Source organism: Phalacrocorax carbo, chromosome 2 (assembly GCF_963921805.1).
Source record: "Phalacrocorax carbo chromosome 2, bPhaCar2.1, whole genome shotgun sequence".
Lineage (NCBI taxonomy): Eukaryota > Metazoa > Chordata > Aves > Suliformes > Phalacrocoracidae > Phalacrocorax > Phalacrocorax carbo.
Window position 1 is genome coordinate 9,516,986 of NC_087514.1, and position 72,089 is coordinate 9,589,074.

At 39.4% G+C, this 72,089-nt stretch overlaps 2 protein-coding genes across 8 annotated transcripts in view; both read left to right on the forward strand.

Moving 5' to 3' along the window:
* TMEM71 (transmembrane protein 71) overlaps positions 1-12,079 on the forward strand; it is an 18,653-nt gene extending 6,574 nt beyond the window's left edge. Inside the window, exons 1-10 of one of the 4 annotated variants that reach the window (XM_064442075.1) lie at positions 330-496; positions 3,599-3,656; positions 4,725-4,937; positions 5,511-5,650; positions 6,161-6,340; positions 6,876-6,951; positions 7,461-7,510; positions 7,694-7,766; positions 9,219-9,245; positions 9,706-12,079. In XM_064442075.1, coding sequence (XP_064298145.1) covers positions 484-496; positions 3,599-3,656; positions 4,725-4,937; positions 5,511-5,650; positions 6,161-6,340; positions 6,876-6,951; positions 7,461-7,510; positions 7,694-7,766; positions 9,219-9,225 — 810 coding nt within the window. In that variant the 5' untranslated portion in view covers positions 330-483 and the 3' untranslated portion in view covers positions 9,226-9,245; positions 9,706-12,079. Of the gene's footprint in view, positions 1-329; positions 497-3,598; positions 3,657-4,724; positions 4,938-5,510; positions 5,651-6,160; positions 6,341-6,875; positions 6,952-7,460; positions 7,511-7,693; positions 8,361-9,218; positions 9,246-9,705 lie in introns of those variants that run through there. The other 3 variants (XM_064442072.1, XM_064442073.1, XM_064442074.1) reach the window with 3 other exon arrangements.
* Positions 12,080-18,094: 6,015 nt separating this feature from the next.
* DNAAF11 (dynein axonemal assembly factor 11) lies at positions 18,095-55,195 on the forward strand. Of its 4 annotated transcripts, XM_064442068.1 has the most exons (13): positions 18,097-18,205; positions 20,213-20,403; positions 21,418-21,585; positions 24,483-24,560; positions 26,544-26,716; positions 27,710-27,909; positions 29,155-29,343; positions 31,573-31,650; positions 35,937-36,002; positions 37,533-37,602; positions 38,458-38,553; positions 43,731-43,816; positions 53,401-55,195. In XM_064442068.1, exons 2-13 carry the CDS (start codon positions 20,397-20,399, stop codon positions 53,585-53,587), a joined length of 1,398 nt encoding a protein of 465 aa, XP_064298138.1. In that variant the 5' UTR covers positions 18,097-18,205; positions 20,213-20,396; the 3' UTR covers positions 53,588-55,195. The 4 variants fall into 4 exon arrangements, with proteins under 4 accessions (XP_064298140.1, XP_064298139.1, XP_064298138.1 ...); XM_064442070.1 differs by lacking the exons at positions 20,213-20,403; positions 53,401-55,195 and adding an exon at positions 51,237-51,727 and having other exon boundaries at positions 18,095-18,205; XM_064442067.1 differs by lacking the exon at positions 20,213-20,403.
* Positions 55,196-72,089: the final 16,894 nt, after the last annotated feature.

Genomic DNA, 72,089 nt, shown 5'->3' on the forward strand with positions numbered 1-72,089 from the left:
CGTCAGGCTCACAAGTATTTCAACAAATGGAGTGATTTGGATATATCACTTCAAAGTTTTCTGAGTGAGGTAGAAAAGAAAAGCTGAAACAAAAATCTGTGTCACTTTTCTTTATGAGCAAAGGTTCTGTCTGTGTTCTCCGTATCATAATTGGAGTAAAGTGTTACTCCTGGTGCATCTTCTCTTTCGCAACAGCCTGCAAGAGCATTCACTGGGCTAATCTTAATCTTCAGTTTGCTCTTCAAAACGAATGCTTCTGATGTGAGGCTACTTTACAGGAAGCATGACCTCATTCTGCCTCTGTGCCGCTGATTGCACGGGCTGTTTTCAAAAGGAAGCAGGGGACTTCGTAGACCTGCCTTTCCAAAGCCCCAGGGCTGATCTCTACCAGGAAGCTGCAGAAAGAGCACCCTCCACTTCACGTCTCAGAGGCTCTCACGTCGATGATGAGAAACTTTTTTGCATACATGCGTTCATAGTGAAATGGATTTTTCAGGTTTGGGAGATTTTACACATATTTATCTCTTAATGTATCTGTCAGCTGAGGAATAACTAAGCTTTGGATTAATTTCCGTACTGCGCTTCAGGAAGTTTTGTATTTTTGCGAGTGTTGTTGTCATTACCTGCAGGGAGAAAAGACTAGGCTGCTCTTCAAAAATGACTGCTATGTGTGAACAAATAAAACTATCCTTGTAGACACTTGTGTTTGGTAGGTACAATAGAATAAAACTGTTGCCTGGGCTTCAGCTCTTTTAATAGTTAGCGTTATATTTTGGTGCATAGCAATGTAAATATTTAGAATGTAAACATGGACAGGGGATTGCTGGCTACCAACTGAGGGCATCATTGGCTTAAAGATGAATTTGATTTTTGGAGGGACAGGTAATTATAACTAACTGTTTTGGACAGTGACTTTTTGTTTATACTATGACATGGGCTTTTGGGGGTTTTGAAATTCAAGGGGGACTGTTGTCTTAAACTTGTATTTGAATTCTTGACAAAAAATATTGCCATGTTCACCTCAGATTCACTTTTAGTGAGATTTCTTAAAGCTGTTGGCCTTTTGTTATGTCATAGTTTAAAGGTTCTCTGTTGATGTTCCTTTCGTGGATTACAGATGTACTACTGCTGCTTCATCGTACAGTGGTTGAGATGCTTTGCTTTGGCTTGCTTATATTGTTACTATACCTTCTTACGCTATTAATAGCCCAGAAATTGAACTGAATATTAAATGAGAGCAGAACTTCACTACAACATGACGTCTCCACGCTCTCTCCAGCATGGATTGAAATGTCATTTTCAGGAACCCTCTTCATTAATGCATGAGATAAAAATATTCATCATCAAGGGTAGCAAAAAAATCCATTGGACTGCCTTTTCTATGACTGTTTACAGAAGCTTGATATTTTGATATTATCATTACTTGAAATAGTCTGAAAGCAAATTACAACTCTTGTTAACTGTTCTTCAGAAGAAAGTCATCGCCTCCCCAGTAATATATTTCCATATGTATATTTCTCACTTTCTGTTATAAATATATCTATATACTCTTAGTTTACCTTAAATTTTACTTCTGCAGAGGGTGGCAGATAAACAGGACTCCTGCAGAGACATACCTTGCAAATTTATGAGGCAATTCAGATTAGTAACGGAAGGGCTGTGGTTTGCTCTGCCGCTTTGATCAGTATGTGTCAACACTTTCTAATGAAAGCACTACCCATATGTAAACTACCGTTCTTAAAAGTTATTATGTTTTAGTGGTTGCTGCTTTATATTATCATAACTGAGAAAATCACTTGCAATACAGCTGTGTTATGGGTTTCAGTTGCTGGAAAGTTTTACTCTCAGATTATTGAAGAGTTGTAGTAGGTATAATTGATGCCGAGGAATACTTCTGCATCCCTTTTCAAACAAATTTGCTCTAGAATCAATCACTTTTGTCTAAGCAAGAATATACTATAACTAATAATATGACATATAGATGATACTATCTTACATATCATAATTTTCAAACTAGACAAAATAAAACATCTGTTTCTTTATCCCAGGGTGTATGAAACAGTCCTTTTCAAGTTGTATGGAATATCACATGTTACATCGACACCAGGAGCAAGTAAATTTGTTCACATTCATCAGAGCTTTTGATAAAAAAATACTGCTGTGGAGGGGATTTTGTTTGACTGATAAGATTTGGGATTTTGCAGGTCTTAGTTTATATCCAGATCTACAAACCACATGTTGAGTTCTTTTTGTATTTTCTTTTAGAGTGTGGATTAATTTCTTCATTTTGACTATAATATTTTTGTACAATTAAAAATAATGATTTTGCCTAAAATAAGATAAATTATTTCAGAAGCTAATTGTGTATGAAAAAAGTAGGCGTACAACATGTCGGTCTCTGAAATACACCACCCCTCTCACTTCTTATACAACTTGCTGAGTAGCAACCTGACCAATGCTACTTGATCTCTTTGTACCTCCACCAAGTTTCTTCCAGTTTTCTCCTCCTCAGGTTGTTTTTGCCAGGATTAGAGGATAATTTTCTCATGGTAAAGTAAAATGTTGGTTTGGTTTTGTTTTGTTTTCAAAATGTAGGAGAAACAGTATCTATGGGATTAGGGTAATAGGACTGATTTGTAAAAAGTACCCTGGAAGGTTTTACTTCCACTCTTTGGTGACCCTGCCCATTCCCAAGACTCAGGCAGCCTTCACATCCAGGCTGCGACTGACAACTGAGCTCCAAATGAGGATAAATGAGATTACTAAAGTGGAAACACTGACTTTCATGTCTTTTCTTTGCTTCAGCTCATGACTGAACATTAAAAAATTCTCTTAGACCTATCTCCTCCCATAGGTGAATGACAGGCATTTACTAACAGTGTTATAAGCACAGTGCTTTAAAGATACAGGAGAGGTAAGGTGATAGGAAATAGGAAAGGTGATATCTTTTGTTGTTCCATGTAACAACAGATATAAATTCTCCCTACAGATAGTAATTGTTCATATTTTGTAAGATTGACTCTGTCAGATGCTGAACCTCTGGCAGCACTTTGTGGACTTGAGCCATGGTAATCCAGACAAATCCTATTTCCTTAGTCTCCTGGCACAATATTATTATCAAATCTTTGTCACTGTCGCTGTTGCCATGCCTGTTGTGCCATGTCTGCAATTTTTGTCTGAAAAATAGATTGTAATGGTTATGGTGGCCCTTCCATTCTACTCTTGTACATGTACTATTTTTGGCATGAAGCAGATTTCTGGGAAAACACCATTAAAATCACTGCATCTATTGCATTTGTGTCCATAATTATTTCTCTCAAGGCTGTGAGATGTGCAGAGTACCAGTATCTGATTATGGCTGGCTCTGATTCTATGTTGTCCTGGTTGAGATGAGTTTCCTATAAACATTATGTCTTTCCTCCATTCTTTCACCTGTTTTATCTCCTTTAATCTCTCCTTTAATATCTGTTTCTTTTTTTAGCCCCTTTTATGATCATTTTGTTATGCACAAGGTACCTGTCAGTGAAGACCTGTCAACTGTTTGAGCTGTCAGTGCATATGATAATGACTCCTCCTTATTTGGCCTTTGCCTCTGCAGGTTCAACAACATTTGATGGAAAACATAGGCGCAGCCTTTCACAATGTATTTTTCCAAGGTACTGAGGAAAATTATGCTTATTTTATTTTAATTTTGTTGGAGATTTTGTAAAATCCCTTTTGGGCCGCTTAGAATTGTAGTGCTGATATTTATTTGATTACTGCTTTAGATGGTAGTCCAGAAGTGCTGCTATGGAGATTGGAAGCACTGGCTTTGCAATCACAAGGTTTTGGAGTATCTTTGTTCCACCTACTTTCCCCTCCACTGAAATTATGGTAGCCCTCTGTGACATGCCATATGGAATTGTTAAACCTGCTACAGAAACTCGTGTCAGCCACTGAACCAGTCCAGTGCCTTCCTTTCTTTCCATGGACGTCACTGCATGGCCACTTGGAACTCAAAGGTGTTGAGGACAAAGGACTCACTATAAATCCAATTTTACTTGAGCTAAGTAAAATGTCCACAACATTTAGATTCTTTCACCTTTGTCATGACTCACTTCTGTTTTAAATACCACATAGTATATTTTTCTGTTCTATATTTCATCTCAAAGTCAATTGTACTTCAGTGCTGGATGAAGTTATCACTATGTGTAGATGTTATCCCATGTTGTTCTAGCTGCATGGTACTCTGGAATTGTGAGAATTAAAAGTCATGTATCCTTAAATCTTCATTAAGTATGGCTAGGTTATACAAAGCAAGTAAATCCTGCCTGGTTCAGAGGCACTTGGGTTTGCACCATGCAGAATAACTCAGAGAAGCAAAATACTGGAATACGTCTGACGGCTCCAGGTAGGTGTAGATCTGGCAGGACTCCTTGGCCAAGAGCACTGCCACGGAAATACACCATGCACTTCTCAGTTCAAGCTGGCTCTATGCATTCATTAAATGCTCCACCTGGCATGAAACCCTTCTATAATCTGAAGCTCTGGAAAGTGTGATGCAGGCACACTCTAGCTGGCTGAAACCCTCGAGGTCCAGAAGTGATATCACTATATCCACATATTTTAAATCTATGTCATTACCAGTGGCCATCAGCTGGTAATGTAAATTCATTATTATTAATTCATGAGTTTATACTGTCTAGACATTCGCTAAAACAGAGGGTTTCATTTCTCCTTTTCAGTTATACTTGTGCCTTTTTGGATGATGACCCTGCCTATGAGTGTTGTTCCACAAATCCTCCGACAGGCTCCATTTCCACATGTCGCCGCAGCCCTCGACTGCTTTCTAATGGTTATTACATTCTGACGGAGGACAGTTTTTTGTCTGATGATGAGGGCAATGTAACACTGACACCATCCCAGACAAGTGTAACATACAAAGAGAATTTAGTTCGGTAAGTGAACTGTATGCAGATTTTACTCCACGTTGGCAATTGGCTCCAGACTTCTGGACTTACCTTGTGGTATCTGTGTGGCCGCCTACATTTGGCTTGGCATAAGGTCAGCATTGCTTCTTAATGGGAACATCTCAACTGATTTAGTTTAGAGAGTGCAGTGATTGAAATAACTTGATTTTCAGTCACGTCTAATCTTACTACCCAAAAGCTCTTCAGTACAGAGTTGTTGCTGTAATTGGAGTTGTGTGCAATAAGCAAAAAGGAGAGCGACAGCTCACTCTGCCAATGAGGTGTTACCGTGATAAGGAGCAGTATCACAGCCCAGTAGCTGTAGAATCATTTGGTATCACAATATTCAGTATCACAATCTATGATATATTGCCATGCTGCTAATCCTTCCCCTGACATTACTGCAGTAAGTCATTCCTGGTGACATATCCAGGGCCAAGAACACAGGAACAGCACCCACAACCTGATTCTTTCACGTCAGTCCTGAAAGTTTTAGAGCTCTGTCCCAGCTCAACAAGAATAATTAACTCTGTTCCTTGACAATGTGTCTTTTCTTTCCAGTGTATTCAGGCGAAGGAAAAAAATCGGTGTCTCCAGTTCATGGCTCAGCAGCACCGTCCTCAGCAATGCGGATTCCTCCCATGTAGATGATCCTTGGCCCGATGGATGCAATAAACCAGCAGCCAGCCAGAGTGATATTGGTAAGCCCTGACCAGGTACCAAGTACCCGAGCTACAACATTGCAGTCTGTATTTAGTGGGACTTGGGTGTCTCTTTGTATGGGTTTTGCAGGGGTTGTCTGCCAAGATGTGCAGGTAAAGGATAGATGAACAACAGAATTGCAAGTGGTGAATTTTGTTCCTGGTGTTAAAACAGAGTATGAGTCCACAAACACCTTTGTGCCAAAAAGGCATTTTTAGACTGATTTTGAATCCAAATCACCAGTGGTGTTTATGCTGGTGTCATTCACGTCTGGCACTGTCTGCTTTCACCTGGCTGTTTTAATAAGTTCATTGTGTTATGCTCTATGCAGTTTTGTCTTTACTCTGCATATTTTCTCCTGCATACATTGAATATGTGAATCCTCTACACCTAACAATTTGGAAACCTCCCTGTGACTCATTAATCCCCCGTCCCTCCCTGAATTCATTAACACAAAGTCTCAACACTCTTCTTTTGCGCAGTCTCAGTTACATATGCACTTTTTGTAGGTGATTCTGACTTTTCTTCTGAATATAATAGCCACGTGCCACAAAGGCAAAGTCCTGCATCTCTTGGAGCCTCTCTCACCAAAGATGACGAGTTTCTTCAGCCTGAGAAACCACTGTGTGCTTCAAAATCGTGCTCTCCATTTATGACAAATGCAAATGAAGAGACTTTGAGCAATGCAGGTATGTTGCATTCTTATTCTGATATGCCTCATTTTTAGAGTGAACTGAAAATACATTAAAAATACTGGTATGGCCCCTTGCAGAGTAGAATTTATTTCCTGAAACATACATTTTAAATGATTGATGAAAAATAACAAAATCTTAAAATTGGTATTTACTTGTTTACTCCTCCCTGCTCACATCTTTTCCTCTCCTATTTTCAGTGACAAATGGAAAAAGAAAAAAGTGCAGTGAAAAGGAAAATGGAGGAAAGGGCATGGGAACAGAAACTGAAACAGGCAGTTATTCAGAAAGGCTTGTTTTCCAAGAGCATGGAGGGCACAGTGTCTCTATGGTCGTGGGGGAAAAAGACTCCTGAGAGACACCCAGAGCATGAAAATTAGGTTTCCACTTTGAATCACTCTAGGCAAATTCTCTTAAAAAGAAACCGAAGAGACTGGCCTCGCAGGCTGAAGGTAGTCTTTGCAAACACCTCCTGTCACATATTTACTTTCCTGAAAACTCATGAAAATTATTTTCCTGATTTTTGTTCTAGAATCCAGGACAGCGCAAAATTTCCTCTCTCAGATGGTTGCACTGATCACGTGTTTAATCATTTCAATATGTACAAGGTAATTTTTATTTCTTTTATTTGTTGTTTCTAATATGAATGCTTACTCCATTTCAACTGGTAAATACAGCATAAATTAAGGGTCACATTTTCAAAGTTACATATATCTTACTGTGAAAATGTATTTTCACATGATAGTCAATACAGGCAAATATCTGAGCTATATAGATAAGCACAAAAATAAGAAGTACATACTCAGATATGAAAACTACTTTGTGAAGTGTGTTTGGACAGGGGTTTTGAAAGGCTGAGAAGAATCAGAATGAATCCATGTCTTTCTAAGTGACCAACAGGGGGTTTCTCTCAGGCTTGGAATGCTGAGGTCTTTCTTTCTAGGAGGTTATCCTCAATAGTTAAGTAATTTAAAGTTTTAAATTGCAGTTCACCTACCAGAGTTCAGAGTGTTCATCTGCAAGAACCTTCTCTCGTCCCACCCAGGCTTCACCTCTATTAACCCAATACGCACCCCTTGGTTTTTTCTAACCTTTATGGGTATTCTTATATTCTCAGATATTGTCTGGGAGGATTGTCTGCCACTCTGTTGCTGATAATTTTAGTTTGTAAGTACAGACTTTCTTTTTATTCAACACACAAAATTTTACAAGGTCACATCTGAGGACCAAAATCCATCCTTGGTTGTATATCCACAGCTCTTACTGGTGCTAATAAGAGCAATATGTGGGCATTTGGGGACAGAATGTAACCTTCAATCAATGACAGGATTTTGCATTTGAATTTCACAGTTCTTTTGTCCCAAGGTGCTGCTGTGTCATCTTTCTTTAGTCGTGACACATCTTTCAGAACAACTAAGTTTTGGTAAGTGGCTCCAGTGTCATGTGATGAATAGAGGAATTTAGAAATTTTATATTAAGAAGAGGAAGGAGAGATTCCTTCTGTTGTTTTCATGTCAAAAGATAGAAGGCATGATCTGAAGTTACTAATGGAGGATTTGACTCTTCCTGTTACTGATTTGTATTTATAGAAACTTCCTGTTTATTTTGAAAAACTGCCTTTTCATAATGTGCAATAAATGTTGTAACACCTATTTGTTAGCAGAAGAGGAAGATAAACCTAATATGCCATAACGTGAAGATGCAGAGACAGACCAAGGGTAGTAACTTATTATGAATCCAGAGGTGTGCTTTCAAGCCTTGCACTGAAGTCCACTCCCAGGCCACCAAACCAAGCCTTTTTATGCCTGGAAAAAATAAAAATAGCTACCTATGATACTAGCCCCATCAGCGCCTTCCAGGGACTCCAGAATTGATATGACTTGGCCCCACTAACCCCGTGCACCATTAGGTTCAAGAAAAGAGCTTTGCCTTTGGCTTATACTGTAGTCTAATAAATGTCTTAGAAGTATTACATCAGTCTGATCAGCTGAATAAAGGTGCTGATGTTGCTGTTTCAGACTGCTTTATTTCACAGTCTTTCACAGAGCTGTAGCTTCCAAATTCTTCTGGTGAAAAAGACTTTCATATTTAGAAGTTCTGAGTTACCTTTAGAGCAGCTCGTACACAGGCTCCATGCTGAAAGCACCTATGTGTGTGCTGGCTTTATGAATCACCGTTCTTTCACTTTTTATACAGCAGAAAATTCTTCTCAGTGTGTACAATCTAAAATGCTTTGAAGAACAAAAACGTTTGGGCTTATCTGAATTTTTATGTGGTGAAAGTGAAGCTCAGAAGGGTATTGTTTGTTTCTGAAACCGTGTCAGGGTTCAGGAGTTCAGTGTGTCCCAAGGGCAACAAGACACTCTGGCAGACCTCTCAGCCTTTGCGTTGAGTACATTGGAAGTTAGAAACAACAAGGCACAACTTGGAGAGCCATATTGCAGCGACAGTCTCCGATTTTGAGTGCCCAAGGAAGGGTCTTAGCGCACCACCTCAGGTAGTCAAGGATGGTATGTTACACTTTGCTACGATGTCACTAGTCCCAGTTAAATGAAGGCCACCAGGTTAGGACTAGCGTGTTGCAAACGCATGCTCCAAAATACTGCTTTCTGACTTCCTGAATAGTTTAGCCCTGAGTCATGAACAAAGCTGTTCTTCACAAGGGGGAAACAAATAGACTCTGAGAGCTTGTCGGTCACTAGGATTCAGAGAATGCCTCTTTTATGCTCATCGCAGGTGAGAAGTTACCTGCTCCAACACGGAGTCCTACAGCTTAACTAAATTTGCCAAACCGGGACCTACATAACTACTCATTATAACAAACTGCAGTTTAAATCAGGACATACAAAAATGTATGCTATATTTTTTCTTCCAGGAAATAACTGGAAAGAAAGAATAATCGGTGAGTAAACATTTCAGCTTAGAAAGAATTCCATACTTTTGGGGGTGAGCCTTATATGAAACAGGGTTCAAGCATGCCAGAAGGGTTCCCTGGACTTTTCATTAAAAGAAGGTTTAGCTGCAGGACTCTTGCCAGTTTCCACTGCGAATTATTCCACTTTGCTGTCTAAAAATCCTTTTTCATTTTACTTGGGTGAAATATTTTTTTATTGTTTGACAACAGTTGCTAAATAGTGTAAGCTGTTGAACAAGTGCTGTGCTTCAGTCCAGAGAAAACATGTTTTTCAGTAATGGGCAAAGTGAGTCTTCCTTTTTGCAAGTTTCACAGAACAGTGGGGCCAGGTGCTGTGCTGCTCTAACTTGGTGCCATCCCACTGAAGGAGTGAAGCAGCATCAACATGTTTCAGTCCAGAATATCTGAGAAACACTTAGAGATTCTTCTTTTCCCTGTTCTTTTTCAGTCAAGCCTCATCCTCAGTCTCCAGTTTCTGTTTATCAAGCGTTTCTAAGCCTCAGTGCAGCTCACAACCCTTAAAACAAGAGACTGATTTATTTGTGCCTGGAACTCGCCATCCCAGTCCTGGCTCTGTTATTTCCTTTATCTCTTTACTGTGAAAAGATAAAAATGAGAAGAAGGAGCTAAGTGGAGCTGTGCCGAGGTTTGTGTGGATAAAACAGCCTTGTTCATCAGTTGGTTGAGTGCAGTTCAGCTCCTGAGATATAAAGGCATCCGCACAGCTGCAGACACAACCTGGAAAACCTTTCAGCCAGCCCTCAAAAAGAGGATGTTCATCCAGAGAACAAAGCATTTTAGAACAGTGTGCAGGCATTTGATCACTTTGCAGACTTTCTAAAGCCTACGATCAAAAACACATCCTCCTCATCTGGTGTGCCAAGAAGTGGGCGTAGATATGGCACTTCTTAAAGTCAGTAGAACTGTTTATGTAAGGGCTCAATACTAGACCTTTAAAGCTGACTCTGATTTTGAAGGCCAGTTCCAATATTAACCAAAGCAGGTACTGCAGGACGGCGTGGAGAATTTGGGACTTGTTGCCTGGTAGGAGTAAAGTAAATACAGACTGACTCAGGCTCCTGCGAGACAGGACCTACGTCATTTCAAAACAAGGTTGTCTCTTGCCTTTTATAAAAACTTAGAGGCAGAGTAGTTAGTTCTGTAGATTTCAAAATGTGTTCACTAATGGTTTTCATTTTTACTCCTCCTCAAATTTGTTTTCCTCTGATCTTCAGCATCAAACTACTGGATACCTCCTTATGGCTACCATTATATGTGTCACTGTGGAAAAAAAATAACAGAATTGTTAGTATTCTTCCTTCAAAATACAATTCATTTTATCTTTATTTTTATTCTGGACAAACTGTGGGTGAGGCCGTATTTCTTGGTGACTGTCTGAAAGCAGTCATGCAAAACGATTGCTGCACCTTTAGTATCTTATGCCAATGAAGTCCTACAAGCGTGGGGCCTTACAAGCATTTTGATAGGAAATTGACGGTAAATAGTCTTTTGCAATTCCCATCCAGTTTTTAGTAAACAGCTGATGTCTTCCAATACTTTAGATATTAATTTCCTGTAACAACATGCTGTCAAATGTAATGGATTTGGACGGTGGCTGAATACATGCAGGAATATTTTTCAGACGCTTTATTGTATCATGTGTATGCACTGCCTTCTGGCCTTTACGTTGTGCATTAAGAAAAAGAGAAAAAAAAGGAAGGAAGAAATATTATTGGAAGGAAAGCAGTCTTCAGAAAACCAGGAATTGGGATGTGGGGAACCAGTGATGAGTCTGAATTACCTGGATTCACGTAATAAAATATGACACCTGCAGGTATTATCTTCACTTTGGAAACACTGAGCCCTATTTTTCAGCTTGGATCTTTTCTACAACAGAGACTAAACTACACATAAAACCTGTGGGTAATCAAAAACTGTTATCTTGTGACTCCAAGCTTTTAATAATCTGCATCTTAAAATATCTCCCTGTATGCCAGTTTAGCTAGGACAGCATGGATTTCATCTTCCCATGCAACACAGTGATGGTAATGACTAAGGATGCTATTGCCCACCAAATCATTCTATAACTAGTGCTGCTTGAAGTCTACCTGTCCCCTGCTGTGCTAAAAGCAACGCTAGCACAGCCCCAGCTGCTAAATCAGACATGAAATGCTGCCTACGGAAGGGCTAGGTCTGCCCATGGGGTGTAATCAGGCTGGCAGGCATAACGATGGGGATTTGAAAACGCTGCAGCAGAAGTGCCCAAATGAAAAGTTCTGGTGGAAGAAAGAATCGACAAAACTGAAACACCCCTGTGTCCAGCTCTGGGTCTAAGCCAAGTTCAAGCAGGTTATAGCTGTATTTCTAGCATCAAAAATCCAAACAAGTGATGCAATGAGGAAAAGGGTACTTGAAGTTAAAATGTACATTTCCCTTTCAAAGTGTAAATATATGCAGGTTATATTTTAAAGATAAGCATCAATAGCTCAGCATTAAGACCTCAAAGAGGGAAATTTCACCCAAATTACCAACTTTGCATAGTAATTTACTTTTGCCCAGTGCATTAAATTGACTCTATGTGATGTCAGAACATCTGATGTAACAAGACCAGGTTTTATACTTTCAATAAATAGTGACAGCAGAATGTTTGTCATAACGCTGATGTATTACGTAACTATAATAGTAGTTATCATGCTCATCATCATATTTACTTGTAGTTAATAAACTTGAATAATTTTGTCAGTATTAAATAATTCTGCTTCAATATTTACTTTAACTATGGAGACAACTGAGAGTTAATATCATTGTGTCATATGTATAAATATTTTGGGTTACTTGTTTTATTGCTAGTTATAACAGGTCCTTTACTAAATGCACTTTTTAAACTAAAGGATTATAAAAGTCTTTAGTGTTTAAATAATCTCCTGGAAGAATAGTCTGGAAAATGACATCCTAAAACTGCAGTTATCCTGCAGTCATCGAAGCAATTATGCTCAAAACTACACAAAAAGTGAGTCCACTGTAAACTAGTTACTTCTCTGTAAAGTGAAGAAAAAGCTGATTCAGCTTGCCAAAAGTTTTGTCTAAAATGAATTGCTATAATCTGTCTGAATAAATATAAACTGTAAGTTAGAATTGTTCTGATCTGGAGAGAAGGAAGTTCTGGGACAATCTGGCAACTGGAGTTTGAGGGCTAAAATTAAGATGCTGGGGATCTGTTAAGATCTGCCCTCTGTGATATTCATTAATGCTGAATTAACAAAGTTCTATTCAGTTACCGGAGTGGTTGGCTTTGGCGGTTGCCTTCTGTATATTCCAATGGGCATAAAAGCAAGCCTTGTATTGTTTCTCTGGAAAGAGGCACAATAATATGTTCAGTCCTGTTGGATGAAAAATTGAAGCCAGGATCTGTCTGATGAAAAACTGAAGAAAACATTTTCTAACCTAAGCGTTGAAATCCAGACTTCCAAAGGAAATCAGTACGTGCAGCTTCTGTTAACTAAAGGATCAAGCTTAGGGTAATCGTGAACTGTAATTCTAGCAAAGTAAAACCTCTTGTTGGTTAATGATTAACTGATGCACCTACAAACAGAGAGGACTACTAGAATTTTATGTTTCTGTCCCCAGTGATTACACTTTTACTCCCCTTTAATATAGCACCTTCTTTAGAAAAAGCGAATCAAAGAATTTCAAGATATGGATTTATAACCCCCTGTACATTATCTCATACCTTCCACTACTATAATTTTGTTGTCACTTCACCCGGTATTACACTCTTTCATTTCTTGCTGCGTTCTGCTGAATTTCAGGGCCATTCTTGAGTATATATCACACAGTGCTTCACGGTGTGAATGTTCGTGTTGAAGGGAACAGTAGCAAGCACGATGATAATATTTATGGCATCCCTTAGCTTATAATGTTCCTAGTCTGCGAGCAAGTCTGTTTATCCTGAAAGCATTACTCATAGAAGTGAAACCATTCAAAGATCAACATTTCCGAGTTCAGTGATACGGGATAAACCTGGTACGCGCTGGTACAGGACACAGGTACGGCCATTTAGTTCAGTTCTGCAGAATCCGCTCGTTGATGTATTTTTTTGTATTTTTTTATGAATTAGCTGCAGTGTTTTGTAAATCTCTTTGCACCTTTTAATATACATTGAACAGAACTGTTACTTCGTTTTATATTATTTCTTTTTTAAGGTTTCTCATGCTGCTTTTTTTTTTCCCGATCTCTGGCATTTACATATCAGCAAAGTTGTTCCTGTTTGTATTTCATTCTGTGTTTGAGGGGGTTGTCACTAATGAAGATTATTATTAGCAATTGCATATATTCCAAAGAATTTTTTATCTGTAAGCTTATGTCCTGGCCTGTAGATTGTGTGCTCTTTGGGGGAGGATTTATTGGTACTTTGGTGTGAAGAATGAAAGCCTCGTTTTATTACAGTTGCTAAGTAGCTGTTACCACCACAGGTTGTAATAATAATAATGATAATAATAATAATAACAGCAACGATAACAAAAATAACAGTAGAAACAACAACAACAAAACCAAAACCAATAATAATACTTTAACAGGAAGTAAATAGAAAGACATATGTTCAGATTCTGAGAGGGTATCAATCGGCTGATTTCCTCCAGCTAAGACTCTGACCTGCAGCATTTTGACAGCTAAGATTTGTCTGTGGACATCAATTTGCTAGGGCTGTAGCACCTTACGTGAGTATATACTGATGGAGTGCACACATATTCAAAATACTTATGATGCACTGCAATAATAATGGTATAAAGCTGTTTTTTGTCATGACACAGGCTTATATTGCATTGTTTTACACGTTTAACAAATAAACTTGTAATTTATTAGAGTGGTAAAGTGTATTTCTTCAGGGAAGGCATGCCAGATGGGACCCTTCTTTGTCTGCAACTCTATTCTCTTGTTTGTAATGTGGCTCATTATATTGTCATGTACATTGCTTTAAGCTAAGAATTCGGGCTCATGCTACTTAAAGCACTTAGTACATAATCTGAGTTTAAAAATTGCTGCATGAAAATAATGAACACAACAAGGTCAATGTATGTAAATATAAAATTTGTATTTCGTTTGAAAATAATAAATTAATATGAAAGTCTCTTGAGAGGTTGTACAACACCGAACTTGCAATTACATTAAATTTTGGATAGGTATATTGTGTTGATGTTGTACGAGCTTCAAACATTTTGTTGCATGAAACATATTGTAAGAGCACCTCGTACACAGGCTCCATGCTGAAAGCACCTATGTGTGTGCTGGCTTTATGAGTCACCGTTCTTCCACTTTTTACACAGCAGAAAATTCTTCTCAGTGTGTACAATCTAAAATGCTTTGAAGAACAAAAACGTTTGGGCTTATCTGAATTTTTATGTGGTGAAAGTGAAGCTCAGAAGGGTATTGTTTGTTTCTGAAACCGTGTCAGGGTTCAGGAGTTCAGTGTGTCCCAAGGGCAACAAGACACTCTGGCAGACCTCTCAGCCTTTGCGTTGAGTACATTGGAAGTTAGAAACAACAAGGCACAACTTGGAGAGCCATATTGCAGCGACAGTCTCCGATTTTGAGTGCCCAAGGAAGGGTCTTAGCGCACCACCTCAGGTAGTCAAGGATGGTATGTTACACTTTGCTACGATGTCACTAGTCCCAGTTAAATGAAGGCCACCAGGTTAGGACTAGCGTGTTGCAAACGCATGCTCCAAAATACTGCTTTCTGACTTCCTGAATAGTTTAGCCCTGAGTCATGAACAAAGCTGTTCTTCACAAGGGGGAAACAAATAGACTCTGAGAGCTTGTCGGTCACTAGGATTCAGAGAATGCCTCTTTTATGCTCATCGCAGGTGAGAAGTTACCTGCTCCAACACGGAGTCCTACAGCTTAACTAAATTTGCCAAACCGGGACCTACAAAACTACTCATTAGAACAAACTGCAGTTTAGATCAGGACATACAGGTACAGGAGTTTGGAGTGAAGTTGAGCTGGGAGGAAGGGAGGGGTCAGGGGAAGGTCTTTTTAATTTGTTATTATTTCTCATTATCCTGCTCTGTTTAATTGGCAATAAATTAAATTAATTTCCCCAAGACAAGTCTGTTTTGCCCATGATGGTAATTGCTGTGTGACCTCTCTGTCCTTATATCGATTCATGAGCTTTTTGCCGTATTTTCTCCCTCTGTCCTGTTGAGGAGGGGGAGTGAGACAGTTGCTGGGTGGGCACCTGGCAGGGAGCCAAGGTCAACACACCACACCTTAGTATATTGCAGTTTAATTTATTGCAGATTTTGTATTTCTTTATTCAGAACTACTGGATAGAATCTCTGCAAAAGGGATGAAACAACCCCATGTTTTTTGCATAACAAAATAACTTAGGTATTTCTGTGCATTACAATGTAGGCACAGTATTTAAAATACTGGTCACAGAAAGAATACGGATTTTCTTCTCTTGAAATTGTTTAGCTTGATTATGAGCTATGCTCTCAAGTAAAAAATTAATAGTCCTAGGAAAAGGTGCAGGTATTAAAGTCACTGTTGGAAGGGGCCCGCAATTTAATGTGAAATAAACGGGTAGGCAGTGGAAGGCCTTGCCAGTAGCCCTTCCTCAGTCTCTGTGGCTCTGCAGAGTGGCCATGGGCCGCACAGAGGTGCCGACCAACCAGCTGGGTAAACATCCCTGTCCTCAGCGTGGGTTTGCTACCTACCCAGTCAGGCAGGCCAGGACAAGTGTTAGGGAGTCAAACTAGCCTGCAGTAACTACTTCTGCTCCTTTGTGCCGTGTTATCTCCACAAAACCTACTAGCTTTAACTCAATGACACCTCCTTTCTCCTATCCTCTAAATAGCAATACAGTTACAAAATTGCAGAGTGGCTGTGGGGAGTTCCATGTGGGGAGCTAAATGACAATAAATTAATTTGATCATTTAGAAAAAATCCTACAGCCTAACCTAAACTTGTATGGGAAATTCCTGTTAGTAGAAGCTGACCTTTAGGTTTGATTAGGCTTTTAGGTTAATGAAGACCTATGTTAGCAAAGAGGTATGAAACACATACTGACTTTCCTGATATTTCTGCTTTGATCCAGTGATAATTGTGCCAATTCAAGTTCTGTAACTGAAATTTTGGAGCCATTGATGAGGGCTGTTACAAGGTTATGATTAAGGCATGATGTGGCAATGAACAGTATATATGAACTTACAAAGAGGAAAATATGAGCTTAAATCTAAGCATGAAATAAACTATTATCTTGTGATCAAGTGTACACTGTGTCAGAATACTTCTCTTGCTGCTGAACTGGACTGAAATCAAACTGGTGGCCACCAGATTGGGATAAGATGAAGGACTCTGTAAAGCTCATTAGTGATGTTTTGAGATGTGTAGTCCCATCTAGTTTCTTTGAGGTTTAAGGTGCCATAACTTTGGCAGTTGGGAACTTAATCAAGTATGTGAAGCAATGCTACAAAATAGAAAATGTTAGACATGAGAATTTCTGTAGCTGTCTGAGCAGCCGCCTGAGGCCTCTAGCCATAACTCTTACTCATTAGCTTTGTTAGAAGGTAACTTCACCAAGAGTGAAATTATAGAACAGTAATGGCAGGAAAGAGTCTACAGAAACCTGCAGGAGGGCATAATATCCATGTCTACAACACGACAATTCTCTGGCTGCTGTTTGACCAGATCTATGAGTTAAATATAATGGTAAGAGATATTTTGAGGCTGCAACCTGCTGAGAGAATCTCCCAGGTAAAAGGTGGAGGACAGAAGCATTCCCTGTGAGGAAATGTCCTTGAAAGGACCTGGGGGTGTTGGTTGACAGCCACCTGAACATGAGCCAGCAGTGTGCCCAGGTGGCCAAGAAGGCCAACAGCATCCTGGCTTGTTACCAGGAATAGTGTGGCCAGCAGGAGCAGGGAGGTGATTGTGCCCCTGTCCTTGGCACTGGAGAGGCTGCACCTCAAATACTGTGTTCAGTTTTGGGCCCCTCAGTACAAGAAGGACATAGAGTTGTTGGAGCGTGTCCAGAGAAGGGCAGCGAAGCTGGTGAAGGGCCTGGAGAGCAGGTCTGGTGAGGAGCGGCTGAGGGAGCTGGGGTTGTTTATCCTAGAGAAGAGGAGGCTGAGGGGACCTTATCACTCTCTACAACTACCTGAAAGGAGGCTGTAGTGAGGTGGGGGTTGGTCTCTTCTCCCATGTCACTAGCAATAGGACGAGAGGAAATGGCCTCAAGCTGCACCAGGGGAGGTTTAGATTGGATATTAGGAAAAATGTCTTCACTGTAAGGACCAGGCTGCCCAAGGAAGTGGTAGAGTCACCATCCCTGGAGGTATTTAAAAGACATGTAGATGTGGCGCTTAGGGATGTGGTTTAGTGGTGGGCTTGGCAGTGCTAGGTTAGTGGTTGGACTTGATGATCTTAAAGGTCTTTTCCAACCTAAATCCTTTTACGTGATTCTGTGAATCACGGGAACAGGCTGGTTCTGTAGACAACAGAAAACATGCGTTCAGCCCAAAATGCATTATGTCAACAAGTTGATGAATAAACAGGAGGACGACAAAAGCATCATGAAATGATAGATGAAAGATATATGCCTGAGGAAGAGGCATTTGTTATTTTCCAGCCAAAGGAAGGGGTCAGGAGCAGCCCAAATAGTAAAGACCTTACTTCTGGATTATTTAAAAGCCATTTTGCTTCTTGGGCAGGCACGCAGGCGCTTCTGGGTGCCCGCAAAAGGAGCCGCCAAAGCACGTACTGGATAGGCACCAAAGCTGACGGGCGGCCGGGGGCGAGCGCCCGGGGCGAGGGCCCGGGGCGGGCAGCCGGCCCACAGCAGCGCCCGCAGCCGCCGCCCCGCCCCGGTGCCATGGCAGCGCGGCGGCGGCCTCTCATGGCGGCGGTGGCGGCGGCGGGAAGCTGAGGGGCGGCCATGGTGCGGAGTGAGTGTCGCCGGGAGCCCCTTTCCCCCCCGCCCCGGGCCCCTCTCCTCTTCCCCAGGACGTGCCCCACTCCCTGGCCGCCATGTTCCCTCTCCCCACGCTTGTCCCCCTTCCCCACATCCCTGTACGTCCCCGGCAGCCCTTCTGCCCTCCCGCCTCCCTTGCTCTCCCCACCCTGCTTGATTGTCTGGGCTCCCTCCTCCCTGGTAATAACAACCCGGTTTATTTCACCAAGCACAGCACAGGGGTGCGCTTGCCTCCCGAAACAGCCCTGGAGAGGCCCGGCAGCGGGGTGGCCCTGGCAGGGACCCCTCGTGTGAGGGGCAGCCCCCTGAGACGCGTGACAGGACGGCCCGTGTCTGAGCCCCGGGCTGTCAGCGCTGGCCTGTCCCTGCAGTTACAAATTTTCAACACCACATGGGAATTTATTTTTTTTTTTAGGTAGAAGTAGCAGATGCAAACGCTTTATCAGAGGTGTAAAAAAACCCCAAATGAGGTTAAAATGCATCAACTATTACTTATGAATCCATAGTCTTTCAGAGGTAAAGCAGTATTGCCTAAAAGACTAATCACTCATACCTATTACTCAGGAAAAAAGCTACTGAGGAATTCCCTTCCTCTGTGATTTTCCCTGTAATCTGCTTTGATTGTGTACTATCGCTGGACTGCCGGTCCCTTGCTGGGCTAAAAGAGTGCTTTGGAAAGGAACTCCTTCTCTCTGTATGAAGCTGGCAGATGCCTGCTTTGATCAGGCGCTGCCTGAAGGGGAATGGCTTCATCTCCTGAAAAGCGTGACATGAATTTGAGTCTTAAAACACTGGTTGCATACTTCATTTTTCTGAAATGCAGGTCCCCCCACTGTTTCTTGATATACCTGCAGCTGTCCACCTACTTATTCTTTCTATTTCTTTAATGCTTTCCTTTGATTCTGCTCCTTTTTGAGTAAAACACGTAATTTTTGGAAGCTCTTCAAGATCTGTTGTTATCTCCAGTTGATTGATGCCATCCCTTACTTCCTCCCGTGTTCATGGGAACACAGGAGTAGCTGTGATCTCTCAGGTCCATTCTGTCACTGCATACACATCAGATAATCTGTTTAATGATCTTCTCAGGAAGAAGTAATGTTACAATGTGTTTTCTCAACGTCCTGGGAAAGGTTTTATTTAAAATTTGTTGTTCTCTATTGCAAGTTTGTTTCCCTTGTTCCTTTTAAATGAAATAGCATACAAAATGTCAAATATTCGCTAAGTTCCCTTCAGCAGGTCCCCAAAATAGGTCTCTAAAGCTCCACCGTAGCTTCTATTGGGAATGATTGTCTCTGCTTTGCACACCATCTGGTAATGAAAGTGGACATTTTTGCATAATCACTGCAAAAATTACTTCAGTTTTCTTTACATCAGCAAAGGCAAATCTGACTGTAATAAAACTGTCTGGAATAGTTTATATGACTTCTTTTTCTATACAAGGTATAAAGCATAATGTCTCCAATGTGTATGTATGCAGACTATGGAATATTGTTGTCTTCTTCCTCAAAAATACCTGTTTGCACTGGAAATACTGGCACTGAAAGTTCTGCCACCAAACACGTTAGTAAGCAGGCCTTTTTTTTTTTTTTTTAATTTCTGGCGGATTTGCCAAGTAACTTATTAGAAATGTCAATGTTTTTCATCTTTTCTGTGACAACTAAAATATTTAGTCATGATTATTGTAATTTTTTTTTCTATTTTCTCTATCAATTTAATCAGGTTTATTCAATGGGCTGTTGAAGGGAAGATGGTTGTTCAGATGCAGCAAGCGTGCTCAACAGGATTAAAAAAAGAAAAAGACACATTTCCCACTATGGTTTATGGGCAGACAGGATATCCTCTTACATCAATTTCAGTATCACCATTATATAATCCTGTAAATTATGTCAGATGAAACTCTGTTGAACAGAAGGGAGATTTAACCCTGATCATTTGTAAATAATATAAGATACACAAAACCAGTTTCACCTCTTTCCCAAAGGCTGTAGATGGAGGAGCTGGACCGACACATGCCAGTTTGGGCTGTATTGGTACATAGCTTACCCAGCTTGTGGCAGACCAGTCTGTGTGAATGTGTGCAGCCATTCCAGGACTACTAATAAAACCGGATGATTTCACAAAACCTCCCTGAAACAAAGAAGTGATGAAAGAATACTTTTTTATTAATGCGTGGTAGGAACAATTTGTTTTCACAGATCTCTGTATTTATATTTTTTCTTTTCACTTATTTTTCTGCAGAGTCTTTTTGAAAGGCCTGCTAGTCTTTTTTTTGGCATTAACAATCATGAAAATACTAATGCTAATTTGATAAAACCCTAGTTTTTTAATCAGTACTTCATTGTAGTTCACTGCTTGTCAAGGAGAGGAAAATGCTGGTGCTTTTTTGGTGCAGTGGGCTGGAAACAAAGTAATAACATCTAGCTCAAGAGTGAGCACTGGTTCTCATAGAATTTCTTTACCTTCATTATGCAGAACCTTTTCAGTGTTTGAAAAATTGCCTAGCATTAAATATTACTATGTGGAAACTCTGAACCCAGGTCTCTGGTGTCTTTCGGCCACTGAAACTCCTTTTCTGGCTGCTAATGAGCTGGTAGTGCTTAAGAAATACCCCGATTAAATTTCATTCTAATGTAAACATTTACAGGCATGAATTAGTTATGGCTTTGCCTCAAGCACTGAAAAAGTAAAAAAAAATTCCCACTTGCAGCAGTCATCCTGCTTATTTCTGTGCACACTGTGCTGGTGGAAGAATATGATGACACAGTGTAGCTAGTTTACTTTTTATGAACATCTGGCATCAGGAACTAAAAGAGCATAAAACACTCCATTGCTTGTCTACATGAATCAATATACAACCTGAACTATGCTGAAAATAACAGATGCTGGATTAATTTCTGCAAGGGTTGTATCACACGCTTATGGAAGACTCAGCAGTTTTCATATGGATTTTTCTAAATGTTATAGGTGATGCGAGTGTGTTTTGCAAATGATGTTTGCTGTGGCGGAGTGGGCTGAAGTTACTTGGCACTTAATGTCTTTTCTAGCAGTTTTTATTTTTGTTGGTGTTCCTTCTGGATACGTATTTGGTACGGTGGAACAAAAGATTTTTATGATTTTCTAAGTTGGTCATAAGTCAGATGGCAGAAAATGTCTAAAGGGAGATATGACATCTGATGTTTCTTTCAGTCACTGAAGATCTTGTTAGAAGACGTGCAGAACATAACAACTGTGAAATTTTTTCACTGGAAGAAATCTCTTTACATCAGCAGGAAATAGAAAAACTAGAGTATCTTGACAAATGGTGTCGAGATTTAAAAATTCTCTATCTTCAGAATAATCTAATTCCAAAACTTGGTAAGTGATTTCAGGATATGTTTCTTTCTAAATGAATTTATACACATGTTTGAAATCAGGAAAAAATATCTGTTGTGTTATACCTTAAAGGAATATAGCGGGAGTGACTACAGAAAAGTTCTTTGTGGATCTGCTCCAACAAGGTTTCCTTTCCCTGACTCCTTAGTAAATTTCTAAGAAGCTCAGAATTTGCAAGAGAGATTTTAAATGAAAAAGATAGTACTGAGATAGATGTCACTAGAATATGAGTGTGGAACACCTTTTATTGATTAAAATCTCATAAAATAAGATATAACTTAAATATCCTGTCTTTGTGGCAAACAGAGAGACAAATGGTTTAGCATATACCAGGGACTCTGATATCACAGGACTGCCTCTCCTCATACTCATTTTTAAATTCCATTTTTATACAAATGGTATTTTTGTTAACATCAAAGTAATTTTCATTCAGATTAAATACTTGCTTTTGTGCATAAAGACATTTTACAGCTAAGTCTCAGTGGTCTTCCTGTACCACAGGAGAAGATATAATTCCATATGGTTTGTGTTTTGTGGTTTAGGTTCACATTTGCTAGGCTCTCTACAGAAAGACACGACATCAGGCCTTGGGCTGGAAAAGCTTGGACTCTACAGAGAGTGTGTAGATGAAGAATGGAAAATCAGAAGTGCTCAGGAATTATATTAGCATATTTCTTTGATATTCCTTAAAAGGAAGACAAAAAATCTAGTTTTAGGGTGAAATTCTGTGCTCAGGACTTGTAGGCAAAGGCTTTAAATCCCCTGGAGGGGCTCCTAGGGAGTATCTATACTGACAACATCTGCATTTCTTAGAGTGGAGGAATCTTATCCCAGAGAGAATAAGGTTTCTGAAACTCCTTTGTGCTGCTCTGCCCCATCAAAATGGGACTAAAATAAGTTGGTTTTCTCTCTGTTACTGTGTCCTTAATAAGGCTTAACAAGACTTCATCTCATTCTTTCGTCAACACTCATACCTCCGTTGGGTTAGTACAATATACCATATGACTGTTCAGATTATTGCAGCAGAATACTCAGATTTTTTCAGCAATCTCCTTTCTGAGACATTCAATTTTTATCTTAACTTAATCTAACTGTAGGAGTTGGAAAAGTGTCCAACTTCCTTCTTCATATATTCTTGTATAATGTAACAGCTTTCCAAGATAATGCCTTAGTAAAAAATTGAAGAAAAAAAAAAGGCAATATATAAGTGGTCACCAAAAGGTTTCCAGGAGGGGTTGTATTACAAAGTACTGAACTTGAGAAGTAATTCTTCCCAGTGGATACCAGCGTGTCCCTGTGGAGCACACAGCAGTTCCAAACACACTTCAAAATATCAAAGCCGAATGGTTTATATTGACTCTGTTGGGATGTGTCTTTTCTCCTCTTAAAGAAAACCTTTATGCAGCCCTCAAGATCAGACTAGTCAGACAGCAAGCTGTAAGGCATCCACTGTATGGCTGAGCCCCAGTTCTTTTCTATACATGGAAAAAACCCCACAAGATACCCTTGGCTTCAACAATTGGCTCTCTCACATCTTCAAGTGTACAGGTGCTGCCATCACAGAAATACTGTAAGAAAAATGAGCGGCCAACCTAAGCTGCACAAGTCCTTGCTGAGAAATCAATTTAATAATCTGTTTGTGAATTATGAAGAAAATATCTCTCCAAGGTCTTAGTAAACCAAGCAGTATGATTCATGTCACCAAACTTTTAGACATCTATATCTTAGGCAGTTACTGTAGACTCCCTTATGTCCAGTGATGAAGAAAAGGCATATTTGGGGCATAACTTGGTTCACTGGTTCTAGACAGCTAATTTAAGACAAATTGCACCTTGAAGAACCTCTTTCTCTTTGTTGATTGTAGAGGAGCCTAAACAACTAACTCAGCTGCAGACACAGACATGGTCTGTGTTGGTTAGATGAAGCTCCCTCTGCTTGAATTTCTTTATTTGTCTCAGCAAGGACAGTTTGTACAGCAGTTAATCAGTGCGGCTTGTGAATTAAAGTTTGAGGTAAACTTTGTGGCTTCACTGGGTAGGTTTTCGAGTCAGATCTTTGAAACATCTGGTGACTGGGAAGAAATTTGAGAACTATGTATCTTGTCTCAGACTTATGTCTCTGACCTGTGTGTCATGTATCTCAGGTGGCATTTGCATTTCTCAGACACTTTGAGGACTGATGAAGGTCATTGCTACCCTATTCCCTCCTTACCTTCTTTGTGTATTCAAAGGAGGTGGTGCTAGCTATCCTCTCACAACCCCACACATTGTGAACCTGCTAAATTCAATAGTTCATGGTGAAAATAATACAGGTTAGATTCCAGACTGGAGGGGTGAGAGAGTTGTGTGGCTTTGCTTTGTTCATACTGAAGACATATAAATCCTTATTTGCAAAATTATTAAAAAGGGGGAAGGGAGGAGAGGAAGTTTCTTGTATTAACCCTGTAGATAAAAGATATTTAAAAATTAAGTGTATACTGAAGGAGCCAATCTTTTCTACATAAGTGAATGTAAAACTCCAATTTCATAAAGCTTTACTAAGTATGGCCTGGTTCTTTCTGATTTTCATGACAAATGGAATGTTTCACCATGTTTTTTGGCCAGTCCTCTTGCATTATATATGTTTTAAGGATTTGTAATAAAAAATTGTTTATAACCTTCCTTATTTCTTTTTACCTTTTTATTTTAAGATGTATTTTCAGACAACTGTTTTGGCATTGTCTTTTTATAAATATTAATACCAAATAATCTGATACATATTCTGATTTGTCCTTCCTATTGTTGTGCTTCATTGTTTCTTTAAAGTAAAGTGAGCAAATAAAATGGTGATGCCCTTTCCAAGGAAGGAAACTGAAATAACAGTTCTATGTTTTGTTACAGAAAATGTGGGCAAACTAAAGAAGCTGGAATATTTAAATATAGCTTTGAACAACATTGAAAGAATTGAAAATCTGGAAGGTCAGATTTTAAACAAACCGTTTTTCTTTTTCATATTGAAACACTTAAGTTGTGACTTAGCGTAAAAGAGGGTGGAACCATTATGTCCACCAATAAAGGTACTTTGCTGACGCTCAGGAAGAGCCTTTTTGTGTGCAGCATTTCAAAACCGCTTCTTTGTAGCAAGAGCTTCCTACTGCTGCAGTTCTGTCACTGAGCTTTCTTAAATGTATTTTAACTCGCTTGTTGCATACTCTCACCAGAGTTGCCAGCTACGGCAGCTCTACTCTTTAATACTTTACAAAGCAGGAATCCAAATTTTTCATGAAATTGGTATTGCCCCAATGTAAAGATAAGATAATTTGTATGCAGGTTAGCTGGAGCAACGCAATTTTTTTTTAATGCTATGCAGACTGGAAGAAGTTTCTCTTATGTAGTGTTTCAGCAGTCATCTTCGCTTTAGCAATCAGGTGCCACACACAAGAAGGTTCTACTCAGTGCACAGGTTGCATTGGCAGCCTGGGGTATTTTTAAAGAGCTTTTCAGATTATTCTTTTCTCTGCCATTGCATGAAGTCCTCTCTGTTTTATCTGTGTTTAATCCTTTATCCTGTTACTATAACTGAAACTATAACTATAGCCTGTGGAAAGATCTAGCATTTTCCAAGATCAAAATCTAAGACTTAGAGCCACCCATAAACACATTCCATATTATTTGAATAATTTCTGACTTGATTTCTTTCTCTGTTTTGATTCTGATTAGGCCAGTAGCTGAATCTTTAAACTGCCCACCTTCACAAAGGAACAATAAAAAAAGCTGGGGTTTTGTCTGGTTTGTTTTGGTTTGGGGTTTTTTGTGTGTTTTCTTTTTTAAGGCTACAATCAGATTCAAGAAATTAAAAAATAAGCAAATAGGCTAAACACCAATCTGTAAAAGTTGAAGAAATAGGTAGTACATTACATATTTGGCAATTTGTTGAGAAATTTGCATCTGTTTTCATGCCGGTAAATTTTAAGTTTCTCTATCAGGCTGCATTATTTAGTACTGTGATTTGTCATTTACTTAGGAGTCAGAACCTTTGGAAGTGAGCCTTGCAGAAATTTGGGTTATTTAAATCCCTTAATAAATCATTTTGAGTTGTTTATTTCATTTCAGTTCCACTGTGCATAAAATAGTTGCCAAATAGACCTGCAAAGGAAAAGAAGTGATTACAGTGATGAGGACCGAAGTTGAGCTTGCTCGTAGCTAAACTTTGTTACTCTTAGAGTCAAGGTTATATTCATGGACAGATAATGGTAAAAGGAGAGGCTGATGAATCTTGGATCCAGATTTCCTAGCGCAATTTGTTAGCTAATTTAGAATTTCTGTTTATAATTAATTGTTTTTGATTAACAAACAACTTTTTCTTGCTGGTATTTGCAATTTAATCAGTGATAAAGTGTTCACAAGGATAGCTGAGTCTATAGGGTGGAAAAACTCATCTTGACTTGGGGTGAATTTTAGGGAAACCTTGTCTTTACACTTGGTTAATGTTAGCTAAGATTAACAGTACATAGAAATGAAACCCATAATTGTTCCTGCTCTCCTGAAGCAATTAGACACTCCTTTAACCATATGGTGAAGGCTCACCTGAGGAGGGGTATCAAGGCAATCAGACTGTTAAACGTGAAGTCCAGCTTATCCAAAATGAAACATTTAATAGCTCATGTAGTAGACAAGCTCTGACCACAAAGTTTTGATAGTGATAAAACCAAAAATAAGTTTTGATATTTTGTATTTTATTGAGATTTTTTTCTTCCTATAAATATTATGACCTCATAAACTTAAGCTGTGAGTCACTCTTCACTTGTGGCTTGGAAAAGGTGTATCCTGATAGGATGAAATTAGTATACAGACAACAAATGCAGAAGGTTTTACATCCAAGTGTGTTCATGTGTATGTGTGTTTGTGTGTGTCGTGTACATTTATGTTATGGACAAATTGAATTAAGGTCTTTTCAAACAGGCTGTGAAGAACTGAGGAAACTTGACCTGACAGCAAATTTCATTGGTGAACTCTCCAGTATTGAATCCCTAAGATATAATATACATCTGAAGGAACTGTTTCTAGTGGGTAACCCATGTACTGAATTTGAGGGTTATAGACAATTTGTGGTGGCAACTCTTCATCAGTTAAAAGTAAGATTTTAAAAATTAAATTTATTTCCAAATCAATAACCAGCATTGTTGACTGAATTTACTAATCCCAAACAAAATAAATGCTTGTGGTAGGAAAACTAGAAGCATTTTTCTTGCTGTCCACAGGAAATTAAATTCTGTTCTGAAGAATAAGTGGCTACGGTAAATAATGTGGTAATAAATTAGTTGTTTTGACTAAACTGCATGCATTTGTTAACTTTTCTGTCATTTTCATTGGAGGTCCTTAAAGTTCTGAAAAAATAAATACACTGGACCGTTCTGGCTTTTTTTCTCATTTGGTTTTATATATACAATGCATTTTTAAATAATTTTCATGATTGCAGAAAGTTACGAGGTTGTTGGTACCATACCAACAATATGTACCAAACCAACAGTGTGAGGCAGTAGAAAGATAGAAACTGATGTAAAAATGCACTATATTGCATCAACTGTAAATACATGCTTTGAGATTGAGGTGTTGTGCTATGATGTACTGATGTAAGGATTTCCTGTCATGGAAACAGCGGTCCCAGTCCTGAAATATGCTTCCACAAATTTCCCTTGGAGAAGCACAGACGCTTACTTAACTTATTAAGAGTAGATTCAGCTCACTTGGTTGGCAATAAACTAACATATCTAAAGAAATAATTTTGTAATAGTTTTGTGAGACGTATCAAGGTCAGACAAGTATCAGAAATGGCTGCAGGGACTTTCTCCACTACATAGTCTAATAAGACTAACTTAAAGTCCTGAAAAATGCAAAACAGAGCTCTCAGACACACAAAACCATTTTCAGATCTGCATAGCAACTTACTGTTAATTCTTTTTAATATAGTATAACTTCCATAGTAATATTGAAGTTTGAAAGACGTATTTTTAATTTTATACAGAAAGTAATCTGTCAAAATTAACTTATGGTTTAATGGATTTATTGGTTTGAATATGTTTAAAATACCTCACATATCTATACTGATTTTTTTTCCCTTTGGAAAGTGTTTGGATAGTAAAGAAATAGAACGTTCAGAGAGGATTCAAGCACTCCAAAACTATCCAGAAGTGAAACAGAAAATCAGAGAACAGGAACAAGCTTACCTTCTCAAAAGGGCCAGAGAAAAAGAAGAGGCTCAAAGAAGGATGCAAGAAAGAAAGGACAAGAAGCAAAAACAAATGGAATCTAAGCTTGGATGTGACAGGTGAGAGTGAGCAACAATAGTCTGTGAGTAAACGTCATTCTTCTCTTTCTTCGTTAAGAATTTTGGTTTTCCTCATTAAATAGTTTATATAATTCCACTTAAATATCTTTGTTTGTCTTTATTGTTGATTCAAAACCCGCATGGACGCGTTCCTGTGCCCCCTGCTCTGGGTGTGCCTGCTCAAGCAGGGGGTTGGACGAGATGATTCCCAGAGGTCCCTTCCAACCCCTGCCATTCTGTGATTCTGTGATTCTGTGTTTCTGTGATTCTAGCAGAATTACTTCTCCTCTTGCACGTTACCTCTAATGAAAAATATAATTAACTACTGACCTGCAGACAGTACAATAGAATTTTTGTCCAAAAACTCCAAGCTAAATTGTCTTGGTGCCAAAATAGTGTAACTGATAGCTTCTTTCAGGAGAACAGCTGGATATTGTTTTTAAAGGTAATCCAGAGAAAGCAGCTGTTCACCTATAATTTCTTTTGCTTTAGAGTTATTAGGTATGAAGGCTTAAACAGAATATTGCAGATCTTTTCAGATTTAAAAGGCTGTGGAATGTTGATTTCTATACTTCTTCCACCTAATATCACTGAGATTACCTAGGTAGGGGAAGGATTTTTGTCTGGGGTCATCTTCCACTGCAGTTGCCATCCATCTTATTTTGAATCCAATAGAAACTAAGTTCCACAGAGCTGGGTATGGAATTTTGTCCTCATAGATCACAGCTATATCATAAATTCAGTTTTCTCTATATATTGATAAAGAATTTCTGAAGATTACAGAGGCTTAGGGCTAGGTGGAAAATGATTTAGGTCCTAAGACAGCACTTGAGGAGGTGACTAAGCAAAATGTTGCTACCCTATAAATTTCTAGTCTGCTGCTGCCTGATATTGGGAATACTTAAACATCGCACAGCCTGAAGGTTTTCTTTCACCTGAAAGTTGTGAGGGTATCTGAAAATTCTGCTCCAGAAACTAAATCTGTTGAACTATCTATCAGGGTTTTCAGGGGGTTAGGCCTACCCATAGTATCACTGCTTAGTTAAGTAAATGAAAAACATGTTGAAATATGTTTCGTTGATTGATGAAAGAAGCCAAGAACATTGTCCAAATCTATAAGATACTGTTCTTGGTAGGAAATATACAGCTATTAGTGTCGTGTTAAAAAGATACTATTGCAAGGATTCATTAGCAAGTACTCTTCCTTCACTTCATTGGGATAATATTCCATGTGATCCTGTGTAGTCCAGACTCGCTAGGGAACAAAGGAAAACATCAGGCAGAAGAAGACAGAGAACAGGAAACGTGGAGAACTGTTGAAGATGATGAAGAAGACAGAAGATTTTGGGAGGAGCCTACACCATATACTCCAGAATCTAGATTAGAAACTCACAGATATATTGAAGAAAAACGGAGAGCTAAAGACAATATAAGGTATGTTTTTGTTTTCATATATTCTATGTCTTGATGAAAGGAAAATTTCCAAAGGTACAGAGTAGAGGCAGGCGACCTCACATTAAATATTACTGAGAACTGGCAACTTAAATCCCTGCTGCCTGTGCAAATATGCTCATAAAATCTAAATAAAACATTCAGATTGTTAATTTTGTTTTGTTTCATTCTATAAAATTTATTTATGATACCCTTATCTTGTTTTTCCTCAAATAGAGTTTTTCAATATAATTTTTCTTTTCAACTCTGTTTTATGGACTTCGGAAGTTTCACTTTTCTATCAGCTAACATGTTTCACTCTTGCTAAAAGCATTTATCTGGAGTGCAGGTTGCATTATATAAATGCCCTACAGGCCAAGCTACAAAATTTTTGCACAAGTGGCATTTCAGGCACCTTTTCTATGTGACTTAGAATTTTTCTAACATATTTTACCAAAGATATTCATCCTGAGTAATAAGATTCTTCATGTTATCTATGCTATTTGTCATGGTGAATCTGAAGATGTCTGGTCCTTGAAAAACCTTTAAAACTTTCTACAGTTGCCACTTGTTTTGCTGACCATGGAAAATTAATGCAGATAGTAGCAAAAAAAGAAGATATTTTATTGCTGCTGGCTTATCAGTTCCACAAAGGTTGTAAGCAATGTCCTTTTTTTATTTTTTCCTTTTTTTTTTTTTTTGCTTATATAACAGCATTTGTGCCAGAGATTTTTCTAACTGTTCTTTTTAAGGGCATGCTTTTTAAAAGATTTATCAAGCCTAAATATCAAAAAAGTCAGACCTAGGGAACTCTCCAAGAAATATGGAACTCTGCATAACTGGTTGCTATTATTAATTCAAGGTCTAGCACTTTCCCAGAACTACCGTGAAGCCCAAATCCTAGCTAGTTAGAATTTTGCTGTGTTTGGGTATGCTTTGCTCTTGTCAAAAGCAAATGTGTTCCAAATGCTTCCCTCCAAATATTCAAGGAGAGTCCAAATAGCATTATAATAAAGATAGAACAACTCCTTCCTGGATTTTTGTAAATTTGCAGAGCATTTAAAGGAGTTAAAAATCCTTTCACACTTCACTTTGTTTTCGTGGTGAGGTTTTTGTTATGTAGCGTGAGAAACGTGAGAACAGAAAAGTGCCCCTGACAGCTTCAGATCATATCTGCTGGTGGACTAGATGTAACTTTACTCTAAGTTCCTTTATACTATATTTTATTATAAAAATGTGTTTTTTAATATGCCAGCCGAAGTAGCCATACACACTATACTGACCAGGTGAAGAGTGGCTTAATGCAAAGTGACAATTGCAGTGTTGTATTTTCAAAGAAAACATAGCCATTTTTCACCTAGGTGCATGCAGATTTTTCTTTCTCATGTTGCTAGGATTCCTTACTCTTTCTTTCCTTGCTCTGATGTAAACATTTATATAGGAAAATACCAGTACAACAAGGCTTAATGATCTCACAGTGATCTGCTTTGTTTTGACAGAAAAATGTAAGGTGTCTTGTTTATTGCACTATATAGAAGTCAGATATAGTTTAACTGCTGATAGGTCCGCACGGATAGTGAAGACTAAAGTCTCCATCAGTAATGCATATTGTATTTTTTGAAGGAAGAACACAACAAAAATGTAATAGATACATCAACAAATAATCTATATGTATGCACTATGGTCATACTGTATGCTAGTTGGTGCTGCTTTTGAGCATTACTTTTTACTAGTGCAGAACAGAAACTGCTAGACATGCTATTTAGAGATATGCCAAGCATTTGTTTGGTAGAAGTAATTAAGTTTGCATGAATGAAAAATTCTTTAGAATTGCTTGCAGGTACATCAGATTGGTGAAGAGTAATGATATCTCATGGTTAATACGAGCATTCATAACTAGAACGTCTCATTTCACATGTTTAAACAATCCACTGATTTCTTAAGATATACCGGATAAGTTTGATATATTACTGTTTGATAATGGACATTGTGACATGCAGAAGAAGTTATTATCAATGTAAGATGTGATATTACAAAGCATTTGCTCATCTTTAGATGATGCTTTTAATGGGCAGTTGGACATTTGATATAACCGGTTTTGTTCCTGAAATAAATTATATCCTTAACATCAAATACTAGATAATTCTTGCCTCCTTTTCTTTCTTTTTTGCTATTAAACATAAAATGTTAGATTGTGAAATTATAAACCATTCTTCTTTCTGTTTTGTTAAGGGAGTCAAAAAAGAGAGAGAAGCCTCTTTGGACATTGGTCACTGCAGAAGGAAAAGTTCTGAATGTGAATGTGCCTAAGTATGTAAGGTTAAGACGTTAAACAGGCAAACCTCTTTGTAGCTGATTTGGGCAACTGTTTCAAGATATGGGGCAAAACAAAAATAAGAGGGCTGACAAATTCTTGTTGCAGCATTATAGTCCTGGTGGGGAAACTGACTTCTAAAATTATATTCTGATGCTGGAAAAAGAATTAATTTTCAGTGAGTAAAGTGTTGAAGGTTGTTTAATTTAACATCTTGGTCTTTGATGATTGAAGAACTTGTTTTTCTGTAAAAGATATAAGACATTTTGCTCTTTTCCCTTCTATGATAAGGCTCTCTTTCTTTGAGCATCTTGCCAATAGCAGAAAAAGTTTAACCAGTTGGACTATTGAAGATAAACATGTATGAGTAGCCACTTCAAATGTGGAAAAATACATCCAAGTAATATTTCTGGCCAAAATCATTCTGTCCTCTGATGACAGATGTAAAACTGGCAGAATTGGGAAGGATATTATATAATCCACTTCTATGGCGTAAGGTCATGTGACAGCAAATGATATCTCTAGCAACAGAGGCTGATGATACAGGGAAGTCTCTTGTATTTTATCATTGACAAAAGCATCTGGGTATTCAAGTGTTTTGGAATGAGTTTCCAGGGATATCAGCCATGCGTTACCATTGGTTTCACTTGAACCAAGCCTTCCTTTTCTAAGGGGACACAGGAGACAGAACAAACACTGTTTCCTTATAAACAGCTCTCCAAAGAGCCTCACAGGAGACTGTCATCAAAAAGTGGCCTATGAAGGGCCACTTACCTGTCTGTTGTCCTCTGAACAAGTTTTTCCATTTTAAGACAGATTTAGCTGCAAAATCAAATCTAAGAACATCCTTATAGTTAGCATAAGAATGCTTTCTAAATCTTGAAAGTTTATAAATCCATGCAAATTCAAGGAATTTGAAAACTTACATTATAGGAGCAGTGCAGAATTTTCAGTGGTATAGGGAAAATTAAAGGTAGTGACAGAAGACCTCATGTTTTTTTGATCTGTAGCAGAAGATACCATTTTATTGATGTACTTTTTTTGTAAAAATGTGTTGACTGAAAAATTTTTAAAATAATTTTCTAGTTCAAAGAAGGCAAGTTTAAAATAGTATAAAACTTGTGTTAATAGAATGTGATTATCCCTCTAAAAAGCAAAGACATTTAGAATAAAGCTTTAGTTATCTTTTTAGAAGAAATACAGTACCTTAGAGTTCACTGTTAGAAGCAGTCCTGTTTGTGTCACCCAAGTTTTCTGGATTAGAATTCAGTCTGTGGATGTGCCCACGTAAAGCCAGATCAATGAGCAGTTTTTGTCGTGGCTTCAACAAGAATATCGCAGCTCTTCAGTGCAATCTGGCAGTGTACTGGAGAGACATAAATAAGAGATACAAGTAGGCAGATGGTGTTCTCCAAAGTTTTTGCTTCAGTGCAGAAGTCTAATGTCCATAGCAATGTCCAAACTTCTCTGATGTTCTTTTGGAAGGTTAGCAAAAGAAATGGCTGCATGTTGCTAAGAACAGACTATTTCACTTCCTCAGTTCTGACCAAGTGTTCCCCTAGAAAATGTTACAGTTCTTTTCTCTTTTTCATCCTTCATGTGTTAGTGAATTCTCAAAATTTGTGATGCAGTAAGAGAAAAAAGCATGAACAGGAAACAAAGTTGGTTTGTATTCTTTGCAGTATTCCATTAAAACATACCTATAAACTAAAAGCTCCATAAGCTTTCTTGCAAGTTGACTGTGTCAGAATAAAGGAGAGCAAAGAGTTAAGAAGTATATCTGGCAACTATTTTTATTGCTGAAAAAATATAACATCTAAACTGTTAACATTGGAGCTTCTTTCTGTTACCTGAACCCAAAGTATCTAAGTATCTTAATATCACTGAAATATTCCAGATAAGTTACATAAAGCAAAACCCTCTCATTTTACACTAACAACTAATTTATAAAAATATTCTTATTTATAGGTGGATTTTATTCTGTTTTTCCTCTACTTTAAGACATTTGAAATATTTTAGTATATAAGCAGAACTTGTAAGTCTAGACTAGATCACCTTACAGTTGTAGTAATAGATGTTGTTTTCAATTTATAACTGTTAAGATTCTTTCACATTTTTAAGAACTCAGCCAGCAGATCACAAACACTCAGCTAATACAATCTACAGTCTCATTTTCCACAAATACTATAAAGCTTGTAAAATCAAGGATATTGTGCAAATCACGTTTTACATTGGAAATGCACAGGCGGATATTGCAGAAATGCAGAGGGAAATGGTTAGTGACCTGCTACACCATTTAGACACACACAACTTTATGAGGCTGGATGGGATCCATCCAAGGAGACTAAGGGAGGTGGCAGAAGTGCTCACCAATCCACTTTCCGTCGTTTATCAGCAGTCCTGGCTAACTGGGGAGGTCCCAGCTGACTGGAAGTTAGCAAATGTGATGCCCACCTACAAGAAGGGCCGGAAGGAGGATCAAGGGAACTACAGGCCAGTCAGTCTGACAATGGTGCCAGGGAAGGTTATAGAGCAGATCTTCCTCAGTGCCATCACGCAGCACATAGAGGACAACCAGGAGATCAAGCCCAATCAGCATAGGTTCATGGAAGGCAGGTCCTGCTTGACTCACCTGATCTCCTTCTATGACCAGGTGACCCCCTTAGTGGATGAGGGAAAGGCTGTGGATGTTTCCAGCTGGACTTTAGTAAAGCACTTGACACCATTTCCTGCAGCATCCTCCTTGAGAAACTAGTGGCTCATGGCTTAGACAGGTGTACTCTTTGCTGGGTAAAAAACTGGCTGGATGGCCGAGCCCAGAGAGTTTGGTGAATAGAGCTAAATCCAGCTGGCGGCCAGTCACGAGCAGGGTTCTCCAGGGCTCAGTATTTGGGCCAGTCTTGTTTGATATATTTATCAAGTGCACCCTCAGTAAATTTGCAGACAAGACCAAGTTGGGCAGGATTGTTGATCCTATTGAGATTAGGAAGGCTCTGCAGAGGGATCTGGACAGGCTGGATTGATGGGCTGAAGCCAACTGTATGAGGTTTAACAAGGCCAAGTGTCGGGTCCTGCACTTGGGTCACAACAACCCCATGCAACGCTACAGGCTTGGGAAGGAGTGGCTGGAGAGCTGCCTGGCGGAGAAGGACCTGGGGGTGTTGGTTGACAGCCACCTGAACATGAGCCAGCAGTGTGCCCAGGTGGCCAAGAAGGCCAACAGCATCCTGGCTTGTATCAGGAATAGTGTGGCCAGCAGGAGCAGGGAAGTGACTCTGTCCCTGTGCTCAGCACTGGTGAGGCCGCACCTCAAATACTGTGTTCAGTTTTGGGCCCCTCAGTACAAGAAGGACATTGGTTTGCTGGAGCATGTCCACAGAGGGGCAACGAAGCTGGTGAAGGGCCTGGAGAGCAGGTCTGGTGAGGAGCGGCTGAGGGAGTTAGGGTTGTTTATCCTAGAGAAGAGGAGGCTGAGGGGACCTTATCACTCTCTACAACTACCTGAAAGGAGGCTGTAGTGAGGTGGGGGTTGGTCTCTTCTCCCAAGTTCTCTGATAGGACGAGAGGAAATGGCCTCAAGCTGCACCAGGGGAGGTTTAGATTGGATATTAGGAAAAATGTCTTCACTGAAAGGACCAGGCTGCCCAAGGAAGTGGTAGAGTCACCATCCCTGGAGGTATTTAAAAGACATGTAGATGTGGCGCTTAGGGATGTGGTTTAGTGGTGGGCTTGGTAGTGCTAGGTTAGTGGTTGGACTTGATGATCTTAAAGGTCTTTTCCAACCTAAATGCTTCTATAATTAATGATTCTATATTTATACTCCAGGCAAATGAATTGCTATGAACAAAGATGCAATTTCTTTTTTACATATTATAGGGTTAGAGTTATCAAGTTCCAGGCTTTTCATACCTTTCATGAACTGTTTTTCTATGCAGATGTTAACAGAGCAGACAGATTTCACCAGCAGATGTCTCTCTTTCTGCATTGACAGACTGATCTTAATTTTAACTGACCTTCAGCAGTATATTTTTTTGTCTCTTGTGGGTTGGGTGGGGAGAACAGAAAATAAATGTAAGAATGACTTTGGCTGAAATGCCAGTAGTTTTTTTCTGTTCATGAGGAAAATTGCAACTGTTTCTAAAATGATCATGTGATATATTATCTAATGGTATTTGTATTCATCTAAAATTGCTAGCAGTTGAATTTGAAGTATGCTGTAATGTTTGCTTATTCACTCCAGTTGTATTTATCCTGGAGGTGTTTTTTTTGTCATTTTTATTAGGCTTCATTTCTCTTTGAAAGATGATGAAGAAAACAACAAAATCATCTTGGATCTTGCTGTTTACAGGTCAGAATTATTTTTTACTCTTAATTTTTGCCATTCTTAAGTTCTAATACAGATTGTTTCAAATATACTTCTGTCTGTAATGGGGACTTTTCAAGAGGAAAACAAATAACATAGGTGGTAATGGATCAGCCTTGAAGCGTGTGCCAAAGAAATGAAGCTGAATAAACCAAAGACTTTTCAGACTGTTCTGTTACTCTTCAGTGAGGACTGTGTCTGATAGTCCTTTCTGGAATTGATGTTTTCTGCAGTCCACAGGCAGGTTTTCTCCACACCTGTCCTTTTATACTTACACGAAATCTTTTCCATTCTTCATTTGCAGATTAGGGTTGTAGGGAATGGGGGTTTTGCCCATTCTCTGGCCCTAGAAGTGCTCTAGTACTGTTCTTCTAGTTAAATTCTTCTCCTCCCCAGAACAGAGTAGGGTACCTTGTCCTACTTTCCTTGTTTACTGGAAAGAGTCCATGGCCCATGCTATTTCCTGAACTGTGCCAGCACATTGCCTGGAAGAATTTTGGTTGAACCAGGTCAAAATATGGCAAGGAAACCTGATAACTATTTGATAGTATATACTACTAAGCAGTACAGTGGCCCTGCCCACACTTCAGGAAGGGGTTGGACAACCACAAGCTTATTTACTCATAATGGGAACTTGTTAGAGGAAAGCTTGAATTAGTTTCATACCACAGAAATGCTATTCATGCCATGTGTTCTTCCCTTCCAGCTCATTAATCTCCCTCAAAAGAGGCCTGCTCCATATTTCTGAATTATAAAAATTAGGGGGTTTGGAGCCTCAGAAAATCTGTTCAAGTGCAATAAAATTTTGGATATGTTGTAATATTCTGTGCTCACTTGAAAGAAATGCAAACTAAAAAGTTTGAAAAATTCACCTGAGAAGTAAAGTTTTAAAAGAAGAGAAAGAGGGATTATGTACTTGTGCATTCACTAGTAGGTCACAGGTACATGAATGTGTGTGTTATATGATGAAGAGCAGATATTAAAGTGGAGCTTTTAGAGATCACAGATTTTATTTGACAGTACTGAAATTCAGAAGTGCTGTGTTTTCTGGGAATATGAAGTATTTCTGTTCATTGTTTTCCAGCAAATTCTGTGCAATAAAAAGAACTCTTATTACAAATTTACTAGTTAAGCCTTCAGAAAGAAAAGTAGCAAAATACTTTTACAATTTTAAATAGCAAATAGATTAATTTTCATATTAATATAAAGCACTAAACTAATAGAAGAAAGACCTTCTAATTTTCCACAAAGTTTTAATTCTTGCAGTTATAAAATAGCTGATGGGGAGGGCTTGACAGAATTTAGACATTATCTCAGCTGACATTCTGTGAACACACAGGAAGATCATGGTTTTTTTCCAGAAACATTAAATCCTAATAGTATTTCACGTAACTTAACAACTGAATTTGAAGTTTATAAACTATGAAGTGGTCATGAAAGAGCAATATGTTCTGCACTGCTTATTTACCGGAATATATTGTAGATTGATTCATCTATTTATATTTTATTCTGAAGACATTTGGACACTTCTCTGCTTGATGTTGATGTCCAACCAACTTACATACGAGTACTGGTGAAGGGGAAGGTTAGTGTTTTATTACTACACTCATTTCAAATCAAGAGTTAATGCTTACCATAGTTATTCAGTGAACTCTGGGTCTGACTTTTATGAGTTACCAACTGTGTACACCTATGCAGAAAAAACATTCTTTCATACTTGCATTATTTTGGACCACACACAAACTGTGGAAGTCCTAACCAGAAGACGTGCAAAGCTTGAAGTGAAATTTCACTCTCTTTCTCTCCTTCTCTCTTCTTATCCCCCCCCCCAACACAGTGTACCATCATTCACTTAAGAAGAGAGCTTGCTAGTTGCCCTAGGCTAGAATTTAGCAATTTCACAATTTAGAATTTCTAGCTGACAGAAACAAATGGATGTATATTCTTTTGAAAGGGCATTTAGAATGTCATTCCAGTTTTCTCTCTTCTCAGTGGTTTTAATTTTATCATCATTTTTTCTGAAAAATTCTAAGTACTTAAACGGTAAACCAAAATCCCTATTTTTGACTGTACTAACTGCATAAACAAAACTTCAGAGTTACTTTACATCTAAAATAGACTGGATAATCTTTCTCATTTAATTGCTAATATAAGTCAAGCATCATTTTGTAAACATCTTTAGAAGTGTCACTTCAGGAATACAGCAATTCAGGAGTATACATATGACTATACTTGTAAGTAAGAACTGTTTAGTCTGCTAATCATTTATTAGGATTAGTAATACTACATATATAATGAGAGGATTTAGACCTATACTGGCCTTAAGATCAAAGGACATAATAGTGGCGTTTCTACGTGTATTTTGTCCAGGTCAAAAAAAAAAATTTTAAAAAGGGGGATATTTTAGCATTATATATTTCAATCCCATATTTTCTCATAGCCTTTTCAGCTTGTGCTCCCTGAGGAAGTGAAGCCAGACAGCAGCTCTGCTAAAAGATCACAAACAACTGGTCATTTAGTTGTCAGCATGCCAAAGGTATGTAAAATAATCTGAGGAAGCCTCATACAAAGATGCTTAAGATGTTGTCAGTACTTTGGGAATGTTTCGGAGTTGCAGGTAACATCTGGGTAGCTAAAGTTATTCAGTCTAGCCTTTCTCATCAGGACATATTTTCCAAAGAAGGAACATTCCAGAAAGACAATTTAATCATAGAGACAAAACTTATGATTTAAGATCTCTTTAAAGGAACATTATGAAAATCAGTATTAATAGAACTATTTGTATTCAGCTTTTTTATATGAAAAGAGAGTCTGCAAAACGTGCAGTATTGTGCAAATGTGTAAGAAGATGGATTTTTTAAATAACTGAAAATAAACAACTTACCTACTTTCTTTTTCCACCTGTGAAATAATAAAAACAAATCAATTTTTCAAAATCTGTGTGGCACACATATGTGTGAAGATTACATCTCGGCTCAAGGACAGGGGTGATGTACTACTCTCACCTCTCAGGTGATCAGAACAAGAGTTGCTTAATTCATTTTCCCTTCATGAAAGAAGGGGTCCACTGACCAGCTGTACAAAGCTGCTCTGTAGTCACAGAGCAAGAGGGTTGTGGCAACATGGTGTTTCAATTGAAAAACACTGCACAGCAGTCACTAGTACTTAATGTACTTAAAGAAATATTTCCTAGAAGTAATACTCCCCTAATATTCCTAACCCTGGGCTCTTCTATCTCCCCTGTTCTCTGATGTTTGCCTGTGTGGTGTCATGCTGATCAGGATTTGAACCAATTCAGAGTTCTGCTGGCAAGTAAAAGCAAATTGACTTAAAGTGGGTTTTATTTTCTCTCTCTTCCCTGCTCAGCCCAGTTCTTGCAGTGTAAATGGAGGCAAACTGATAGCTATGTCCGCTTTATTTCCTCTCAACTGTGTCTTCCCATGGTTTCAGTAAATGTAGCTTGTACCCTGGATACATAAGTGGATTGTGATTTGTGGGATGACATTAGGAGTAGATGAGGTAGAATCAAAGGTGGAATCAGGACATCTCCTACCCATTCCCACCTATCTGCCAAAAAAATTAGAGAATAGAGAAGGATTGACCACTAATGAGGAACAGGTGAAGACATGGTCAACTTGCCTTACTGAAGTAGTCAGCGATAGGAGTAACGGGTGGCCAGCCAGTGGAAGTTTAGGGAGCATTAAGAACTTAAATACAGGGAAGATGCAGTAGTGTGAACCAGAACAGAAGACAAGGAGCAGAGAGAATCTGAGTGGCAGAGGTACCTTCCGTATTGGGGCATAACGGGTAGGATGGTGGCAGAAATAGGGAGGCATTTAAGGTGGGACTTGATGTCGCCTGGTGTAAGACTGAGTTCTTGGACCTGCCGGAAGAGCAGAGGTAGACTGAAGGGCTTGGCACAGACAGGGAGCTAGAAGTTTTAGGAAGGTAGAGTTCTGGAGATGAGAGACCCCAGCAAAGGGCTGTGAAGATGATTAAGACTATTGGGTATTTTTCATATGGGGAGAGGCTGAGAGAGCTGGGGCTGGTCACTCTGGAGAAGAGAAGACTCAGGGGAATCTTATCGATATATGTAAGTACCTGAAGAGGGGGTTGCACAGCAGGATGGAGCCAGGCTCTTTCCAGTGGTGCCCAGTGACAGGACCAGAGGCAATGGGCACAAACTGAAACACAGGGGGTTCCCTCTGAACATCAGGAAACACTTTTTTACTGTGAGGGTGGCTGAGCACTGGCCCAGGGAGGCTGCAGAGTCTCCAGTCCCTGGAAATATTCCAAAGCCGCCTGGGCATGGTCCTGGGCAACGGGCTCTAGGTGGCCCTGCTTGAGCAGGAGGGTTGGACCAGATGGCCTCCATGGGTCCTGTCCAATCCCAACCATTCTGTGAGTCTGTGAGTCTGTGAACTTCATGGATTTGCTGACCAAAGATGGATTTGTGCTACTTTGCAGGAATTGCACATAGCAGGTACATACCTATTGTTCTTTGTTCTATATTACAGTCGCAGAACCTGTTCCCTTCCCCAATGACTGAATTAGAGTGCACAAGCTATATTTTTTAGGATACATATCCTTTTCAGACCCTTTCTAACGATACAAATTTTATTGGTATTAATAGGATGTAGTCTAGGAAGCAAAGTATAATGAATAAAGGTTAGCAACAAGTGGAAAGCCAATAGATATTTTTCTTCCAGAACATTATGACTCAGGTTATCAACAACATTTGAGAATACCAATTTGATATCATCAACTTAATATGAATTCTTTTTAGTAAGATAATAGGAAGAGCAGAGTTCATCCAACTTCTTTCAGGCTGTATCAGTGATAAGACAAGCCTAATGACTAACCTTTCTGTTCCTGATAAACAGTTATTATAAAAATAAAATTATTTGCAACTAGATAAATGGCCTAGCACATTCCTTAGGTAACTGAAATGTTAAAAATGCTATTAACCTAAAAATAGTCTCCTATAATATGCTTCTTGCAATACTATCCTGAAAAGGTATCTCTCAGAACAGAAAGCTAACTGAATTCAGTAAGTGTTTTTCACTTGCCTTAGTGAAATTAAATTTAAAGAAATGAAATAAGTTTCACCTTCTTTTCTGGAAATATTTTTCTAAAATGTACTATTTACTGCACAGCGAATCACTGTAGAATGGGTGTCTTCCTAAGGCAGTGTCTGCCAACATTTTCTGGAAGGTTATCAAAACAAACAAAAGGACACAACATTCACTGAAAAGATATAGTGACACTTTTAAAGTGTAGTGTTTATGCTGTAATAATCATCTGTACGGAGATTTTGCATGAGTAAAGAGGTGATAGTGACTACATCGTACATGCTTATTTTTCTGGGAAAAATACACATGATACGAAGTTTTTCAAACTTCGAACCTCTCTGCTTGGGCAGTGTCGTCTTTGCAGATGATGCAGGAAAATTAAAAGCAGAGACTTTGACCAAAATTGGCATATTAAATCAGTGATTTTGTAACAAGTCATCAGTAGATTACATCAGTAGCATTTTAATTAATGTCTGAAAAACAGCTTCAAAACCCAGTGTTATTAGTAAGCATTTTCTATTTAGGGTTCTGAGACATTCTGTGTCATGTTTTAAAACTTCACTTTCCTTATTTTAGTGAATCAGAGTGCAGAATTTGGACTTTTTCATTAATTCTTTATTATATAAGCAGTCGCAAATTAATTCTGTCAGCTTTATATTGCCCAGGCCTTCAAAAGCATTTAGAAACTTAAAGATCAATGAAAGTTAGATTCCTTAATTAATTTAAAAATAGGAGTGGTATATATTATGTATGTCAGTACAAAGGTTATTTGATAGAATTTCGTTATATAATTCGCACTTACCTAGGTATGGTAAATGCAGTAATATTTCATTACTGTCAAAGGCATGTGGAGACATACAGCTGGGAAACCCTAGAAATCTCTTCATCCTTTAGGGTAAATATCTTTCAGGGAAACTCAGTTACTCAGTGGAATTCCTCTTGTAAAAGAAGAAAGCCACTGTAGGAAAAAAATGTGGACTCAAAAAATGACTCAGTTTAAAAATATTGTTTTCACATATTCATTCTGTTTTCTCAGATATATTCCAGATTCTATTTAACACATCAATTCTAGAATTCTCTGATAATGATCTTAAAAGAGCTCTTCTTTCTGTTTTCTGATTAATGAAAATATTAGCAGTAGTTTCATAAAATCACTTTCAGAAAGCTTTGTTATATTAATTTAGTCCATCTTCCTGTTTATCACAGGCTTTAAATTTCATACAGGTGTCTTTTTACTGAGCCCAAAGTTTTATATTTGGCCACAGTTGGAGCTATGGCAGTTCTGGTTTCCAGGACAGTTATGCTCACTTGATCAACATCACTAAGAGATGGACAGTCAACTACTGGCTTGATGAAGCTCACATACCATTGTTGCATATGGAGTTGTGTTTCAAAACCAAGAAAAATTAGAGTGTATCACCTAAATTTTTTTCTCGAACAGAGGTAGGAGGGCATCTTTTGAGCAAAAGAGCTTTTAAGTCAAACAATATTTGATAATTGGTAATAGATGTTATAGTAGGCAAATCCTATCCCTTCCCAAAGTTCCAGGATCATTTCTTGTCAAGGAAGCCTCTTCTGTTGATTGCAGAATCAGCAAATTTCCTCACCATTCTTGATGATGTGCTCTGAGGGCAAAGTAAGGAACATTAGTCTCCAGGGGATCAAAGGAGCAAATTATTGTTAAAAGAACAGAACACCAGAGGGCGTCCTGAGAAGAGAGGTAAGGTCCAAAGAAGCAGACTTTTATTCCCAGAGTATATACAGAGTGAGAGGTGATCAGCCCCTCCACAATGAATTTCAGAAGCAAATGACAGAAGCTACAGGCCTTGTTTTATTTCTTGCTGATTTCAGAATGGAGACTTCAAGTTTACCAGGCACCTGGAACAGACTGCTTTCAAATCAGGTGCTCTAAGAAACAGTCAATAAAACAAACTGTTTGGTACAGTTCCTGTTCTCCTCTTTCCTTTCAAGTCCTTACGGGGTCCCTCTCTCATGATGATGCTAAGAAGAGGAAGAGATACCCTTTTGCCATGAGATAGCCTTTTGCCAATAACATGTATTCCAGAAAATGGTGACAGACATGTTTTCTTTGAGAAGGGGAATTTGCTTGGAATTTGAACGTGAGATTCTGTTTTAGCAAAGGAGCTGAGGGAGTTTGTGGTCATTCAATGCTTTTATAAAGAGTGAGGAGAATTCCAGACTGCAGCAGATTCTTTAATAAAAGCGTCTGAACTAACACATGAACACCAGAACTGAAATGGAAGTGGAAGACACATCATCAACCAGTTAGCTATGGAGAAAATCAGCAATGTGCATTATTAACATGGTACTAAATAAGACAGCATATATTTAAATACAAATAGATGTATATATTTAAATATTTTTTTGTGTGTGTATACATATATACACCTGCTCATATATATATTTGAATATAATTCCATTCAGATAATTTGGTTAAAATTTCTTTATGAATGTGTTTTATGATGAGTGAAGTGTTAAAATCTAATAGAAAGAGTAAATGTCACAAGAGAAAATTTCTTCCGACTCTCCTAATTCTTCTGTTTTTGAGAGATTATTTAAATGCTTGTGAGCATAAATATCAACTTTCATGAGACTTATTTTTCTGTCTATTTTTTTTGAGGCTAAAGAAATAATCCTGGCTAAGCAAAATGTATCAACTTCAATTAAAGATTCTGACTGCAATACACGGCAAAAAAATGCAAGAAGGTAATTCCTTTTTTTCATTTGCATTAGGTTTTTTTGTCTGTTATTCACATGCCAGAATATATGCTTCTTATTACGTTATTATTGAAAAAATTAAAATATTGATTTATATAGACTAAAACTATGTCTAAATCTTTAGACTAATGGCCTGTCTGATGCTGTTTATAAAGTGATCTGCTCCAATAGCAGAGCCAAAAAAGCACTTATTTCTGCTGATCAGTTTTATTCCATCAGCTCATTCAGATTATTAAACTGGTATATACTAAAACTAAATCACCTACTGAGAATTGCTTCTGCAGAGCTCTTCTTTATGTAACTCAAGTCTGAAACCATTTAGAAAGCAATGATTTTGAATCTCTCTCATGAAGGTGTTTGCATGCTGGTACACAGGTTGAGCTACTACACTAATAAATAGGTTCAAAAAGCAAGTCTGCAAGGTTTTACAAAACACAACCATCCTATTAAATGTGATGTAAACTCGAGCTCTTGAAATCTTGCAGTTAATGACTGCCAGAAGCAAGCAATTATCAGTGATGCACTATTTTTTACTTTCCCTCTTAGCAGGCATTACTAGCCATTGCTGTAGACAGGCAGTAGGTTTGATGGACACTTGACCTAAGCACAAATACTATGATACATCTTTTAATCTTTCCTTTTCCCCTTGCTATAGGCATTTCTGGTATTTATACCAGAAAAAGATATGGTAACCACAAAGTTTGTTAAACCATTTATATGTTTATATTTGAAGAGTTGTATTTGTTTGATTGTTCGATTGTTTGATTTAATTGTGGGGCATGTTGATGGAAAGGCTGAGCAGTTAGTAAAAAATAGCATTACAGATCATCGGTATTCTTCTTGGTCTCAATATTTAGGACACTAGTAAAATGGCTCTGCAAGAGTCAATTGTCAATAATTCTACTTTTTATTTCTTATTTTTAATGAATATCAGTCATGACTTCTTTTATTGAATGACCTGCATAATCAGAAGATGATAGGGTGACTGGAAGAATTTGTTGAGATACTTAATGAGCCACAAGCACTGCACCCTTTCCTTAGGGAGCAGTGATTACAACAATGCACCATCTTGATTACTGAGTATTTAAAATAGTTTTAAAAGCTCCAAGCCAAATGGTAGAGACTTACTCTGCATGATATTTGAAAAGTCCTGGCAGTCAGGTGAAGCCCCTGGGGACTGGAAAAAGGGAAACATTGTGTCCATCTTTAAAAAAGGTGGAAAGGAGGACCAGGGGAACTACCGACCTGTCAAGCTCACCAGGGAAGATCATGGAACAGATCCTCCTAGAAGCTGTGCTAAGGCACATGGAGGACAGGGAGGTGATTCGAGGCAGCCAGCATGGATTCACCAAGGGCAAGTCCTGCCTGACCAATCTAGTGGCCTTCTCTGATGGAGTGACCACATCAGCGGTCAAGGGAAGAGCTACGGATGTCATCTCTCTGGACTTCTGTAAGGCCTTTGACATGGCCCTCCACAACATCCTTCTCTCTAACTTGAAGAGATACAGATTTGATGGGTGGACTGTTTGGTGGATAAGGAGCTGGTTGAGTGGTTGCATCCAGAGAGTTTTGGTCACCCGCTCAATGTCCAGATGAAGATCAGTGAGGAGTGGTGTCCCTCAGGGGTGTGTACTGGGACCGGTACTGTTTAATATCTTCATCAATAACATAGACAGTGGGAGCAAGTGCACCCTCAGCAAGTTTGCAGGTGACACCAAGCTGAGTGGTGCGGTTGACACACCTGAGGGATGAGATGCCATCCAGAGAGACCTGGAGAAGCTGGAGAGGTGCGCCTGTGAGAACCTCCTAAGGTTCAAGAAGGGCAAGGGCAAGGTCCTGCACATGGGCCGGGGCACCCCCAATATCAATACAGGCTGGGGGATGAAGGCACTGAGAGCAGCCCTGTGGAGAAGGACTTGGGGTACTGGTGGATGAAAACCTGGGCATGAGCCAACAATGTGCACCCACAGCCCAGAAAGCCAACCGTACCCTGGGCTCCACCAAAAGCAGCGCGGCCAGCAGGGCGAGGGAGGGGATTCTGCCCCTCTGCTCCGCTCTGGTGAGACCCCACCTGCAGGGCTGCGTCCAGCTCTGGAGCCCTCAGCACAGGAAGGACATGGACCTGTTGGAGCGGGTCCAGAGGAGGGCACAAAAATGATCCGAGGGCTGGAGCACCTCTCCTACAAGGACAGGCTGAGAGAGTTGGGGTTGTTCATCCTGGAGGAGAGAAGTCTGCGGGGAGACCTTATTGTGGCCTTTCTGTACTTAAAGGCGGCTTATAAGAAAAGTTGGAACAGACTTTTTAGTAGGGCCTGTGGCAAAAGCACAAGGGGTAATAAAAAAGGGTTGATTCAGACTAGGTATAAGGGAGAAATTTTTTATGGTGAGAGTGGTGAAACACTGACACAGGGTGGTGGATGCCCCATCCCTGGAAACATTCCAGGTCGGGTTGGACAGGGGTCTGATCAACCTGATCTAGTTGAAGCTGTCCCTGCTCACTGCAGGGGGGTTGGACTATATGACCTTTAAAGGTCCCTTCCAACCCAAACCATTCTATGATGCTGTTCTATGATTCTACGTTGCAAATGGAATAGTCCTTTCCTCAGAAGTAGAGCTAAATCTGTATATGCATTAGAAGAAATCAGTTAAAAGAAATTTCTCAGCTTTTTTCCAGGAGAAATCTAGATCTTCCTTCGTTACATAAGTGACATTGTCTCTCTTCCAAATGGATTCTGCCAAAGAGCAAAAGAGTTGGTAATTTGTGGATTAGCAATATATATTTTTTCAGAACCCTCTATGTGCCTTTAATTTTGGCTACACTGCCAATGTGTGAATAGAAGTAATAATGGGAACATGGAAGTAATAATGTGAAACGTTCCCCTTTCCTGCTAGCTGATGAGCTAAAGATACTCCATAGCATACTGAAACTCCAAGAATCTGTGTTTGCTTTCAATGCAGTTATAAGCAATTATGAATATGCTTACTTCAGATTTTGAAGAAAAAATACAAATTTTACTGTTAAAATATTGCAAGAATATGTATCACAAAAGTAGAAGTAGGAAAGAAGTCTTCTGAATTACAACTCTTACTAAAAATAGTAAGTTTTGACCTCTTTAGTTGAAAAGTCGCTGACTAGCCAGATGTTAAAAATTTGCTGAATAGTTGTCTCTGAGATTACAGAAGAACATTCATTACAGTGATTACACTTGACAGCTACAGATGTCTTAGCTAAATGCTGTCAGACATATAATCTGCTAAAATATAATGTAGTGCTTTAAATCTCTTTAACTCTTGTTAGCTGGTTTACATGATGATACTATCATTACTTCTGCCACGTAAGAAAGATTTATTCTGTGACTCTATACATATCTGTGTTTCAAACCTTCAGAAAGACAAGTTTCTATGGGAGGAATTTGTCAGATTGATTTATTATACTTGTAAAGCCTCTATTAATGCAGTAGCTGAGTGTGCCAGTCTTCACTGTGACTGGCCTCACAATTCATCTGTGAGGTACAGAAGCTGAGTTCACCATAGGTAAAATTCGGATATAAGTAGGAACTGACTTTTCTGAAGTCATACTGGAAATTTTAAGAGTAACAGTTACATAAAGTCAATAATCCTGGTCTCATACCCTCAGCTTTAGACTATTCTTCCTTTAACATGTTGGAAAAGAAAAAAAAAACAAACCTAACACAAACCAAAAAACTCACAATGTCTCTATAGGTAGATATACACACACCTGAATTCCTCCAGGAAAGAAAGATACATAGGAATGTGTGAGAGAGATGTTTTTGTGTCTTTTTTGGTTGGTTGTTTTTTTGGTTGGGGTTTTTTTTTGTTTTTTTTTTTTTTTTGTTTTTTGTTTTTTAATGTACATCTTTATATGTAGAGGTTGAGAAATACAGCCAGAGAACAGATTAATTGGAAGAGGCAAAGGAATGGAGCAGCAATTTCTAGGATACTTCACAAAGCAGAATTAAAATCAAATCAGCAAGTTCTGATCTATACACATCTTTTATAATGAAATAAGGTATGTAAGGAAGAGGTGATTTCTATTTGAGTAGTTCAAGCATTGCAAATCTCACTGCTATAGGTGTCCTTCTCCTCTTAGCTAAGTAAGATTGCAAGATTGTAAGATTTTTCCATCTGGATTCTTAAGGGGAAAACAAGAAAAACCTGTGCTGCTGGAATGTCCACCACTGGCAGTGATACACCCGTAAATGCTTTTGAACAGGTTATCAAGTTTCACCCCAATTTCACTAGCTGTGAGAGATATCAAGTGTACAAAAATGTAAGTTATATTGACCTTTAGGCCAAGAAAACGTGTATGTTTTTGATCACTGTGTTGGATCTTAATTCCAACCTTGTTCTAGCAAACATGTCATCATAAGACTCATTAGCAGAATTTCTTTTATGGTTTACAATTTCACAGTCATGAACAGGCATTAATTTACTTTCCTTGGAGAACTTTTTATTTTCAGTTGAGCTTTTTTCCATTTATTAATGAGCAAAGAAAACCACTGATTACTGGAAAAACTCTACATTGTCTCACTTGAGGTGTAACAGTGTTGCTGAAGATGTGACATACTGTGAAGCCCTAATTTACTGGATGACCCTGATTTAGTTTGGTTCATTTTGGTGGAGAAGATGCAAAGAACAAATTTGTCAGAACAGTTTGTAGATGTAAGAGTAAGAATCTTCCTTTGGGAGTGAGGAGTCCTAATTTGGATCCGTGAAAGAATCCTTGTGAAGTGTGGGAATACTCCCTTTCCACAGACCTAGTGGCTGAGAATCGCTCCCACGTGTACATTTCTACAGTTTACACACAGAGGGATAGAGGTATGGCAAGTTGGAAAGGAGAGAGCTTCATGCTGCAAAGGGAAACACAGTAGAACAAAATGAGTAATTTCCTCAAGACTGGGGTCAGAGGTAAGATGAGGTCAGAAATTGAATGGAGCTGTAGGCAAACTAACCAGAAAGAGCTGCAGGAGGATTTATGTGATCTTTCAAAACCCGAATTCACTTCCTGCCTAAACCAAGCACGAATATTTTAACTTGAAGAAAGCTAAGTGCATCCGAAGTGTGGCCTACACAAAAGATGAATAAATGTGTGGAAAGATCGCAAATGGCAAATCAGTTCTCAGTTCTGTTGAGATGTCATGTTTGCCTTCTATAAACACCTGCAAGTAGATCGTAAATCTTGAAAGTTGATTAGATTTGCAGAAATAATACTGTCTGGCTACATAATTTGTTAGCTGTCTTGAAGACACTGAGAATTTTTACAGTGCAAGTTACATTGCCTGGGAAAGGGAGGAACATAGGAAGCGTAAGTCAATTGACTGAACATGAACAACCAGAAAGGGGAGTCAGGTATGACTAAGCGACATATTAAAAAAGCTTTTTACTCAAGTTAATCTTAAAGGATAGATTAATTCGCATTCTCGTGGAGGCTATTCTCTGCCATTTGACTAATGAGGAGAACAAAAGGTGGGGTGACTCAGAAGTGATTTGAAAATTAATTTGCCCACACGGGTGTCTGGTAATCCATAAGTGTAATAGAGGCGAGCAGACTTCAGAAACATGCCCTCTGGAGAAAAGCATTCTCAAGAATGCTGTTCAATTAACTCCTGATCACTACAATCTAAAGTAATCGCCAGTTGTCCATATGTGACAAGGACAAAAGACTGAGGGCAGAGACGTACTTTAAAGTCTCTTTGTAACCTTCCATAACTTTGTAAACAAAGTCTTAACACCTTGTTAGAATAATGTTTGCAGTGTAAGATTCCCTAATGTTTAAGCATTAGGGACACCACTTTGACTGACAGATTTAACAGTGCTTTTTATTTTTCTGGGTTAATCAGGAGTGAAAATAAGATGGTATTATAGCCAGACCTAGAAATTCGGGGTCAATTTGCATATTGCAGTTGTTGGAGCACATTTCATGCTAACAGACAAGGTCAGTTTGAAATTTGGTATCTTGAAGTGACTGTGCACAAGAAGGTAAGGGTTGGAACGGTGAAGTTGAAAATGACACAGTGACTATGATTTTCTGTCTAACTTTTAGAAACTTGGATGCTAGCATATACATTCTCAGTTTGATCACTCCTATTTGTGACATATATTTGTCTTTTAGGCAAGATATCATCAGCCTTTTATTTATCAGAACCTTTTACCAGTGATTTGTTAGTTCTTCTTGATTGCAGTTTAGTCCTTGAAAAATGAATTTGATTCTATCAGCCACTGTATATTCATATCTTCCCAATGATCCACTGATTCTGAAGACCCCAGTTGTAGCTTCATTTCAGATCACACCTATGTAGGGAGATTTGAAAGACCTCTTATGCAATGAAAGAGGTATTAACATTACAAGTATTTATAAAACCATGATTATTTGCTTAGATTACCAGCACATTTCTGTAAACATGTATTTTCGAAAGTTGAAACCAGAGCATAGGAAGGATCACATATTCACCATGAGCTTTTAACATACATAAATAAAGATTTGTCTTTCTCAAAGCTCACAAATAAGATATAATCCCATATATGAGAATAACTTTATTTTTTTCTTCAAGGAAAGGATTTATTAGTACTTTTTCTAAGATGATAATCACATTTGTGCTGTTTCATTCACAATGTTAGAAGACTGAAAGAAGTGCCTCTCCAAAGCTGTTGTGACTTGTAAATATCTTTGGAAATGCTGATGCCAGAGAGGAAACTTTCAATCAAATGTCAAAAACCGTATACTCTGGATCAAATGTATGAGAAATCCTTAGCAATCTAGATTTTTTTGAAATTCAGAAATTGAAAGACGGGGATGTAACTGTCAGATCATTAAAATATCAAACGCGGGGTTTAAGAACTGTGTGAAAAAAAGTGTAAATTGTAAAAAAATACCAAATTATCAGATATGTGCTCTGTCACACACCAGATTGTTCAGCAGGCTGCTATAGTTATGCAAAATGGAAGGACTGACTTTATTGTGGAGTCTTTTCATTTTCTATTCTAAATGCATTGTTGAACTATGTGGAGATAGAAATAGCTTTTATAGGGAAAAAAATTGTTGGGAAAAAATAAAGGGTTTAATCCAGTGCTATTTTTTTTTTGTATGGTGCTCTAATCTTTAGACCATAGTTTTCTCTTGCGTAGAGAACACTCAGCAGCAGGTAGCAGTGCCAAAAACTGTGAACTTCATTTTTTTTTAAACCTGAAGTTGAAATTATTTTCAAACATTGAGGTTTCAAGATGCAGGCTGTAGCTGGTCCTGCAAAAAGTATTATTTTTTCATCACTGTTGTCTTACCTGTGCTCATGGAATTACTTCAGCAACAAGATTATTTTTATTCTGCTGGGTAAAATTGCATTAAAAAGTCTTTAGATGACCTAAAACTCGTTCTTCCAAAAATTTTCAGGTGCTTAGTCTTGACATCATCAATACCCAGCCTCTTCTTCTGTCGATAACGTGATGAGAGGAACAGATTCTCAGCAGATATTTGTGTCGTAGCTGCACTGACTTCAAGATAACTGAGTCTTGTCATCAGCCAAATACTTGTATCATGGCAGTTGAGATAGTACTGTGAAGCTTGACTAAACATGTATAGAATGTTTGATCATGTGCATATAATTAGATAAAAGCCCAGTTCCTTTCTGGAAAAAAAATCACCTGTGCTTGATTCTCAGTCCTTCCTATTGTCTGTCGCTAATAGATAATTCTTGATAACATGTGCTGATTATATTTTGTGAATGACTGAATCATATAATCCTTTCATAGCTTGTTGATATGCATTGTTACTTAGGATCCTCCCTGTACTGAAGTTTATTCTGCTACTAAGCAATAAAATATTATTGTATTTTCATGACTAGCAATTTGTACAAATTTAGAGCTGTTGAACAAATGTAAAATACCACTATTAATTAAAATACTTCAGAGCAAGGAAAATCTTTTTTACCGTGTGACAGAAGCACAGACTGAGGGTAATTAATTTTCATATTTATGCCTTTTTAGCTTTTTCTGAGGTGCCTAAGATAAGTGATTAGATTAAGATTCTGGACAGGGTGAGCTCTCTGCGTTTTGGAAAAGGTTATCCAGATTATTAAAGCAGCGTGCTTCTCTGGTCATTTTCCACTCAGTAAAATAAGCAAATAATTCCCGTAGCACAAGAAAAATCTAGTGGCACACGGCTGAAAGAGGTGTATGAGCTGATGTCTGCCTCTTCTCTTAGTCATGCTTTCCTTGGCACTAGCATAGGAGGAGAGGAGGAAACCTGCCATAAATCCCTCTGAATCTCTGCTCCACTGGGACAGAGATCCTGCACATGGATGTGGGCTGGGGCATCTGCTCAGACCCCACAGAACCGTGATGGAGAAGCACTGGCAGAATTCAGAAGCTCCTTGGCAAAACTCCCTCTTTGTTTTAACAACTAAAGATGGTGATTTTCAATTAAAAATCTTTTAATATGCTTTATTTACATATTTTCGTTACCCATGTTGTCATCAAAGGAATGCATTCTTTCATTCAGTGACTTTGCTACCAGCGCTTTGTTCTGGTCCTAATGAGCTTTTCTGATATCCTGAGTGAACAGGTAGTTTTCTCACATCTTTGAAGAGTGTCACACTGTCTTTTGTAATGCTGAGCTTGGAGCTTTGACCCAAAGTAGCACTCAATGTAAAATGAAAACTAATATGAGGATGTAGAAATCGTGTTGGAATTTGCAGAAATTAGAATGCCATTGTAAAATTAAATGTCCATTTTGCTATTTTTCATGTAAACAGTAACAAATTACTTGAAAACGGGCTAGATTTTTTCCATTTAATTGTTGAGCTTCAATTAGAAAGGCTTTAAATGCTGCAAGACAGAAAGTGTAAGAATATTTCGAATCTTTGATCATCATGTGATGTGGATGCTTTGCCTTAATGCATGGCCCATACACATTTCTAAGTGTAATCTAAAGGATTATCCTTACTAGCAATAGAATCCGGAAATTCTGTTATAATTCTGACCTTTCTTATACTTCCATTTCAATTTTTTTCATAATACAAACATGGTGGGGATTCATATTGCCAAAACATAAGAATTAGCTGATAAAAGCAAATAAATTTGTACATTTTCTCTCTCTAAATAAAAGTATTTCTGCTTTCCAAAGATGAATCTATCACATTGAAATTAAGTCAGCTAGTGTTAAAAATGAACAGAAAGAAAAAAGAATGAAATAACAATTAGATTAAAAAAACCCTGTCTTACATCAAGAGCCAACCATTTGTAATGTGATACCAGTGATCACCACGTTCTGAACTAAAGCAGATTATAGATGTCAAAAAATTAACTTTTGATGTTTGTAGGCTGAGGATTATTTTGTACAAAATCTTAGAGATTCTGTAGTCCTTTTCTGTGTTTACACTGAGCTTTTCTGTAACAATCAATTCTCAAGTTACGAGAACTCTTAATCCTCATTTAATTGGACTCAGGAACAGATCTCACACTGGAATCAACAGGTTTATAAACAGGCACCCAAAATAGTTCTGTCATATTTGACACTGGAATTAAGGTTTTTTCCATTTGTTTCCCTGTTGTTTCAGGAGCGGACACGTTGAGAAATTAGAAGTGGATCCTGGTAAATATTCATTCCCTGATGTGACAAAGATAGTCCAAGAAAAGGAACGAATTGGACAGGGACCTATTAGACTCCAACCAAAGAAGAATGCAGAGACTAAGAAGAGTTGTGTAGATTTTGAAAATAATGATGATGTTCCTCCCTTAATTTGAATAATTCTTCAATAGTCCCTCTATATGTGGCATGTATGCTTGAGTTGTTTTCATGACCCTATGTGTAAAGTAAGTATAATATAGCTGAAGGTGGAAATATTGTTACATTTCTTATCAGTAACTTTGTTATGCCTGTTTTCTTCAACATTTTTTGTTAGTATATTGCTATATGAATTCTTTTTTTCTAGATTGTTTACTTAATAAGTCTCAAATCGGAATGGGAGCCTTATAAGTCAACCATTGCTGTTTCTTCAAAGAATTTACTGTCTAGCTTGAAAAATGACATATTACTGTAGAAAAAGAGAGAGAAAGAAAGATATCTTTTGACACAATTTATGATTATTCTCACTAAACTGAAGATAGGAAAAATCTCTGTGTATTCCTTCAGTGTTTTCTTTTTCATGAAGGACAATAGTAAAAGAAAAAAAATTATTCCAGGAGTGAGAGACAGTGCTGTAACCTACCATATGGCAGTGAATTTTCCAGCATAATGCAGAGCTCATGGATTCTGGAGCTGGTATAACAATGCCTTTCCTTGAAAATGTGGGGAGACAATAGTGCTGAACACAGTATCTCAGATGTGGCGCCATGGGGAAGCTGGGAGAAATCAGCTAGACGGTTCTTGTTCTTCTTTATGCAGCTACTCTAAACTGTTCCATCTTTTCAGGATCCCCTTAAAATATCAAGGCTAATTTTAGCTGTTGGATGAAATAAGGTTGAGCAGCTGTAATGGGATGAGCTGCTCCTTACCTACCCTCCAGCCCATTTTTAGCAACCAGAGACTCCATTATAATATTTTTTTCCTCAGCTTCTGTATTGCCCCATGAGTGAACAGGCAGCATCAAAGAACAAATGTATACTGTGTTACATTAGAAAATTATTGCAATTTGGCAAGACCAGAGGTTTTTTTTCCCCTCCAGTTTCCTGAGAAAACAAAGTTCATGCCATTCTTGGCTCTGCTTTTGAATGCCATTTCTGTTATTTTCACTCTATTTGACAGAAGAGAAAGGTCACAGAAATACTCAGCTCCTCTAAATTTAGTGAAAACTGTCACTGAGTAGTAAAAAGGGATTATCTTGATGCAACTGCTGTTGGGAAGAGAGAACTCAGCCATTAGGTGTTCTGCCAGTAGCCACTCAGCTAATCAACATGTTGGTAACTGGACTCTTTGTGTATATTATCATTCTTGCCTAGGTGGTAGTTAAAGAAGGAAGGAGTCATGATGGTAGGGCTCTGGGAACCTGAGAGAAAGCTGAGGAGAGTGTGGGAGATGTTTGGAAAATATGGTTAGACCTTGAGTTACTGTGGAAGCAGAAGGTGGATATTGAGAAGACAGTGGAATTTCGCAGAGTGGGGGTCACAACAAGTATTTCTGGGTTGGGTGGTTGTTGAAATGAGGAATATGTAGGGGACATATGGCATAAAACCATAGAAAATCGAGCCTCATTAGCTTTGTTGTCTACAAAACAGTTGATTTAAGGATATATATGTGCTTGAATGTCTCCTTTGACCTTTCAATTGGTCAATGAGTATTTGATACTATAGTATATTGGTTTTTTACCAATTTTAAGGCCACTGTTATTTCAATGATAAAAACTAAAAAAGAAACTCCAATGAAAAAAACAAGTTAAGCGACCTACGTTACCTTGCTAATGGATTTGAAACTGGTTTTCTGTAAAGGAGGGCTGTTTGTCCTGCAGGAGGAAAATGCTCCTGATTCAAACCGCCTTTTGCTTCTAGCCAAATGGGATAGAGCAAGCAAATTCAACTCAGGAAGAATCAAAGAATATTTTGTGGTTAGATCTTTAAGGTAGAAAATTAATAAGCTGCATTTACAACTGAACCACTAAAACTCCACTTAAAATAAGGTGTTTAAGTAGCCGTGTAAGTTCAGATAGTGCCCATAATATTCTGCAGCACATAGTCAAGTCCATGATACGTTGTTTGAAAGTGCTGTATACCTAAATGTGAAAAAACATCATGCATAAAAAATCAGCAGCAAGAAAGAAAACATTGCTATTAAATTCTGGGGTTTTTTAGCCTCTCTAAAGTACTTTATGATTCTCCACAGATGTTTAATGTAAGATAAAGATAAATAGTCTTTCTTAAAGTCTACTGAAGAAAAGCAGAATATATCCATCAGTTTAGGCTGATGGGTTGAACTGATGCATTTTCTTTAGTTGCAATTTGAAATGGATATAGGATAAAAAAAGAAGTCTCATACTAATGCTGCTGAAAGCTGAGAGCTGAAAAGAAAATTTATATATCGCAAAGACATAAACCAAAGTTAAATTTGGGCATCATCTGATCTATTGTAGTATCATCTTGGAGTTTTCTTGTGCACTGACTTCATTTTTCCAATTCCAGAATAAATTATTCCACGACATAAGGCGCTCAGCCCTGAAATCTATTTAATCAGCACTACTCTGGTAAATGGAGTATAAAAACATCAACATCTTTTGCAATATACCCCTATTCACTATAAACGCCTAATCATGCTGGCTAACTATGGAAAAGACAGTATTATGTTTTACCTCTTGACGTCACTGACTAGTTATATGCCCATAAGGATGAGTATGGATCATTTTCTGGATTGCATATCAAAATGTCTACATTTGAGATTGTATAGGGTGTCCATGCCCAGGCACTGGGCTTCTGCAGGGGAGGTCTCTGTGAGGAGAGGCCGGGGCTGCCCCGTGCCGGGCACAGCCGGTCCCGGCCGGCTCCAGCGGCCCCACGGCAGGGCACAGCTGGGCCCCTCAGCCGAGCTGGGGGCGCCGGGGGGAAACGGGCTTCAGAAAGGGCCAAAGGCAAAACACGGCACAGGAGGAGGAAGCCGAGGAGGGAGCAGCAGCAGAGGCACCCCCAGGCCGGAGCAGGGGGAGGAGGGCAGGAGGTGGTGCAGGCCCGGAGCAGGGACCCCCCGCGGCCCTGCAGAGGCCCCGCCGGAGCAGAGACCCCGCCTGCAGCCCGGGGAGGGCCCAGGCGTCCTGAAAGTTAGTGCTGTTTTATATAACTGTGTAGCCCTAGTAGGAAAACAGGCAACAGATAACGTAATTTTTAGCAGTCAGATGGTAAATTTATGTTTTGATTCTTTTCAAGTCCACTTCCTTTTTCTTTTGTGTGGAAGTATGAATTTTGCTGACCTTGGGATGGGTGAAGAGGAAAGGCTCCAGAGCCATTTTGAATACAACAATCAGTAGATTTTGGCAGCCGATCAAAAAATTTGTTTCCTATAGTTTTATTGCTTGCTGTGGAGATTTTCCGATGTTTCTGAGATGTGAACACGCTGAAGGCCTTCCTCTTTTTCTTCACGGCTTATTTCTGAAAACCTTGTAGGGACAATCCACCTTTCAGACCTTGTTTGGATGAACCTGTCAAGAGTTTTGGAAGGTTGTGGAAAACATGGATCCATACAGCCTGGTCATATAAGGTTATTTCATTTTTTCACAAGCAGAGGGCTAGAAAATTTGACCTCTGCTGTCAAACCAAAGGATAGTACAATTGGACCTGTCCCCATTCCAACTCAGTTCTCTTTTTCATCTGGTTTCTATTGGATAGATAATGCTCTGTTCTGGGGAGGGGGGGAAAGCTGTGTTGAGCTACAGTTACATCTCATGGGAAAATTAATAGCAGGTACCAAAATATACTTAGAACCAGTGAAGAAAGAGTTGTTTCACATGGTACCATAATCTTGGGATCGATTCTGAAAATGGAGTACATTCTGAGAATCAGCTTCAATGAAATTCTCAATGTGTGTATGTGCTGTGGAGAACACAAGCAGAGTTTGATCACAGAGGAACAAAGTGTACAAGCACAAGATGATACCAGTGGCCCATGGGAGCATAAACAAACATCATGAAGTATCAATTACTGGTCACTAAAGTAATGAAACCTTGAGAAAAGAGGAGATAAGAAAAAGGACAAAGAACATACAGCCAACACAGATAAAATATACCCTGCATAGTGAAAATGCAGAGATGATGATGAATAAAAGCAAGTCATAGCCCCCGCAAGTAAAAGGAAGAACAAAGGAAGAATAGCACCAGCTTTGCCTCCGTCTCCCCAGTTAAGGACATGACAGCCGATCAAAGCCATTGTACATCTGCAGCTGGTTGCTCCAACCTACACCAGAAAAACAAGTGCTGCTTTTTGATTTGCCACCTACCTCGTTCAGCCTCTGCAGACTCAGCAATTGTATGTACAGCATTACCTCTTACTATGCAATTGGGTTAAGTAGATTAAAATTTCAGCGAGCGCTGTGTGTGGGTGTGTATTGCAGTATTTCACCCCTAACTAGACAACTGTGTGAATGTAAGCGCTATGCAGTGGATGGGTCCATTCATTGTCCAGTAGACAGAAGATGGATGGGGTTAATGACAAATTCCAGCAGCGCTGAGAGTACAGAGGGTATACAAAGGTTCAGAAAGACCCTTGGATTTGCCACAAAATCTTCCCCTTGATCTAAAACCGGGTGATGGGATGTAAGTTTTGGATTTGCACAGTCAGTACAAGAGAGTTTTGTTGCTGATGCACAAAACAGGAGGAGTCTGGTTCCTTCCAGGGCTAAGTGGATTCAGCTGGATCAAAAAAAAAAACCCCAAAATCAGAAGAGAATCTGTTACACTGTTACAGTGTAAAGCTAAACTGCACTTACAATTACAGCTCTATTGCAGAACGACATGCAAGAAAATAACAAAGCTTGATTCAAAACAGTCTCTTGTCTTACAGTCTTAGATGCTCAGCGTGGATGCCTGAATATACCCACTATGGGTAACAGTACTGGACATGCAAAGTGTGCTTTCCCAACGCATGTCTCAAATGATAATTCCTGTAAGGGCAAGCTGATGAGTAGCAGATATATGTCTTATTGGTTAATAAATAGTGAAAGAAAGCTGTAGAATAGCCTGAGCATTATTATTTTTCTGAACAGTTGCTAAAGAACAGGAGTTAGCTGTCAAAGCTAGACTGTGTTTGTAACTGTAACTTCACCCAAACAAAATCACAGACTCACAGAATGGTTGGGATTGGACAGGACCCATGGAGGCCATCTGGTCCAACCCTCCTGCTCAAGCAGGGCCACCTAGAGCCCATTGTCCAGGACCATGCCCAGGCGGCTTTGGAATATTTCCAGGGACTGGAGACTCTGCAGCCTCCCTGGGCCAGTGCTCAGCCACCCTCACAGTAAAAAAGTGTTTCCTGATGTTCAGAGGGAACCCCCTGTGTTTCAGTTTGTGCCCATTGCCTCTGGTCCTGTCACTGGGCACCACTGGAAAGAGCCTGGCTCCATCCTGCTGTGCAACCCCCTCTTCAGGTACTTACATATATCAATAAGATTCCCCTGAGTCTTCTCTTCTCCAGAGTGACCAGCCCCAGCTCTTTCAGCCTTTCCTCGTAGCAGAGAGGCTCCAGTCCCTTCATCATCTTTGTGGCCCTTTGATAGACTCTCTCCAGTACATTCACGTCTCTCTTAGTATTGAGGAGCCCAGAAGTGGACACAGACTGTACCTTGTGAAACTTTATGAAGTTTATATGAACATATAAACTTTATGAATCACACTTTCAGAGGGTAGCATTTAGTGCTAAGCTTTTGACTTACCTTCCAGGACCTTTCCTTTAAAATATACCATTATCAATACCACCATCTGCACGGAGGCAAAATCTACAACGAAAAATATAAGACACTGACAGAAATTACTGTGATGGCTCAGATCTCAGCTGGGCTGCCATGAAGGCCATAGTCAGAAGTGAGCTTTAGAAGGACCTGTGGAAGAGAGGTGGCAATAGAGAGAAATGCTTCTGTAACAGGTATCAAGTATTTGCCTGTGAGTCTAATGCAGACACAATATCCAGGCACTGCGTGGGGCTTGTTGAAAGCAGCTTTTCACACAAAGCTGTAATCGCTTTTGTGACTGAAAACTAATCACAGCAGCTGACATCCATCCACCAACCTAATTATATGTACCCCCTTTGCAGGGTGAGGAACTTTGTCATGAGCCCAACCAACCACTGACTTGGATTGAGAGAGGACTTCTTTTCAACAGCACCTTGTTGTGGACCAGAGAGAGCGCAGATCTCTGCATGCAAAACACCAGGTAGATGGATAGTAAATGACTGGAGTCATGGCACAACCCTTTCCCCTACCCACCAGCACATAGATCCTGCTAGTCACTGTTTAATAATAAATTATTTGAGAATAAATGTATTTCTTCTGTTATAGAGTCATCTGCAGCGTGTTGAAATTTATTGTTCTTATTTGTACCACTTGAGCAATACTGGCCTAGTCTGTAACCATCTCCTTCCACTTCTGATACACCCAAGCAGAGTAAAAGCTCAATGAAGCTGAAAACTGGGATAGTACAGGACCAGCCCTCCACTTTGCCTATATATTAGCATAATAGTTTGCCCTTGGGTGAGTTCAGATCTGCACACAGTGGCAATTTTTCCATAGAGGGCACTGTACGGAGGAATCTCAATCTGTAAGAGACTTTTCTCTTTGCCAACAGCTTTTCTAGCCTGAAGCACAGGAAGATCATAGTAACCAAGTCCACGCTGGGAGCTGTACTGCTGTTACTGAAATACCCCTGTCGGTGTAGTACAGCCTTAGTGTTTGGGGAAAAATGTTATAGTTATAGTATGTATCATATGAACAGAAGCTCTTAAAAGCTCCATGGCTCTGAACTGTAAGCATATTTCTCCTCAGAAACTTCACAGAAAATATGTGTATAGAGGAGGAGACTGGTGAACATTTGGTTAGAAATATGTGAGCTGTGGCTATGCTTTGACCCTTGTTTTTGTGCTCTCAGTGCTAACTAACCATCTGCAAGTCTACCAGCAGCATAATTATGCCTGTTTTACAGTGTACATAAATTAGTGTTGGCTCCTCTGGTTTTGCAACAAGGCAGGCAGCCATCTGACTTTTTAATTAAGGATTTCACTGAGATTGATAACAAAGTTCCAATATGCTTCCATATTTAAATGAAAGTGCATCAGCAGCGTAAAATTTTCAAAGGGAATATATCCACAGAGATTTATCAGTCACCTATGAAGTATAGCTGAAGTGAAGCATGACATCAGCTATGAAAGAAATCCAAGCTGCCTGATTTTCCTGCACAAAACTCCATTCTGCAGTGGAAATCCTCTAAGGGAATCAAGTCCATTTTTTTTCACTCATATTATTTTGATTTCCTGAGACTTTGTATTGGACTTCTGAGCTTTTCAAGAGGCTGATATCCTCCGTCTTTTTCGGAACTTCCTGTGTGCTTATGCTTGGCATCTAGTTACAGCCTCAGATATGTAAATGCTTAAAAAAGTATCACCCTCCCTTATGTCTATAGTAAAAGCTGTATTTGTCTCACTAAAATTATTTTCCATTATTCTAAATAAAAATATATGTCTGTGTAAATTTATGCTTACAGTTTAGCTCAGTCGGGCAATTCATGCATGAAACTAAGTCACTGTCAAGCATTCTTAAAACTTTTCCAAGTGTGTCTCCAGTATGGGTCTATCGTATTTTGGATCAATCAATTAAACTTCTTCAGTTTCCTCACCACAAATCTTGAGATTCAGTCTGAACATTCTCAGAGTGGTAGCGAAGTGTCAAAGGCTCCTGAGACATGGTAATGTGTACCTTATAGATGTAGTGTAGTCAGATTACTTTGTGCTAACTGTGCTGGTGTGATTTCTGTGGGGCTGAAGGTAATTTCTCACATTTTATCAGCTGTGATGAGACACATAATTACATGCCTGTGATCTGTAAAGCAAATTCTCCCTCTTTTATCAGTGTTCAACAGTGGATGCTTAACAACCTGGTTAATCAAAACTGGATTATACTGCTAGAATTAATGAAGCATTAAAAGGGTTTAACGACTAATGGAAGCTTTTTAATGCTTGTTTCAAAGGGATTACTTAGTTTAAGATTTGCTCGTAAGTAGTAGAGAAATGTTTGGCATGGAAGTCCTTCAGTCAAATGAATTTCCCTGGTCAACTCAACCCTGATATCTCATCACTGAATATTTTAGACCTAGTTCATGTTCTTTTGATAGACAAAAAAGCTTTTTCTTCTTTCACATGGTATTAATTCAGGATTCAGTGTGAAAGATTCAAGGACAGCTGGCAAAAAATGACCATTTAAATCAGCTTGGGACTGAAGTAAAAGAAACGTTATTATTGAGGATTAATCACAAGATTAAAGCTAATTTCTGCACGTAGATAAGAGACAGAGAAGTCTGCCTCTTGTATGAGGGATTGAGTTAATTTCAGCACCTGCTAGCTCCTGAGACATCAGACCTAAAATTTATCACTGGGCCCTTGAATCAGGAAAGAAATGCATACTTTGGTCAGACAGACTGAGATTCCAGGTTTCCCTCTCTGGCTGTAAAGACTTCCTGTGGTATTCTTTGACCTGGACCTTTTCTCAGATTGGGAAAGAGAATGCAAAATATTGGCAGTCTGTCCAAGGAATGAACACCTGTGTATGAACACAAGTATAAATGTTCTTCCCACTGCCTGTGCTGCAAAACGGTCTCACTGCTTCTGTACTTCCTTGTGCATACCGCGGCATGATAATGGGTCTTTCAGGTGGTTGTAGGACCTACGGCCTGACGCTGCAAAGAAGGGCACAGCAAATGGAGACAAGCAGGAGACCCACTTCAAAAGTACTGTCCAGCTCTGAACTAAAACAGGCTCCACCAGTCCGTTTCCAGGCTGCTGTTGCTTGTGAATGCGGTGCTGTTTTGTGCTTTTCATGCTGATTTTAAAGTTCTTGGTTTATGCTCATAGGAACTTGCCATTTGCTTTTGCCAAAGGAATTTGAGTAAACAGCTTGGTGTGCAAAGTAACTCTGAAATTCTGCATATAGCATGGTTTATTGTCAGGATCAGAGTCACTTAAGGTAAAATGCCTTTGCAGTAAGAAAGCCCCAGCACTCAGATCCACAGGTCCTTTGCTCCAGGACCCCATACATTACACCCTGCAGTTTCCCAGAAAGGTCTGAGCTTTACTGTTTTATGCAGTCTCTGCTAGCGTCCTGGGGAGGCCTGGAAGCTTCCCACACATAGATCAGCCTCACTGATATTGAAATTATTAGTGCACCGAAAGTGGGGAAAGATATCCTCATCTTATGGGTGAACATATGAAGAATCTTACATAAAGTGACATACCTCAGTCACTCGATCCAACAGTGACAGAGCTGAGGATATAATTCAGAAGCCCATCAATTGCGGACAGGAGGCACGAATACACTGATAATTTTCTTATGCCATTGCCCACAGCAGTAGACGTAAGGAAGGCCAGATGAAGCCAAATCAGAAGTCCATTTAGCCCAAGATGTGGCTCAATACCAAGCAGGACATTCCATAGGTCAGCAGAATGCAGCAAGTGGCAACGCACCCACCTCTCTGGAGGGCTATGTGTGACTGCCCCTCCACACCTGCTAACCCTCTAGGGGAGGCAGGACTGAGATTGTGGTTCTCTTGCACAGCCCAGCCTAGCCCAGTCCCTTCTTCCCCCTCATTCTGGGGGAGGCAAAATTAAATTTTGCATACCCTGCTGGGAAGTAATGACCCTGTTCTGTATAAGAAATATGGAAAATAGTGGTCCTTCCCTGATACAGTCTCAGAAAGTCAGCAACTACAGGATATCCTGACCCAGGGGCTAACATGCAATTATCTTTGATGGAAGAATCCTTTGTGAATCTGTGCAGCCAATATTTCACCCTAACTGTGCTTATAAACCTCTATTCTGTATCCTGTGGCTGCAAGCTTCATGCTTTAATTAAGCATCTTTTAAATATTGGTCTTCCTTTGTTTTAAACATATCAACATTTCCTTGGGGATTCCTAGTTCCTTTGACTCTCCCTGTCATCTTTCTCAGAACCTTTTCTACTTCTCTTACATCCAGGAATAACCAGGACAGTATATAAGAAGTGAGTGCCCTGTGGTTTTCCACAGCAACACATTGTCTCTCGCTTTCCTACAGATTCTTAATGGTCTCTTGTCTTTTGAATACTGTCAGGCATTGAGCCCACATATTTATAAAGCCGGCTACAGGGAGCTCAAATTTTATTTCCTGAGATTCAATAGCTAGACAAGGACCTGCCACTATGCACTGACAAATCAAGCTGGTTTAGGTACAGTTATTTTCCCCTTTGTATTTACAGACATTGAACTATTGTTTCATTGAATCACTCAGACACTTGGGATTTTCAGAAATTTTTGCACTCTTCTCAGACAGTTTGAGATATGACTACTGCAAGTCATTTTATCACCTCGAAATTTATTTTAGTGAAAACTATCATCTCATTATTCATCTCTTTTTCTGGACAGTTAGAGAAGATGTTGAGCAGCTCAACTTTGAGCGCAGCTCTCTCTGGGCATCCACGGACAGTCCTCCCTTGTGAAAACTGACCATTCATTCCTATTCTGTTTCCTGTCTTTAAGAAATTCTTTATCCTTGAGGTGACCTTCTTTATTATGCTGCGACAGCTTAGTTCCCTTCCTAATCTTTCAACCTTGTCAAAAGCTTTTTGAAAAACTGAGTGCATTTTATCAACTAGAACGTCCTTTTCCACCTGCTCACTAAAAATATTTCTATTTGAGTTGAAATATTGACAATAAGACTTTCAAGTGACTAGTGATTTCAGTTGCTTCCATTTTTAGTATCTAATCTGACACACCTTTAGAAGGCAGTGTTTTTTCACTTTTTCAATAAGTGCTGAGCCCCTACCTTTAGTCATTCCCTTGGAGGAGTTTAAACTCAAACATGGGTTCACCAGTTCCTGCTTAAAGATTTGGTTTGGCTATGTGGAAATACACAAGCAGAAAGTAGAATACCATGCATTCTGATATGCCTGAATACGGGCATTTCTGATTATGCTGAGGACAGAAGCTGGCCACAAAACAAAATGGTAAGGAATTTTGAAAACACACCTCCCAGGAAGCACAAAACAACCACTTCTTACTTCCCATTCAGTTTTTGTCAAATCAGGTAAGTTAAATGCACAAGAGTTTTTTTTCCCATGCAGGCAGATAGGATGAAAAAAGATGCTACCACTTGCAGAGAAAGCAGAGGGGAGAGCTACGCTCCTCCCCCCTTCTGGACTGGAGTTGAGGAAGAAGCAGAACATGCTGAGGTGCCAAAGGCACCAAGGTGCCAAAACCCTTCAAGCACTTTCGTCCATGCCACTTCTTGACGGTAAATTGCTGTGACCTTTGCAGGCAGGTGCCAGGCACCTGCCATCTTCACTTCCACAGCAATCTGGCTTTAAAACATTTTTCAAAAATGTAATTTTCAATTGGAAGGTCATTCCATCAGGAGAAGTCCTCCAACAGCTAGCAGTGCAATTTTTTACTTTTACCTTTAGAAATTAATTTCCAAATTCCTTTTAAAATTTTTTTCAAAGGTAATGAACTCTTATTCTACACTAGAACTGGAAAGAGCTGGATGTTCTCTTGTTCCCTTTAGACTTGAAAGAACATATCATTTGCATGTCAATAGCCTTTAGTAGATCCACTTTGTACATCATTTGCATGCCTTTCACTGTATGACAATTAACAAATTAGTATCTGCATATGATGTATCTTTCTGGGAAATGGTAAGAGGTCAGTGAGAAGCTTTACCATATTCATCATATTCATTGGCATTTCAGGGAGAAGCAATTACAGTGGCTCCACTAAATGTATTACCGCACTCTGTCAGGGGATTCAGACCTTGACAGTTTACCTTGGATATTCTGATAGTATAATATAGAAATATGGCAGACCATAAAAAATGCAAGAGTTTTTTAGACCTTAGTCAAGAAACTCATTGTGAATTCCATTGTAACGAATTTTGGAGTGAAGAATGACTGGGAGTCTAAATATAGCCTTTCAAATGGCAGTAGCAAATACATCAATGAACCTGAGAGCATGAGTCAGGAGAAAGAGTTGTGGTCTGAATACAGTATTTGCAAACAGGTGCTAATTCTTCCACTAAATCCTTACGGACTGGGTTAGTTTTTATTGGTCTCCTCCTTCATTCTGTCATTTCAAGACAAGAAAGGCTCTGCAGTCAAGAATCCAACTGCGTCTCCATGCATAGGTGTTGAATCCTTGGAAACAAGATCTAATATGAATTCCTGCAGCACCTATGCTTATAAATCCACTGATGCACCACTAACTGGTGCTAAGGGTGCATGTATCAAACCCTGCACAAATGGGACAAGAAGAAGAGAAGAGAAGAGAAGAGAAGAGAAGAGAAGAGAAGAGAAGAGAAGAGAAGAGAAGAGAAGAGAAGAGAAGAGAAGAGAAGAGAAGAGAAGAGAAGAGAAGAGAAGAGAAGAGAAGAGAAGAGAAGAGAAGAGAAGAGAAGAGAAGAGAAGAGAAGAGGAGAAGGAAAAGGAAAAGACCTACAACAATCATCTAGCCCAATTGCTCCAACTGCTTGACCACTTCAGGGCTAACCAAGCATGTTATTAAGGGCATTGTCCAAATGCCTCTTAAACACCGACAGGCTTGAGGCTTCAATCACCACTCTAGGAAGCCTGTTCCAGTGTTTGACCATCCTCTCAGTAAAGAAATGCTTCCTAATGTCAAGTCTGAACCTCCCCTGATCCAGCTTTAAACCGTTACCATGTGTCCTATCACTGGATGCCAGGGAGAAGAGATCAGCACTTCCCTCTCCCCATCCCCTCCTCAGGAAGCTGTGGAGAGAAATGAGGTCACCCCTCAGCCTCCTGATTTCTCCAAACTAGACAAACCCAGAGTCCTTAGCCGCTTGTCATGGTTTAGCCCCAGTCAGCAACCAAGCACCAGGCAGCCGCTCGCTCACTCCCCCCCGGTGGGACAGGGGAGAGAATCGGAAGAGTAAAAGTGAGGGAACTCATGGTTTGAGATAAAGACAGTTTTATAGGTAAAGCAAAAGCTGCACATGGAAGCAAAGCAAAACAAGGAACTCATTCACCACTTCCCATGGGCAGGCAGGTGCTCAGCCATCTCCAGGAAAGCAGGGCTCCATCACGCATAACTGTTACTTGGGTAGACAGCCACCGTCACTCCCAATGTCCCCCCTTCCTTCTTCTTCTCCAGCTTATATACTGAGCATGACGTCATATGGTATGGAATATCCCTTTGGTCAGTTGGGGTCAGCTGTCCCACTGTGTCCCCTCCCAGCTTCTTGTGCACCCGGCAGAGCACGGGGAGCTGAAAAAGTCCTTGATCAGTGTAAGTGCGACTTAGCAACAACTAAAACATCTCCACATTATCACCGCTGTTGCCAGCAAAAATCCAAAACGTAGTCCCATACTAGCTACTACGAAGAAATTTAACTCTACCCCAGCTGAAACCAGGACACAGCTCCTCAAAGGCCATGCCTTCCCGCCCTGCCACCAGCTTTGTTGCCAACCTCTGGATGCAAAAGAAGATGACCTTCTTTCCCTTTCACAGATTTGCTTAGAGTTTAATTGAGGACAGCAGCTTTACTCTGTGCCAGTTTAGAGAAACAGTGTCCAGCCTGGGGAACATCGCCCATCAAGTGATTAATTTAACCTTTAATATGGCCTAGGAAGGAGAGGACTGTTGACTTTTCTTTCTCCTACAGGACACTGTCTCCTTCTCCTGCCTTATCTACCCAATCAGCAGTGCTGCTGGAGGCCCTGTTTCTGTCACCACCACCCTCCAGGCCTGGGCAGGACAGCGCTGCTTGCAGAGCTCCAGGGGTTGCACAGGAAGGCACCCATGCAGAGCTGACTGCAGGATAGGGGCTCAGGCTCTGCCTTACTGCTGCTCCAGCCTGATTCCTGGTGTGGTTTTCAGGTTCAGACAATGTGAACCTTGCTAAAAGTTTTGTCCTCATTGCCCCTTTTTCTTTTCTTTTTTTTTTTTAATTTTTTTTTTTAGCTTGACATGTACCCTGCAGCTTTCAGAGATCACTTAAGCTGCCTCTTTCTCATCAGGGACTTCTATAATCCTCACAGGGTTGATGGAGTTACCTGGTCATGGTCGTCACTCCCTCTGCTTCCTGTTTCAAAGTGGGAACATGTGGGTTGTAAAGCAACAACATTCCTGCCTGCAGGGGTGATAATAGAGAGCACTGTACTACCCATACTACTGCTGCCTGACAAATTCCCAGTTTCCACTGAAAGTTCTCCCACTTTGCTTTTAGAGAAAATGTAGCTCCTGAAACTGAATTTTCAAAATTACTGAAAGGCAGGAGGGTTTGTAGGGAATGAAAATTATGTCAACAGTTTAATAGGCTGCTTCTGAAAGCGTGGCTCTTCTTTTATTTGCCCTCCAAGTCCATGTTTCTGGTACAAACTCAGCTCTTTTCTGATTATGAGCTTGCTCTGCTTTTTCCTAGCTGTAGGATTTCATGTTTCATTGGCAGAAGGTCCTTTTTTATTCATTTGTTTTCTTTGGTATTTTTTGCTGTTTCTGGGATGAAGCTCCTGCTCTCTACAGATAGTGGTGAGTCTGGGATTAAGACAAGGTGTTGTACATGCTAAGAGACAGTTTGACACCAAATGTGTCAGTGGAGTGCCAAAGCACATAAACGGCGTGGTCCAGGGAGAGCTGGCTCCTACCCCAGGGATCCTCTGATCTAAAGACTTGGTTACTTGGGAAAAGTGCCTGCATGTAATCTGCAAATTGATGTCATCCCTGTTACTCCATGCAAAATGTCATCTAGAGAGTTGAATACAGGCTGTGTCTGAGCCACATTGCTTGATAGTCAGCACAGAGTAATTACTGAACTCACTGCATAAATTACTGGAAAGTAACTTGTTTTTATAGGCGAGACAGGGAAAAGATATTTAAAAAATAGAATATGGTCAGAATGTCACTTTCTTAAGAGGGCCAGCATCAATCCCTGTCCCACATCCAGCTTCAGAGCAAATCATGGCTCTTTCAGAGAACAGGTGGGTGTGGTTTATCTCACCTAAATTTAAGTGATGGACTGGGGTCCCTCGGAGTCAATGGAAAGACAAAGGAACTTCCAGAAAGTTTTTCTGTAGGGTGAGCAGGCTCCTAACCTAGACACTTTGGTGCGACTCTATGCCTATCTTCTTACGCAGACACACCCAAATATTGTGTAATTGAATTTTGTCTGATAGCTCCATACCGTCTTCCCATCATGTAAGTTTGCTGTGAAAATGCTGGAGATCACCATGCTGCACTCCGTGGCCAAAGAGAAAATCATTTTGAAGGAAAGAAATTTCCCAGGATCTTGTTACCACAAAACTACAAAATGAACAGAAATGCATCAACTTTCTGCATCAACTTTCTGCATCTCCTTCTGATATTGTCATGTTTAGCAAGGCAAGTTCTAATGCAGGAAAATGCTTATTATTATTTTTCCCCTTCCACAACCTTAAACCTTGCACCAGGAGGAGAGATGAGCCAACACTGGAACATGACCTAGAAAACATTTACTTGTATTTATAGGTCCAGCAAAGGAAAGTTTTATAATCAACACAACAGTGTTTCTCTGCATCCAGCCATTTTTCTTCTACGTTTAAAAATACATTTCCAGGCAACCTTCAGTATGAGAACTTTGCTGGTTGAGACACAGCCAAGTGGTTTAAGGGACTGAAACTTAAAAAGAAAGACTTCCATGACCTGTTTGGTTCTGATACTACCTTTGTTTTGGGACTGCGAGTTTGAACACCAGATTGTACCTCATTGGAAGGACTGGATTTGATCATCCTTGGGGGAAAAATCATCATTTTTCTACAAGAATGCAGAGAACAAAATTAAGGGAGAATGGAGGATCTTGCTAGAGATGATCCTGTCAGCCTTGAGGACAGCAGGAGCAATCGCAGGAAACCTGCCTTTAGACATGCAGAGGATGAGGATGCACAGAAAGGTTGAAGGTAAGTAGGAGGAGGGGACTTGTGGGGAGTTGGGTGTTAGCAACATCCAGCTGGCTTGTGCTGGGTTTCATAAGTAGGATGCAGTTCTGATCAAACATTTGTGGCTTCTCACAAGCCTCCCACCACAGTATCTGTAGCATCACACTCCAGTGATGACAGACAGCCTTCTGGTGTTCGTATAGGAGAGGTGAAGAAAGTCTGCAACATCCTGGGCTACAAACATCCTACTTGTTTGAAGACTTTTGGTTGGTACTAGTGGAGGGAGTTGGACAGTGGGCGCCTCATCCTGAGCTCTTCAGGCAGTGGGAGTCAGCTGGCAAGTGACACCAGAAGGCTGAAGGCAAGCGATCCACAGCATGTGGTACTCAGCCATTCTTAGCATCCCTAATTCTTTGATAAGAAGGGAGGATTTGCATGACTTTTTGGTCATTAGCTCATAGAAAACAAACCTTTGCTTGTTAAATGCATGACACATCAGTTGTTTGTACATGCATCTAATTAGCATGGGATTTGAAGACATCTCTGGGGGGAGCCAGAGGGTAGGGAAGGCATCACATTCTGCTTGTTTGTCATTTTTTCTTTGTCAAAACCATGTCATTTACATGAAACACATTAGCCAGAGCCTGACTTTGTGACATGTAAAAATACGTCCCTTTGAAACTAAGCTGTCTGGATTATGTAAGACCCAAGACACATTTCTTTCAGCCTTGCAATGGATTAGTCGCTGTTACAAGCTCAGTGAACACTGACATCTTTTTTTGTTTGATAGCTCTGCATATTTAGTTGCTGAGCAAACCAAGATCCCCCTTTTTTTTTGCCCTCTGGGTGTATTGCCAAGGTGCAGTCAAGCAGCAAAGCATTTCAGTCAGGTATTTTATAGAAGAATTTGGATTTGGTTATATCTTCCATGTATTCAGCCCAATTCACCCTTGTTAGTTTAAAATCCTAAGCAGTCTTTAAACCGGACATGTGCAAGCATTCAATTTTAACTGAGGACCTCTATTTTTCAAGACTCTCTTCCTACCTCAGCCAAATTTTACTTACATGAAAAGTACTCTCACCAATCAGCTCTTTGCATAGGCTGCAGCACAGCCTAAGAGCTCTCCTGCAGAACTGCAGTTTCATGTCATGCCTGTGTGTGACCTACACAAGGCCACCTCACCAGTTTGTCCATCCCATGTCCCCATGTCTCAGTATCTTCTAAGGATGGGCGGCCTGGTATCTGCATTACCATAACTGAGTTTTACACAAGTAAAAGATCTTGCAACCTCTTTTCTGCTGGGAAGCTGTAAAGGGAGTTCACTGATACCGAGAGCAGCTATTGCGAGCAGCGATAGCTGCATTCGCACAGGAGCCAGGGTGGGAGTGTACAGAGGAGCCAGATCAGGAACGTGGGAAAGGGCACTTCAAAACACCAGACGTCTTTGAGAACACAGGCCCACAGAGATGAAGGTCATCCAGGAAACTGAGAGGTGAATATGTACTGTGAAAAATGCATCAGAAAGACCCAGATATGCTTGCAGAAGTTATTCGTAGCGTTGTTGTAGCCAGAGGGGCCATTACATATAAGGGATGGGCACTTTGCAAAGAGGACATATGAGGAGACCCCACAGTCGGTGTATCACTGATAACATTCCTTCCAGCAGCTTCCTCCTGTGGATCTGCGGGTGCAGTCAGAGAGCATTAATTTTTCCTCAGACTCTCTAGAAATAAGGCTTATTTACTTCACTCCTGTGCACATGCTTATTCTAGTGCAAAGTGGGGCAGAACATTACCATGACCGTGAGGTTTTGCTTCCTTTGGATCAGACTCAGAAGATGGTGGGAAGTAAAACAGCAAAAATCAGCAAGCCTGAAGGAGCTCAGGAGCTGTGTGGTTATGGCTGATACCATGCGGAGCAGGCACAGGTTTTGGGTGATGTGAAAGGCAGAGGTGACATTTCACCAATGATATCAGTAAAAATTTTCAATGACTCCAATGATCCTCCAGCTCACTGCAATTATTGTGCCAGCTCCAGATGTCTGGTTAGCACCAAACTGCCGGGGAAATAAAAAGCCACGATATACAATGAGAAATGAATGGAATATCAAGCACTGCAGAGACAAGGAATGCCAAAAGACATGGTTCTCAGAAATCAGCTCTTCTGCAGTGCACACACCTGACAGTCTTTATGCAGTCTTTCTTGTCTTTCTATAGAAAGAGAGAGAGAATGAATGCAAGTATAACTAAAAGATAGGACTGAATTTGCACTGAAATGAACCATCATAACTGTAGGAATTCCTGATATTTTATGTGCCTAAAATATCTTCTTTGAATAATACTTGTGTTAATCTTATTTTTATTTTCAATTTATTTAATTCTGAAAAATTATTTAAGCTCCTGAGGTGCCTTGAAAGAAGCCACAGACAATTATTTGCTCTTGCTTAATATTCAGAAGAAAGAGAAAAGTAGCTGTTAAAACTATCCTTGGTCTGTGCCAGAGCTCCAAATGTCTTCTCTGAAAACTAATTACATCTTGGCATATGGAGTCCTGGCAAAAGTGTTGCAATAAAAATAGAGGACAAGAAAAGAACTAATTCTCTCCATTTAAAAAATAATTCATAGAGCAAAACTCCTTGGTCTCCTGCTGCTTGCAAGCTGTTAATATAGAGCAGAGAG

What these genes read in the sequence shown, in the direction of transcription:
- DNAAF11 (XM_064442067.1), top strand. An exon ending in CTGAATGTGAATGTGCCTAA is followed by an intron (nt 31,651 to 35,936) that starts GTATGTAAGGTT and finishes CATTTTTATTAG; the next exon opens with GCTTCATTTCTCTTTGAAAG. An exon ending in GAGTACTGGTGAAGGGGAAG is followed by an intron (nt 37,603 to 38,457) that starts GTTAGTGTTTTA and finishes ATTTTCTCATAG; the next exon opens with CCTTTTCAGCTTGTGCTCCC.